General features: G+C 46.1%; 3 protein-coding genes across 6 annotated transcripts; all 3 read right to left on the reverse strand.

Annotated features, from left to right (window-relative positions):
- Positions 1-13,604: 13,604 nt before the first annotated feature.
- Positions 13,605-23,270, reverse strand: LOC128122855 (immunity-related GTPase family M protein 1-like). Of its 2 annotated transcripts, XM_052758627.1 has the most exons (3): positions 22,898-23,270; positions 21,247-21,286; positions 13,605-17,161 (listed from the first exon to the last, which is right to left on the reverse strand). In XM_052758627.1, exons 2-3 carry the CDS (start codon positions 21,265-21,267, stop codon positions 15,938-15,940), a joined length of 1,245 nt encoding a protein of 414 aa, XP_052614587.1. In that variant the 5' UTR covers positions 21,268-21,286; positions 22,898-23,270; the 3' UTR covers positions 13,605-15,937. The 2 variants fall into 2 exon arrangements, with proteins under 2 accessions (XP_052614587.1, XP_052614588.1); XM_052758628.1 differs by lacking the exon at positions 21,247-21,286 and having other exon boundaries at positions 22,898-23,269.
- Positions 23,271-29,228: 5,958 nt separating this feature from the next.
- Positions 29,229-36,918, reverse strand: LOC128121838 (immunity-related GTPase family M protein 1-like). 2 transcript variants are annotated; one of them, XM_052756872.1, is made up of 3 exons: positions 36,322-36,918; positions 34,672-34,711; positions 29,229-30,572 (listed from the first exon to the last, which is right to left on the reverse strand). In XM_052756872.1, the coding sequence occupies exons 2-3, from the start codon at positions 34,690-34,692 to the stop codon at positions 29,352-29,354; spliced, it is 1,242 nt and encodes a 413-aa protein (XP_052612832.1). In that variant the 5' UTR covers positions 34,693-34,711; positions 36,322-36,918; the 3' UTR covers positions 29,229-29,351. The 2 variants fall into 2 exon arrangements, with proteins under 2 accessions (XP_052612832.1, XP_052612833.1); XM_052756873.1 differs by lacking the exon at positions 34,672-34,711 and having other exon boundaries at positions 36,322-36,699.
- Positions 36,919-40,484: 3,566 nt separating this feature from the next.
- LOC128122907 (immunity-related GTPase family M protein 1-like) lies at positions 40,485-50,288 on the reverse strand. Of its 2 annotated transcripts, XM_052758747.1 has the most exons (3): positions 49,914-50,288; positions 48,264-48,303; positions 40,485-43,994 (listed from the first exon to the last, which is right to left on the reverse strand). In XM_052758747.1, exons 2-3 carry the CDS (start codon positions 48,282-48,284, stop codon positions 42,768-42,770), a joined length of 1,248 nt encoding a protein of 415 aa, XP_052614707.1. In that variant the 5' UTR covers positions 48,285-48,303; positions 49,914-50,288; the 3' UTR covers positions 40,485-42,767. The 2 variants fall into 2 exon arrangements, with proteins under 2 accessions (XP_052614707.1, XP_052614708.1); XM_052758748.1 differs by lacking the exon at positions 48,264-48,303 and having other exon boundaries at positions 49,914-50,286.
- Between the last annotated feature and the right edge of the window lie 2,938 nt (positions 50,289-53,226).

Consider the following 53,226-nt stretch of genomic DNA (forward strand, 5'->3'; position numbering starts at 1 on the left):
GACCAAAAGCAATTCAGGAGGAAAGTATTGCTTTGGCTTACACGTTGCAATCACAGTGCGTCACTGAGGTACATCAGGGCAGGAACTCAAGGCAGGAACTGGGGCAGAGGTGTGGAGCAATGCTGCTTACCATGTCTTGCTTCCCATGGTTTGCTCTGCCTGCTTTCTTAGACATCCCAAGAAGTGAGCCTTTAATCCCAGGGAGTGATGGCAGAAAGCAGAAAGATATGTAAGGCGTGAAGATCAGAAACTAGAAGCATTTGGCTGGTTAAGCATTTGGCTGGTTAAGCTTTTAGGCTTTAAGCAGCACAGTTCAGCTGAGATTCATTCTGGATGAGGACTGAGAAGCTTCCAGTCTGAGGAAACAGGATCAGCTGAGGAACTGGCGAGGTGAGGTAGCTGTGGCTTGTTCTGATTCTCTGATCTTCCAGCATTCAACCCAATAACTGGCCTCAAGTTTGATTTTATTAATAAGACCTTCTAAGATTCCTGCAACAACTGCCTGGCTACATTCTATTTTTTAAGTGAATGACTACAATAAATATAAGTAAAAAACTGTAGCACGAATTGTTAGAAGGTCTTATTAATAAAACAAACCTGGGGCCAGGTATTGGGGTGAATGCTGAAAGATCAAGAGACAGAACAGGCCACAGCCACCTCACCTCGCCAGTTCCTCAGCTGGTCTTGTTTCCTCAAACTGGATGCCTCTCAGCTGAACTGCTTCTTGAAAGTCTGAAAGCTTAACCCACTCTAGTTCCTGGTCCTCATGCCTTAAATACCGTTCTGCGTTCTGCTTTCTGCCATCGCTTCCTGGGATGAAAGGCATGTGTCACCATGCCTGGCTGTTTCCAGTGTGGCCTTGAACTCACAGAGATCCAGATGGATTTCTGCCTCTGGAATGCTAGGATTAAAGGCGTGAGTGCCACCATTTTCTAGCCTCTGTATCTAGTGGCTGTTCTGTTCTCTTACCCCAGATAAGTTTATTAGGGTGCACAATATTTTGGGAACACAATACCACCACATGTTTTCCATACCTCTTACATGATTAAAAATTTTACATAATAAAGGTGAAAAACAAGTTATCCCAAGGACCCACAAAGATTCATATCCAAGCAACTTGTTATAGATTAACAGAGTGTTAAGCAAGCAAGTTATTTTTTTCAACTAGTTCCTTTACTGGCAGGGTGCATTTTGTGGTTACAAAGAAAGGATCAGTCACTGTATTATTTTTCTCAAAAGGTAACCTTATAAGGAATCTTAAAAGAATCACAAATCTGTTGGGTCCCAGGGATACACAAATAATGGAGGACAGACCACCAAAGTCTGAACCAGAAGCAAACTTTATTCTAAAAAAAAAAATTACTACAGAGCACAAGAAGCTTGCCAGTTAACTGGGACCACAGCCAGAGTTTGGGCTTCTGAAACCATGGCGATAGGGGGTGGAGTTCCAAGCCCCTTTTTATAGTAAGAAGTAAGCATTAAGCATGGACAAAAGAATTTTTACAATTTTCAGGTTAAGCTTAGAGACTATTGCGTTTTGAGATTTACAGTTTTCACTAACAAGGTTTCGGTTAAATGATGCTTTTAGAAACCTGCAGCTTCCCTGACACAGCAGATTTCCCATAGCCAGGGAGGGTACGAAACAATGGAAAGTCACAGAGGGGCATTTGGTTAAAGTTTATAGGATGGGATGGATGCCAGGAATCATGTACAAACTTCTATTAAAAGTTAACTTTGGTCCACGGCACTTGTCGGCCACAAGGGGCTAACCCCTGGCTGTGGAGAGCCATTGTTAAAAACTAACCTATGGTCACTGACAGAGCCGCTTGCTGTAAGGCAAAAAGCCTTTGTTAAAAGTTAATCTTAGTCACTGACAAAGCTGCTAGTTGTCAGTTCTCATTTCTTTAGGTTTATAATCTTATATTTCTATATTCCTGGACCCTTCTGTTGGGCCCTGACCCCCCCTTCCTTGAGTAGTTGTTGACTTGCTTGCTGACCTTGATCAGATGTCCCCCCATGCTAATTCCCTGCCAGTTTCCTTCCTCCTGAACAGCTTACCAGAGGTTCCTTGTTTGTGTATCCTGCATTTGGTGTAAACAGCTAGGATGCAAGTATGTAAAACATCTGAAGTGAACTTCTGCCCTCCAGGGCTCTCCCACTGTGCTGTAAGCCTGTATTTAAGGCCTCTTCCCTCCTTCAATAAATGGCATTCAGCATTCTACTGAGACGAATGACCTGCTGTCTTGTCTCTGTTTTTAATGCTCAGCCTCTCACTCGGACATGGTGAACGGGTGGTAGCACGGGCACTACAAGTGGAGGTTCCACCGAGATCCGAGAAAGAAGGGACGTGCTGAAGGACACCCAAAAGAAGGCTGGCCAGCATTAAAAAAAAAAAAAAAAAAAAGGTAAGAGCGGGTGATTGTTATGGGTGAAACTAGTTCGCAGTTGCTCCTGGAGGAACAGTTAATTGGACTGCTGATGCAACAGGGCACCACCATTAAGAGCAGGATGGCTAAAGATTTCATTCAGATCCTCCAAAATGTTAGTCCCTGGTTTCTGGTGTCTGGGGGATTTAATATACCAGACTGGGAACAGGTTAAGATGGACTTACAAAAACGCCTGCATAAAGAAGGGCCTGGTTCCACACCCTTAGCTGCTTTCTCTTTGTGGTGCTTGGTTGTTTAATGATACTGTCAAAGTTCAAAAACAATTAACTGAAGCTAAAACTGTGTGAAAAGAGGCTCAGGTAGAGGAGGTCCCGGCCCCAGGGCACCAGGCAGGAGTGCACAGTGGGGGTGCGCGTGTGCAGAGTGCACAAAGGTGCATGCGGCAGCGTGTGAGACAGCCTGGAGCGGTGGGTGGGTGGACAGGTACATGCTGGTGAGAGACGGAGCCGTGAGGCTGTGATGGAGCACAGCCCAGGCGGGCTCCGGCCTGACCAAACACCGTGCAGAGCAGGAGCCAAAGTCGCAGCCTCAGCCCACTGCCCTGCAGAGCTAGGCTGCTTGTAGCAGCGGCACCTAAGCCCCCCAGCGGCTGAGCAGTGACCTCCAGCCCCACACAGGATTACCAGGACCCAGCGCACAGTGACCGCTCCATGATGTCATGTCCTATTTGTGTTGAATTTTTACCTGTTCCTCATTTGGGATTTAATCCCCAAGGACTTTTACCTAACCATGTGTGGCAAATGGATGTCACACATGTGCCTTCCTTTGGAAAACTACAATATGTCCATGAATCTATTGATACATATTCCTCTTTAATTTTTGCCTCTGCTCATTCAGGTGAGAAGGTTAGGGATGTAAAGAATCATTGTCTTCATGCTTTTACTTATATGGGAGTGCCAAAATGCATATAAACTGATAATGGTCCTGCCTACAGCAGTATGGGGTTTTCAAAATTCTGCCAAGATTTTTCTATTGTTAATAAGACTGGTATCCCCATAATCCTCAAGGACAGGCTATAGTAGAACGCAGCCATTGTACCTTAAAAACATATTTTGCTAAAGTAACAAGGGGGGAGCTAGGGGCTCATCTTTCCTCTCCACATTCTATTCTTTCCCTTGTTTTATATATTTTAAAATTTTTATCAGTGGATTCTGCTGGAATATCCACTGCAGATAAGCACTGGAGGGCTCCTGTTGCAAATCATCCTCTGGTGCAAGGGAAGGATCTTTCTACTGGCACTTGGAGGGAACCCAATCCAGTGCTGGTGTGGGCCCGGGGGTCTGTTTGTGTCTTTCCTCAGAACAATGAGGTTCCTCTTTGGGTTCCCTAGTGCTGTGTGCACCCTGTGGCTGCTGCTGAATCCCAACATGGCAGAGACCTATTGGGCCTTCGTGAAAAACTCTCCCCTTCTGATGCCAGTGGGGACTGAGAGCCCAATATGGCCAGCCTTGGCAAGCATTAGTATAAGCCTAGAAACTGTAGCCATGCAGTTGAATTCTTCAGAAGGTAATGTATGGTAACTGCTTTTTTCAAGTATGTTTGAGAACATGTCACCCAGGCACCTTGGAGATTAAAGGGTAACCCTGACATTTGGTAGTATGGTCACTGACCTCCATTTGTTATTAGTACCATGCCAACTAAGCCTTTTCATTTTCGCAATCCTCTTCAAGCTGGTGTAGTACCTACCTTTCCAGGAATGGCCCTGTGCAACATTTATGGCCTCCTAAAATTCATCTAGCCCCCTTTGAAGATAACTTGAAATTTGTGAGCCTGAAATGTAGTCATTATGAGACCATTAGTTCTGCTCCTTGTGTGCTGTCTCTGTTTCTCTTTGTGGCTCTTAATTGTTCTTTACAGAGCTGCCAGTTTAAGTCATGCTGGGATCAAGAAAAATGGGCCTTGGTGGTTCGTGTTCTTGGAGTTGTGTCCATGCCAGTGGACCATGGCAGTAAGACACAGATGGTACTCACATGCTCCAGAAGAGAATCTGACTTCACTGTGACTGTTGTTGCTACTACAGTGGTAGCAGCCACCACTGCTACTGTTTCTGGGATTGCTATTTTATAGTTGGTTACTACAGCTAGTACAGTGGAGACCCTGGCAGCAAAAGTAGCTACCATAGTTAATTATGATAAATTTAATTCAGCAGTAATATACATTTTGATTGGCTTTGGCAGTTATAAAATTTATAAAACTCAAGTTCCACTTACTTTTGGGATACCCTCTTACGAGGACTCCAATTTGCTGTAAGGTTCATTAAGGAAGGGAATGGCTCAATTGCTCTTAGCCTACTGGCTATGGGTGGGTTAGGACTTCTGTTGGTCTTTTCTGTGTCAAATGCACAGATTGCAAGCCCAGCACCACTTTGAGATCTTTGGCAACAGTTAATCCTACGGTTCACACGTTTGAGCCTGCATGATAATGAGTATTCAGTGACGGGTAATTCCTGGGGGGCACTCACCGACCTAAGACAGAGAACCTGTGTGGCCTGGGCAGGTGTCTCCATGACGGGTAAGGTGAAGTGCTGAGGTCCCATGTAACCTAAGACAGAAGCTCATTTTTCTTTTTAGTAAGGGGGGAATCTGTTGGGCCCTGACCCCCGTTCCTTGAGTACCTGTTGCCTTGCTTGCTGACCTTGATCTAAACTTGATATATGAAAAATAATCAGTCATCCCCACTTTAAATCCTCAGGGTGCATATCCATTCATCAACAGTGTTTTATTAAATCATATCAGGAAGCTGAGGGCAGAAATGGGCACAAGGAATTAATCATCATCTTTGATCACCAACCCATCCTAACAGGAAAGCAGGTCAACTAATAATAACCTGCCTTCTTTGTTCTTGTTCCCTGATTTCAAAGAGCCCCTCACTCAACTACATGTCTTTCTAAACTTTAAACTGTTTCCTTGGGTTTTTTCACCTCAAAACTATTAACAAAAACATCTTAATCTAACATTAAGTCATTGTCAAAGCTTTGTTTCAGCTATGACGCACTCTAAAACCCATGAACACATTTCTCAACATTAAGATTAAAAGAACTTGAGCTAACTCAGCTTCTAGGACACAATTGTTTTTCTTAATCATTAGCCTAAGGCACAGTCTATGTGGCTCCTCAAGAAAAACTAGTTATGTGACATTTCCTTGTTCTATTTTTCTATCCTGTTTTATAAGGGGCAGGAGTAACACTATATCTTGTCTTTTCCTATCTTAATTTTCCCACTAAACTAACCTTTATCATAATCCCTTACTATAGTTATTAAAAACCCTCAATCATCAAAATTCTGTTTAAACTGACATTATTACTGTATAAAAGCATTACTTCAGTTAAACAGTACAGTTTAAGAGAAAATGATCCACAGGTAAAAATGCCCAGTAGAATGGGATATTTCCATGAGATAATCACACTACATTAAAGGCAGTGGGGATCCCCCTACACCCATTCACATCGTGCCAGATACCAGAGAAATATGGCAGCAGCAAACATGTAAAGGCACAGCAGTAGCAAGAGACATTCTGGAGCTAAAGTCGTCCAGGGACTTGCCTATATGAGATTCACCCATCAGTGCTTGGCTTCCTGGCAGACTGACCTCATGAACTTCAATTGCCACCTGCTGCTCCTCTGACATAGCCACCAGCAGAAAAGTATCAGGTCAGGACCCCCAAGACCAAGTTGTCAGCACAAAGGCAGTTTATTTGCCCCAAAGGGATGGAGGGCAAGGAATCAGAAACAAAGACAGGAGATAGAGGACTAGGGAGAAGGCGAAGGGAACAAAGGAGAAGGGGTAGAGATATTTGTCCCTGAGGACAAAGGACTGCCTCTGGATAGAGTAGACAGACATGGCCCATAGACTAATGGCAGTTTATAAAGTTAAAGGGGTGTGTACCCTGTGTTAGGATGAGGTGTTTCATTTTAATTAGGCATATTAATTAGGTGAGCCAAAGGGGGCTTTTGATTGCTGGATTCCAATACTTTGATAGCTGGACCTTGGTAGTCAGCCTCAGGATGAGAAGGAAGGGTCAAATAAAGGAATAGACCTAGGGAGTTAGCTTTAGGAATGTAATGTAATGGCAAAGCAGAGGGAGTGGGGGAGAAGGGGAAGGCCTGCCAGAGCCGTTTGCCACACTCTAGCTAGCCAGAGTCCCTTCAGGTGGCTCACTTGGTAGCAGAAATCCTTTATTAGCACAGCCCATTTGGGCATATTATGAGGACGATGGGTAAGCGTGGCTGAAGCAGGATCTATAGTTGAGAGATTAATCATACAGCTGGAATGGGTGACTGCAGATTCAAGTGGAGGTCTGATGGCTTTGCATGTCTTTTTTTGAAGGAATATTAACTTATAACATGTCCAGCTCTGATTCTTTTAAGCAGGCATAATCTGGAGTTATAACTGGGAGATTTTAGATGGAGGGTTTTATTTTTTCAGTGTGTGTGTGTGTGTGTGTGTGTGTGTGTGTGTGTGTGTGTGTGTCTGCAGATAAAGGCAGACAATCTAAAAAGCTTAATAAGCATTTTTTTCTAACATCATTAAGTTGTAGAATAATATAAGTACTTGTAACCTAGAGGCCATTCAACAGAACACTATAAAAAACTAGACATCTACAGGAACTCAGAAAATGTTGGCATCAGGTTGCTTTTGTTTTCTCTACAGATTTGTAATCATATTGAATGAGCTTACAAATCTTAAGATACAGAAAGTTTATATTTTAGCAAAATTTTAGAGAGTTAAATAAAACCAAGAACAAAAGCAAGAGGTAAGCAACAGTGATTGTTACTGGAAGTCATCTACCTTTTTAAGCTGTTTCAAAGAAAACAGCATCTCTCCCTGGGCTGTTCTGTTGTGTTTTTCTCTCCCCTGTCAGAGTCAGAAGACCCACCTGACTCAACAGATGTTGGTCAAACTTTTAAACAAGCATGCTTGGGTTGGAAGAAGGGAGGCCAAAACCCAACTCCAGTGCCAGCTTTTCAATAAAGTGAAACAGCATAAAACAACACATCAATAACTATCCACACTCAAATGACACGTGAATCCCTGCACAACTGGATCCAGTGACCAGAAGTGGGGCCAGAGGAAGCAGAGAACAAAGAAAGCTCGGAGGTAAGAGATTTTGTGGGACTTAAAGAACAGGCTCCAGTGAGCCATGGGGAGGGTCAGAGACAGCGAGCCCTGGGAGAGAGCTGGGAGAGAGAGCTAGCTGGGGAGGAAGCCAAGGGCTCTCAGTCCAGCTCTCAGGTCAGCAACAAAATGTACAAGCACAGTCACAGATCCATCAAACAAGGGCAAACAACACAAAAAACAGAGCATCCACACAGTCAGAGAGGATCAGACAAACCCAGACATGTGGTAGCCACCATCATTCATACACCAGAAACAGAAGGACAGAAGGATGTCTCCTCTGTCCCAGAGACCGGGCCTATGATTGCATTCGACCTCCCCTACTCCTCTACAAATGTCGGGACAACGAAACAGAACAGAACAATTCAGCAATCCCTCCGAGTCGAAGATGCCTGGTGGCCTGCAGTTGTTACTTTCATTTTGTTTTCAATTTGCAAATGTGGTGGTGGCAGCAGTCTGAGCTCCCTGGAGCCTACAAGTCCACTTTGGACTTGCTCCCTCTGGGGCCTACTCCCTACTTTTAATTTGTGGTAGCTATGGTCTCAGGCTCCCCATACTTACAAGTCTACTGGAGCCTATCCAGATCTCAGGCTCCCCAGGCTTTCAAGGCTATCCCACACCGCTGGCCCTGAGTCTGGGGTAACGCTGTGATCTCCAAATTTTGTGTCCCCTGGGAAAAAACCATAGGCTTGATCCAATTATAATCAAGATTATTGATTACTGCTAGCAGAATGACAATCTCAGAGGAAACAAGATTGCCACATAAAACAGTGAGGGAAGGATTTTTAAAAGGGAAAAACCACAAGTGAGCCGAGGCTATTCTTCTCTGTCAAGATTAGGTAGGTCAAAATAGTTCTTAAGCCGGGCAGTGATGGCACACGCCTTTAATCCCAGCACTCAGGAGGCAGAAGCAGGAGGATCTCTGTGAGTTCGAGGCCAGCCTGGTCTAAAGAGTGAGATCCAGGAAAGGCGCAAAGCTACACAGAGAAACCCTGTCTCGAAAAAAAAAAAATTGTTCTTGAATAACTGAACAAGCAGGTTAGAGGAGCCAAAAAGCAGTTAGTCATATCATAACAAGTAGACGGTCATGGCTGTAAGAGGGTCATGGCTGTACATTTTGGGGGGATGGTCACTGAATCAGGGTTACTGGAAACTTATCTTCCAGGGACCAGACACAGAGACAGACAGCAAGGGAGTAACGAGATGGATGCCTAGCATAAAAGAGAGTTTCTTCCGTCCTCAAACAAGATTGTTCTACAAGCTGTCTTAGCGTTCTGCATTTAGGCCTGATGAGAGCCATAGTGCAGTGTGGTGATATTTTATTTGTACTGAAATGTGATTTTATTTGTATGTTAATAAATAAAGTTGCCTGGGGGTCAGAGCTAATAGCAAGCCATAGCAGAGCTGGGCATTCGTGGTGCCCAGAACTTGTGGTGCCTAAACTCGTCTTTAATCCCAGAACTTGGTAGGCAGAACTAGGTAGATCTCTGTGTGGTCAAGGATACAGCAAGCATTTGGAGACACACGCCTTTAATCTCAATACTAACCATAGGAAATCTGGAGGTCTGCACAAACAGGCAGTGACGAGGCGGTCATGTGGTTGGGTTTACAACCAATGAGAAGGCAAAACAGAAAGTCTATATAAAGACACTCAGGAAGTAGGTCTCTCTCTTGGCTGAAGAGGATCGCTGAAGCAGGAAGGGTAAGGCTCTTTAGCTCTGACCTCTTGGGCTTTTATTTTTACATTGGCTCTGTGTTTCTTATTTAATAAGACGGTTGGTTACATCTACAGTGCAGTGTGGTTAGAAAAGTAGCATTTGCGTGTGGCACTCAGCACGGTCATCCTCCCCAAGCTCCTTTCAAAGCATGCCATAGGGCACCAGGTTAACAGCCGGCTGACACAGGGCTTCGGAGCTCTTCTTTCCAGACTTCGTAGGGTAGGCCATTGTGTCAGTCACGAACCACGTGATAGTGCCTTAAAGCAGGACCTCTTCATTGAAGAAGGACCATCATTCCCAAACACCTCTCTGTAAATGAAAGTGCACGCCACGTTAGGGCTTTATGGCTGCAGGGGTTCCACAGTGGTTCACACCAGTTTCTTCCATCAGTGCTGTGGGCATACCGTTGCTCGAAGAGAGAAGGAACTTACAGAGAGCTGGTTCCTGGGACTTTCGGTGACAGCGCGGTGTGCTCTACGAATGAAAACTCTCAGGTGGCGACTCAAGAGAGACCCTGACTGAGAGGGGCTGTTAAGGGTAAGGAGTTCCTGAGAAGAGTTATTAGCCACATAGACAGACAGACAGACAGACAACAGCATGGCTGGCATGCTGACAAGAGGAAATCAAGGCCTACCTGGCGAAAGGGGTGGTCTGTTATACCTTTCTGAGGATGGGGCAGGTTTCACAGCACAAGAATGACACTCACAGTGTCTCAGTAGGGCACTTGTCAGTGTCTGAGAAGAGGGGACTGGAGGTGCTGTGGTCTAGCAGCAGCGGCTGGGTTCTGACATTACATGCTTACATTTAGTTATGCTACAAACCGCTCTCTTATGCTTTTTGCCATAGTGACCACGATGCTCATTACATGGACATGAGTGAGAAACGGCGTTGTGTGTCTGTTCCCAGGAAGAGATGAGCAAGTATCTAGTCACCCCAGATAGGGCACCAAGGGCTCCCAGAGAAGCGATTCCACCCAAGTCTAGTTTGCTAAACCAATGGGTTTCTTGGGGTTACAGGAACATAGGCTACTGGGGACGATGGGGGTCCAGCCCTTCAATACCCCCTCCCAACATTCAGGAAGAATCTACAACCAGCTGATAATTAATCTTTGATGATAAGAAATGAATCTTTATACACGAAACTCCTTAGTCCATACACTTTATTCTTCTGAGTCAGTTCTCTCTCTACACAGCTTCTATTCTGCTCTCATGCCTAGCCCCTTTCTTGCCTGATTTCTCTCTACATTCATATACTGTCCCCTCTAAGTTCTAATTCTCTCTTCCTAGTTCTGCCCCATCTAGGTTCTCATCCATCTAGTTCTTTTCCATATGAATCCTCTCCCATCTCATTTCTCTCATCTTGTTCTTCCCCATCTGGCTCTTCCTCATCTTCCATCTTGTTCCTCTAGTACTCCCCTTTAGTCCTTCAGTCTAGTTCTTCCCATCTAGTCCATTCCTCTCCAGTTCTTACCATCTAGTTCTTCCGTTCTCTTTTTTCCTCTCTCTCTCTCCTCCTCTCAGTCTCCTTATTCTCTCAGTTCTCCCCAAGTCTTTCAGGAATCCAGTTAAAACCCAAGCAATAGCAGTCCTCTGCCAGAGCAAGGTCACCAGGCTTGAATTCTTATGGCGTCATAAGGGTAGGTAAGAATTTTCCTCAGGCAGTGACTGTCAGGCTTTCTATTACAACCCCAAATGGGAGTGGTAAAAGAGGAGGTCAACTGAGTGCTAATGCCTGGTTAGTATCGCAAAGGGGATCTATGTGCTCAGTCTACATTCCTAGAAGTGGTTAGGTAAGAAGTTGGGCTCTATTAGTAAGGTTGTATAGGAAAGGAGGGTCTCACCCTAAATTGCACGAGAAATAAAGCTATCTGCCTGACCTAGAAGACAGGTATTGTTTCAGTTTGGCCATGGATGCTTGATAGGTAATTTAGATAAATACACTGTTGGGAGTTCTTGGAAGCATGCACAGAATTACAAGAAAATCGCTGTAGGAACCAGCTAATATATATACAAAAGCTAAAATATCACCAAGACTTCTTAAGCCATGGCTTGACCTTTGGAAAAGTCCTTAACTTTTCCAAGTAGTACCTTTTGTGATAGTAGCTGGATTCCATTACATTTTCCTGTGGCTTGCAGCAATAGGCAAAGGGCTACTTTCAGAAGCAGAGTGTTTCAGAGGCTACATCGCTGAAAAGCCAATCCAGTGTGGGTCAGAGGTCATGAAAGCTGTATCCATGGAGTTGCCTAGCAGCGCCACTGTTCAGAGACCCCCCTTCTACCCAGAATTGCTATTTCTTATATAACGTTGTGGAGAGGGGCCTTGTGAATGTTGTTTACTTCTTGAGCCTGTGAGCATCCCAGAAGGGGACATGTCAGTTCTGCAGAAGTAACCCCTCTACAACCAGTAACTGTCCTCACAGCAGGACCTCCTTCCCAAGCTCTCAAGTGAAAGCAAGTCTATCCCTGAGCAGCCTTCCAATTCCCGGGCAATCAGAGCTCTTTCATAGTGTCTCTCTGTAGCTCATTCTGCTCTGTTTGGAGCACTATACTGAAGGCAGCTGCGTGTTCATGCTAAAGTGTTGCAGACTCTTCTGGGGAGATAATGTCTGAGGGTAGCCCTATATTTACACGTCAGCCTAGCTGAGCCTCCTGCATAAGTTTACTTCTGTGTGTCGGTTCCTCCTTGGTAAATAAAGAGAGAAGACCCTGGGATATGATGTGGGGAGGGAAGGCTGCTGGGGGTGGGGCGCTCTTGGGACCTGATGTGGGGAGCGAAGGCTGCTGTGGGGGAGACCTTTCATGGTTGTGGAAACAGGTTTTGACACATTTGATGTCACAAGTGAAATTTGAAAAAGAAAATGTGTGTGTGGTTTGGTGTGGTGTGTGTGTGGTGTGTGTGGGTGTGTGTGTGTGCATGTGTGTGCACCAGGGGACTTGCCTGTATGTGTGTCTGTAGGAGGTCAGGGGTCAATGTCATGGGTCTTCCTCTATTACCCTCCACCTTATTTTCAGAGACAAGGTCTCTCACAGAACCTGGATGTTGCCGTTTTGACTAGATCAGTTGACCAGCAGGCTCCTACGATCCACCTATCTCGACTCACCTCCTCACAGGCATGCACTACCACACCTGTTCTTTTACACAGATGATAAATATTCAAAGTCAGGTCCTCCTGCTCATACAGTGGCATTTGGCCCATCGAGGCATCTATCCAGCCCTGAAACTTTATTCTTAAAAAGCCACTATATGGGACTTGAGAGAGATCTCAGAGATCGCGAGTGTATACTGCTTTGCAGAGGACCCAAGTTCGGTTCCCAACACCTATATCAGGATCACAACTACCTCTCAACTCTAGCTGAAGGGAATCCAATGCCTTTGGCCTCCCTGGGTATCCCTACTTATACAAACACCCACCCCCACCCACAAACATAATTATATCTTTTTAAAAAATCCATTATTGCTGAGGAGTGGTGTCACACTCCTTCAATCCAACCACTTGGGAGGCAGAGGCAGGCAGATTTCTGTGAGTTCAAGACCAGCCTGGTCTACAGAGCGAGTTCCAGGACAGCCAGGGTACATAGAGAAACCCTCTCTTGGAAAACCAAAAACAGGGGCTAGAGAGATGGCTCAGTGGTTAAGAGCACCAACTTCAGGTTCAGTCCCAAACACCCACATGGCAGCTAACAACTGTTTATAACTCCAAAACCTGACACCCTCAAACATGTACATGCAGGTAAATGCCAATGGACATAAAATTAAATAAATTATTTTTTAAAAAAAGAAAAACCTGGGGCTGGAGAGATGGCTGAGAGGCTAAGAGCACTGACTGCTCTTCCAAAAGTCCCAAGTTCAATTCCCAGCAACCACATGGTGGCTCACAACCATTTGTAATGAGATCTGGTGCCCTCTTCTGGCGTGCAGGCATACATGCAGGCTGTATACTGTATACATAATAAATTAATAAATAAATCTTTTTTAAAAAAAGAAAAACCAAAAAAAATTATTATTAAAAACATTTGGGGAGTGGGCAGGCAGTGGTGGCGCACACCTTTAATCCCAGCACTCAGGGGGCAGAGGCAGGTGGATCTCTGTGAGTAGGAGGCCAGCCTGGTCTACAAAGTGAGTTCCAGGACAGCCAGGGCTGTTAAACAGAGAAACTCTGTCTCAGTCACCCTCCAAAAGATACATTTGGGGAGCTCAGGAGGAGTATGTGGAGGAAGGAAGGAGTGGGAGTGATATAGATACAGGACTCATGGGAAGTTATCAAAAATAAAAAAGAACAAAAACCAACACATATTTATATTGTATACTCTTATTAGTTATTTATGATAGGGATTAACACCATGTATGTTACATGCCATACATCATACATGTGTGTGATGAATATATAATGAGTACATATATTTCTGTATCTGTACATAAATAAGTATGTATATATAACTAGCAAAAAGAAAATCTACATTTATGTTCTAAGACATAGAGAATTTACATCCTGCTTTTGCAGCGGGCTAAGAGTGAAATCACAGTCTTCATGTCAGTTTCCTCAGTGCTGGGGCCAGGTTAGATTCCCTGTGACAAACACACACAACCTCAGCAGTAACACCCACAACTTTCAAAGAGCAAGCCCCCTCACTTTAATAGTGAGCACACTGCAGAGAAATCCACGCTATAAACTCGGCGTCAGAAATTATTTCTGATCATCATGAGGATGACAAACAAAACTTCTGTGACTTCTTTGCAGACCTTTCCTGGGAGTCCATCGATTTACACTAACAGATTTGAGCAGGTGGAATGTGAGGCTAGCCAGAGCTTTATTCCCCTCAACCCCAATCCCACCACCACTGACAGGTCTTAGTCCATCCCATCCTTACCCAGCATATAAAGTAGACCTACCTTTTACAATCACGTGATGCTTTTTCACAAAGTTGTGCCGGCAAGATGATACAATTGATGCATTTTTCTCAACAAATACAATTGGCATTTTCTTCCTCTCTCAAAACAGGTTTTGTTTCTTCCTTTCTGTGTATCAAAACCATAGCCTCCTGTGAGCTAGGCAAGCTATGTACTAGTGAGCTGTGGGAGCCCATTTTCAGGTTCCTCCAGGCTTTACTCAGCAGATTTGCATAGAGAGGATGATGAGGACCACAGGCCTGAGTGCAGGTGTCTGAGATGGTCTGCACTTGGCTGTGCTGGAGGGAGGAGGTCTTTTGCTCCACCCCTTGGCCTCTCTATAAAAACCCTGGGGCAGAAACTTTCACGGCCTGTGGAATAGGTTCCAGGCCCTCTTGAGGCTATCCTTTTTTTCTATCTGTTTATCTCCACAATCTAAATCCTTCTATCTAATATTTCCTGCTGCTCGCACTCGAGAAAACTCTGGGGAGCTGTGAGGTTGGTGGGTAAACACCCCACACTGAGCCACTCCCAATCTTCTTCACATTATTAATCAATAAAACTCCAATGTACCCCTCTTCTAAGACAGTACCTATATGGTTAATACTGAATGTCAATTTGGCAGGATCTAGAATGCAAACAGACGTTTGGGCACATTTATGAGTGAGTTTCTCGACTTGGTTCAGTGCGGTTGGAAGATCCACTCTGAACGTGGATGGAATCATTCTATGGGCTGGGGTCTTGGGCTGAAAGAAAGGAAGAGTGTGCCAAGGAACGGTATCCATCTTTCTCTCTCTGCTTCCTGACTGTGGACACAATGTGGCCAGCTGCCCTGTGCTCCTGCTGTGATGACTTCCAGCAACGATGGCTGGACTGTCAAACTACGAGGCCAACATACCCTTCCTGGAACAACTGACATGAAAGCAGGTGTGCTGGGATGTGACACTGTAATGGTGGGAAGTGGGGGAGTAATTAGTGTCCTGAAAGAAGTGGAGGGCACAGGGCTGAGACAGTTAAAGGATGGCCTGACAGAAAGAGAGGTGACAGAATGCCGGGCAGCCTCTGTCTTAGATAAGCACACACACACACACACACACACACACACACACACACACACACACACACACAAAAACAACTGAGGGAAATGGGAAAGCTCCATGTGGAAGAGAGGAGGGTCCGCGTGTCTGGCCTGTAGAGTTAGAGGTGGCTGAAGAAGTTCAGATCCAATAGGGGACTGTGAATGCACAGAGTGGGAGGGGCCATGACTAGACATGACGCCATTGGGGGCAGTGTTGGTGAATCCCATTTCCAGTGGTGCAGAGTTCATTCCCCTCTCTTTAGACATCGGAGGAGAGGTCAGAGACCAGGCCTCTACCAGCCATGCTTTCAGACCTTGGACAAAAGCAAGCTCTTCTTCATTCCCCCAGGGATGCACTGCCACCCAAGACAGGGAAGAAGAAGAGAGGGGAAAGAGAGATGGGAAAACCAGGAGGCCTCTTAGAGAAACAATATCTATCAGAGGTGCAAAGATAACTGTGTGTCAAACGTGAGATTCTGTACAGTCAAAATAAGGAAATTACTTCTATATTGGGATCCCAGATAGTTCAGCTAATAAAATTAAACAAAGAGTAAAAAGCAAAATCCATTATGGAGTTTCCTGAGGGGTACACACATCAAGGAAGGTGGACCATTAACCTCAAGGAACTTGGAATCCAAAGCTCAGGTAAGCTCAACTTCGGGTAGACAGAACTGGGGAGAGGACCTCAGTTGTCTAGCCCTTCTGAGGAAGGATAATGTTATTTTCCAGAATTTCCCACAGAGTTTTCTTGGTTTGCATAGCAACTTCATCAAGCATATGTTTCTGTTGCATGTGTCTATGACGGCGAGAGTCAAAATAGCAACTGATGTAGTAGTTAAGACTTGTAAAGAAATATTGAGTTCTGGAATGATACAGCTCAGACACAGTCCAGCCATCTTGTTGGTCTCTCTGTGTAACCTGAGATGGCATGGCATACCTGGAACAAGCATCAGGCTGGCTCATATTCAGAGCCACCTGGTGGAGAGATCTCTCATCCACACCAAACATTTCTTGGAAGACCTTCTGACATTCTCCCAGATTATCTGGATTTGAGATTCCAAAACCTTTTAGATTATCCTCATCTATGCTCCTACTAATGGATTCTACTTTCTCATTAATAGTCTTCTTGCAGATTTGGAAAAGGGTTCCTAAGAGACCATCATGTCTGATGCTGGAGATGTCTTTTTTCAGTGTGTCTCTGAGCTTCGGGAAGTCATGTGATGAAGGATCAATGCTGGATACGAGAAATATGGGTGGCACCTTAACCCCCTCCTTCTGGAGGTTCTCCTGAATACTCTCCTGGATACTCCGCAGTAGCTGGGGTTCTGAGTGGGCACTTGTACCGAGGTCCCTGTCCAGCTTTGTCCAGACGACATAGAACCTCTTTCTCATTCTCTGCATGGCTTTGGCCAGCTTCACATGGTTTGAACTGAACTGCTCAGAAGCGATGATGATGATAAGGTCATATTTGTCAAACTCCATCTCCTCCAGGTAGTTCTCCATGCTCTGGGCTGTGACCCCTGTGCCAGGCAGGTCGCACAGGTCCACCTTGGGAAAGCTGGAGGAGAAGTAACAGGCTGGTTTCTGGGTGGTCCTCACCACCTCAGTGGGAGCTGAATCCTCCTCTTTATGTCCAATGAGCCTAAGGGCATTGATGAAGGATGACATGCCATTGCCAGAGTCCCCAGTCACAGCAATTTTCACTGTGCTTCTTGATACTTCCTGATTGATATCTTTGACTATGGAGACCACTTCTCCCAACTTTCCATCTTTCACAGCAGCCTCAATATTCTTGACAACTTCTACAGATAAAATACTGCTGTTTTTGTGAATGGGTATAGATTCCAAGAAGCATGTAAAATCTTTATTTTCGACAGACCCAACTGTCTCTTCCATGTTGGTGAGCAAAGGAGCAACCTGTAGATACATTAGGAAGGGAGTTAGGAGGGCTGTGAACACAGGCACCCACAGGAAAACACTGTTCCTTGTCCAGGCTTTCAGATCCACAGCCAGTCGACATCAAGACCTGCTGATTACAGACAGAACTAGCTGAGCCTCCTGTGCATGAGCACATTCTTGGTGTGCAAGGATAGTTCTGTAGCTGTTACTGCAACACTGAACCCCAAAGCTAAGCACTGCAATGTCAGGCAGTTCTCTTACTGGGTACAAATGTCCATACTCACCCCTTCCTGGTTGCCAGGACCACCGAGGAAGAGCATGCAGAGCAGGGAACAGCCTGTGGCAGCTCCCTGTCTGGAGGACCCACAAGTCTTCACTTGACTCAGCCTTGTGCTTCAGAGGCTGGTCATCCCTGTTGCACTCTGAAAAGTGCTTTCCTCTCCCCCGTGGCTTCAGTAGTTGAGGCAGAATAAACACACTGCTATATGTCAGGTTCAACAGCAAAGCCTCCCGGTTTCCAAATAATCTCATCTGGGTCTGGAGAGACCGCTCAGTGGTTAAGCGCACTGGCTGCTCTTGCAGAGGACCTGGGCTTGGTTCCCACCCCACTGGGTGGCTCATAAGCACCTCTGACTACAGTTCCAGGGATTCCAAAACCCTCTTCTGGACTCCAAGAATTCCTGCCTGCACATGTGCATATACAGACACTCAGGCACACATACACATAAAACTAAATCTTTAAAAAAGAATAAAAATTCCATCAATTTTAAGACAGCATGTGGGCTGTCTATTATCACTGCAGCTATTCTTATTAACATACAGACTGAAATTCTTCTGTGAACAGGTTTCTTTTTAATGTTTTGATTAGCACATATAATTTTTGGCTGTTTTTGTTTTGAGACAGTGTAGCCCTGGCTGACCTGAACTTGCTCTGTAGACCAGGCTGGCCTTGCACTCAGATCTGCCTGCCTCTACCTCCTCAATGCTGTGATTAAAGCATGCACCATCACGCTCAGCAATTTTCGTATACATTAATGATATAATACTGGGTTTTAGTATGACATTTGCACACATGAACATCATGTGTTTTTTATTGTATTCATGCCCACCCGTTCATTTTTCTAGCCCTCCCCCTGTTCCCAGTGATGTCTGTCCTCTTCCCAGCCTGTCCCCCTTCTACATTCATGGTTGTTTTTCATTATTTGTGGGTTTTTTTTCCCTTCTTTTTGGCCCAGTGAGTCTCATTTGAGTGTTTATAAAAGCAGGAGTGAGAATTGTCTTACAGCAGCATGTGCATTTTCTCAGTGGCTAGGGACTGACAAAAATGTCCCTCCTTCCTTCATCAACTATTTACTGTGTGTAAATCCTCAGGGAGGGGTGGGGACTCACCATACCCTCCCCTTTCCATAACAGGATGTCAACAGGCCCCGTCCTATGGTGATCTTGTACAAGTAACCACAGCTGCAGTGCGTTCAAAAGTGCCACCACTAAGCTAGTTCAGAAGTCAACATTTTACACACACACACACACACACACACACACACACAAACACACAAACCACTGACACACACACGAGCATGCTCTCTACAGTTTTTACATACTTCCCATGTCCTCTTCTAACCTATTCTTTGAGCCATGGGGACACTGATACAGAGATACAGATGACCTTCTTAGGGTAGGCCATTCAATCATGTTTCTGTTCTTGACTAAATCCTTGCCACGGCACTCAAGTATTTTGTGGGACAGGATTGGGAAACATAATTTTCCAACATCAAGGATGGAGGTGCGGGGCTTGGAGAGATGGCTCAGGGGTTAAGAGCACTTATTGCCTTTCCATAGGATGTAGGCTCCTTTCCCAGAATCTATATCAGGCGATCCACATCCTCCTGGAACTCCAATTCCAGAGGATCTGACGCCCTCTTCTGGGTTCCTGAGGCACTGTACAAATGTGCCTATGCTCCACACAGACACACATATGCACATGATTAAAAATGATACCAAGCTGGGCATGGTGGTGCATGTCTTTAATCCCAGCACTGGGAGGCAGAGGCAGGAGAGTGTCTGTGAGTTCTAGGCCAAACAGTGAGGGCTACATAGTGAGAGACCTTCCCAAAAAAAAAGGAAATTAATTTTTAAAAGATGGAAGATGTAGGATGATTAACCCATACCCGGCACAGGTAATCACTAGAGTGCTGGCCTTCTGGAGAGGACACTGAGACATATTAGTGTGAGGACAGGACTCCAACCATTTCACAGGACCACACCAAATCTTGAGATGCAAGACAGCAGCATATACCTTAACCACTGTTCTTAGATAAAGGCCCTACATGGGACAGGCATGTGCTGTTCCAGAATTTGGAGAGATTGATGGGACTCTTCCTCTTGAAATTTTATTTTCCTGTTTTGTGTGTGTAAAAGACTAAAAGCATTTGAAACTCAGCACCATATATTTGGGAAATTTCCTTGAGTCTCACATAGTTTTTCTGTCCTTTAAGAAGCTCCCTGCCATCTAGGTGGTGGCAGAGTATGCCTTTAATCCCAGCACTGAGCAAGGGAGGCAGAGGCAGGCAAATCTCTGTGAGTTCTAGGCCAGCATGGGCTACAGAGTGAGTTCCAGTATAGCCAGGACTACACAGAGAAACCCTGTTGAAAGAAAGAAGAAAGAAAGAAAGGAAGGAAGGAAGGAAGGAAGGAAGGAAGGAAGGAAGGAAGGAAGGAAGGAAGGGAGAAAGGAAGGAAGGAGGGAAGAAAGAGAAGAGAAGAGAAGAGAAAAGAAAAGAAAGAAGAAAAAAATCTCTCTTCCAGAATTACTCCTGAGTTCCATGAAATAACCAGACTGTGCCCAGGTGTTTTCCCTCGAAATCCAGGGCTCTTGTCTGTGGAAGGTGCTTCTCAGGCACCCTTAAGTTTTTGGTACTGGTTTCTTCTCCATACTCCCAGTGGGAGCATCCTCTGTCTCACTTGCTCATCTTCTGGGACGGGCTCTCCTGCCTGCAGCACACCACTGCTCCCCACAAACCTCTGTTCATCAGCCTGAGGGACTGGCTTTAGTCTCCACATGGAAAGAGTAGGCTGACACCCCATCCTGAGTCCCCAAAGCTGCTGGCTTGGTGAATTGTGGGCAAATTCCTAAATCCCTAGTTTTCTGCAGATAACTGGAGTAGCTGCCTTTTTCACTCCTGTGACAAAATACCAGGAGGAGTCCTGTAGAGCTGTTCATGTGGACAGCTACAGGAACCGTGGCTCAGACAGTGACCAGGCTTTGCCAAGAGGGAACCCTCAAGAGGTCAGTCTGGAGTTCAAGTGCCCACACTTCCCTATTTGAGGGCCCTGTTCAATTTATACCTCTGATGTCTCTGGTTCACCCCTGGGCACATGGGTCAGAGATCCATGTGGAGGATGAGGAACAGGCCCTCCTGGCCTCTGAAGGGAGCCCGACAAGCAAATTCACTGGAGAGAGACAGCCAGGCCTGGGAGGAGAATCAGACCCTGTGAGCCATGACTCAGGGATCTCCTAACATACTCACAGGAAGAGGTGCACTTCATAGAAGCCAGGGCATGCTCTCACACACATGCATGGATGCATGATTGCACAGGTACACACACACACACAACTGAATGAGGGGTTCTGCTGTGTGGTTCACATAGGCTACATGTGATTCTACTGGAATCAGTTGATTTGTATTTTATTTTATTTATTTATTTTTTAGATAGAGTCTCTCTATAGAGCCCTGGCTTTCCCGGAACACATTATGTAGACCAGGCTGGCCTCGAACTCACAGAGATCCATCTACCTCTGCCTCCTGAGACTGGAACTAAAGACATGTGCAATAATATCCAGAGACTTGTGTTTTATTATACTTATTCCAACTGCACAACTTTACTAAAAAGTTCCTGATGACCCACCCATATGTTGTGACTTAAGTAAAACAAAATAAAAACTATGGGTAATAGGGGGTGCAAGATGCTCGAAGCCCCTGTGAGGGTCAATTTCGGTTGCCTGCCTGACTGGACTGTACACACCTGAGGCATTAGTGAGGCCACCTTTATGTAGATCCCTGAGACAGTTTCCACAGAGGGTTACCTGAGGGAGCCAGACTCACCTTGGATGGAGACATTGCCATCACGGATTGGGGTCCGGAACTGGATAAAAAGACAAAGGGGTGAAATGAAGCTGAGCCCCAGCATGCACCTCTCTCTATGTCCAGACTGTGGAATCCTGAGATCAGCTGACTTGAGCCCCTGTGGCCACACCTTCCCCACCCTGCTGGGCTGCATCCTCTTAACAGGAGCCACATAAGCCTTCCTCCCTTAAGATGCTTCCTGTCAGCTGTGTTGTCAGAGCCCAGGACCCTAATGAAGACTGACCTTATCCATATGTGAAAATGCCATCATGAAACCTGATACTTTAAGAAATGTCTCCGTTTTTGCATTTATTTATTTATATGTGTGGCAGGTGTGTTGAGCATGGCAAATGCGCACGTAGAAGTCAGAGGACAGCCTGTGGGAGTCAGTTCTCTCCTTCTCCCATGTGGGTCCTTGGGATCAATCTCAGGTCATCAGGCTTGGGAGCAATCACTTCTACCCACTAAGCAAGCTCACTGGCCCACAACCCATTATTTTACGCAATTATTATAGACTAATAAAGAGTGTACATTTTAAAATGCAAATCGCAGTCTCACATCCACTGTGCTAGTCTAGAACTCCCTGTGTAACCTTGACCTGAATCTTCTGCCGCACTTCCCCAGTGCTATGCTGACACGTGTGGGCCACCTCACCCAGCCTGAGCCTCCATCAAAGGTACTGCAGAGACGGGGGAACCAGCCTAGACTAGCCACGGTTCTGAGCTGTCAGGGGCTTTTGTGAACATAGATCCTATCGCACCCTCAACCCCTCCTTTGTTCCTACACTCTTCACCATTAGGTCCACCCCAGGGGATCCACCCCAGGGTCCTCGGGAACAGCCTTGGACCCTGCGAGCATGCTCTGGGATGTATTTAAAGTGTGCAACACGGATACACACTCTAACGCTCCATGAAGGACTGAGCTAGTGACTGTGGTGTGCCAGTTTCTCTAATGCAGATGAAATACTTGAACTGGTTTTTGCCTTGTTTCGATGTTTCGGCTGTGTGTTTTAAAGGGGCCAGTGAGATGGCTTAGCAAGTAAACATACTTGCCAGCAAGTCTGACAACACGAGTTCAGTTGCAGAAAGAATCAGCCCCACAGGTTATCCCCTGACATCCACATGCACACAGACACAGACACACAAAGACACACACTGAATAAATAATTTTTAAAAAAACTGAACGGAATTATTAAATATATATATTATAATATGAATAGAAGATTTGCTTAGGACCTCAATCTTTCAAGTTTCCAGTCTCTGTGAGCTCTGAAAAGAGAACCAATGTGTTTACATAATCCTGGGACATCCCAATATTGCCAGTGGGAAGTTCTGATGCTGGACTCTGGCCAGTGGCTGAGAGATTGTGTGAAACCCCATCTGCTTTTTCTGAACTAGGCCTCCTAAGAAGACCCACAATCCAGGGATATGAGGTAAGAAAGGGGCACATTGCCTCTCTGCTGGTGGGTTGGAAAGACTCTTTTCAGCCAAAACACAAGGGACTGTGTGGTCCTGAAGAAGATCAGGGCAGGTGCCTGCTGCACACAATCCCTGAGAGGAACACCAGACTCCAGACTCTCATGCCCTGAGCAGTTTATAGGCCAAGCTGCACTTAGGAGCCTCTCACCTACCTGCTCAGAAGCCTTGTAAAACTGGAATCCAGGCCCAGGATGTTCAGGAGGAGACAGTCGAGCAGTGGAGGGCTGGGGTCCTCCTGGGAAGAGCGATAGAGGAGGGGAGCAGCTGAAGGGAAGCCTGAGCTCCTGGGCTTCCTCTCAGACCCTGCTCCACTTTGTACTCTGCTCCACACTGTACTCTGCTCCTCTCAGACCCTGCTCCACTCTGGACCTTGGTCCACTCTGGAAGCGGCTCCACTCTGTACTCTGCTCCACTCTGGACCGGGCTCCACTCCTCATTTGTAGGCAGGAGCCCTGCCTGCCTCCCCAGAGGGAGGAACCTGCTTCCAGAGCAGCTTTCAGTTTCTGTTCCTGGAAATGGCTGGTTTTCAGGATTCAGCAACACAGGCTCCAAACTCTTCCTGCAGTGATGGGGTGCAGGGTTCTGTCAGAGGGCCAGGCTTGAGGGTGGGAAGTCTGCCCAGGAACAGTGATATCCAAACTGCACTCAGAGCCTCCTGGTGAATCCTGCTTGCCTCCCTTTTTGGAGTCCCCTCTTGCTCAGAAAATAACACCTAACCCCTTCAAACCCTATGAACCCCAGCACTTAGAGAGCTGCAGACACTCAGGCACCAACCAGGAAGTCTGTTAGCTAGAGACTCACAGTGTGTCAGTAGGGCACCTGTCAGTGTCTGAGAAGAGCAGACTGGAGGTGCTGTGGCCTAGCAGTGGTGGCTGGGTTCTGACATTACATGCTTACAGTTAGTTATGCTTCAAACTCTCTTATGCTTTCTTGCCATAGTGACCACTATGCTCATTACATGGATGTGAGTGAGAACCGGCATTGTGTGTTTGTTCCCAGGGAGAGCTAAGCAAGTAACTAGTCACCCCAGATAGGCCACCAAGGGCTCCCAGAGAAGCGATTCCACCCAAGTCTAGTTTGCTAAACCAATGGGTTTCTTAGGGTTACAGGAACATAGGCTACTGGGGACGATGGGGGTCCAGCCCTTCAATAGTCCCCTCCCAACATTCAGGAAGAATCTACAACCAGCTGATAATTAATCTTTGATGATAAGAAATGAATCTTTATACACGAAACTCCTTAGTCCATACACTTTATTCTTCTGAGTCAGTTCTCTCTCTACACAGCTTCTATTCTGCTCTCATGCCTAGCCCCTGTCTTGCCTGATTTCTCTCTACATTTATCTGCTGTCCCCTCTAAGTTCTAATTCTCTCTTCCTAGTTCTGCCCCATCTAGGTTCTCATCCATCTAGTTCTTTCCCATATCAGCTCCTCTCCCATCTCATCTCTCTCATCTTGTTCTTCCCCATCTGGCTCTTCTTCATCTTCCATCTTGTTCCTCTAGTACTCTCCTTTAGTCCTTCAGTCTAGTTCTTCCCATCTAGTCCATTCCTCTCCAGTTCTTACCATCTAGTTCTTCCGTTCTCTTTTTTCCTCTCTCTCTCCTCCTCTCAGTCTCCTTATTCTCTCAGTTCTCCCCAAGTCTTTCAGGAATCCAGTTAAAACCCAAGCAATAGCAGTCCTCTGCCAGAGCAAGGTCACCAGGCTTGAATTCTTATGGCGTCATAAGGGTAGGTAAGAATTTTCCTCAGGCAGTGACTGTCAGGCTTTCTATTACAACCCCAAATGGGAGTGGTAAAAGAGGAGGTCAACTGAGTGCTAATGCCCGGTTAGTATCGCAAAGGGGATCTATGTGCTCAGTCTACATTCCTAGAAGTGGTTAGGTAAGAAGTTGGGGTCTATTAGTAAGGTTGTATAGGAAAGGAGGGTCTCACCCTAAATTGCACGAGAAATAAAGCTATCTGCCTGACCTAGAAGACAGGTGTTGTTTCAGTTTGGCCTTGGATGCTTGATAGGAAATTTAGATAAATACACTGTTGGCAGTTCTTGGAAGCACATATAGCATTACAAGAAAAACACTGGGGCCTGGAGTAATGGCTCAGAGGTTAAGAGGACTGGTTGCTGTATCTGAGGACCTGGGTTCAAGTCCAAACATTTGCCTAGTAGCTAACAACCATCTGTAACTCCAGTTCCAGAGCATCTGGCACCCTCTTCTGACTTCCTTGGGTACCAGGCACATGTGTGATGCACATACATAAGCATGCAAACAAAACACTCTTACAAATAAAATAAATAAGTTTTTTTTTTAAAAAAAGAAAATCATTGTAGGACCAGATAATATATATACAAAAGCTAAAATATCACCAGGACTTCTTAAGCCTTGGCTTGACATTCAGAAAAGTCCTTAACTTTTCCAAGTAGTACCTTTTGTGATAATAGCTGGATTCCATTACATTTTCCTGTGGCTTGCAGCAATAGGCAAAGGGCTACTTTCAGAAGCAGAGTGTTTCAGAGGCTACATCGATGCAAAGCCAATCCAGTGTGTGTCAAAGGTCATGAAAGCTGTATTCCTGGAGTTGCCTAGCAGCGCCACTGTTCAGAGACCCTTCTTCCCCAGAATTGCTATTTCTTATATAACGTTGTGGAGAGGGGCCTTGTGAATGTTGTTTACTTCTTGAGCCTGTGAGCATCCCAGGAGGGGACATGTCAGTTCTGCAGAAGTAACCCCTCTACAACCAGTAACTGTCTTCACAGCAGGACCTCCTTCCCAAGCTCTCAAGTGAAAGCAAGTCTATCCCTGAGCAGCCTTCCAATTCCCGGGCAATCAGAGCTCTTTCATAGTGTCTCTCTGTAGCTCATTCTGCTCTGTTTGGAGCACTATACTGAAAGCAGCTGCCTGTTCATGCTAAAGTGTTGCAGACTCTTCTGGGGAGATAATGTCTGAGGGTAGCCCTATATTTACACGTCAGACTAGCTGAGCCTCCTGCATAAGTTTACTTCTGTGTGTCAGTTCCTCCTTGGTAAATAAAGAGAGAAGACCCTGGGATATGATGTGTGGAGAGATGGCTGTCGTATGGGAGACCCTCCATGGTGGTGGAAATAGGTTTTGACACTTTTGATGTTACAAGTGAAATTTGAAAAATAGAATGTGTGTGTGGTGTGTGGGTGTGTGTGTATGCATGTGTGTGCACCATGGTGCTTGCCTGTATGTTTGTGTAAGAGATCAGAGATCAATGTCATGGGTCTTCCTCTATTACCCTCCACCTTATTTTCAGAGACAAGGTCTCTCACAGAACCTGGATGTTGCTGTTTTGACTAGACCAGCTGACCAGCAGGCTCCTGCGATCCACCTATCCCCACCAAATTCCTCACAGGCATGCACTACCACACCTGTTCTTTTATATAGATGGTAGATATTCAAAGTCAGGTCCTCCTGCTCGGTCAGTGGCATTTGGTCCTTTGAGAAATCTCTCCAGCCCTGAAACTTTATTCTTTTTTTTTTCTTTCCAAGATAGGGTTTCTCTGTGTAGTTTTGGTACCTGTCCCCGATCTCACTCTGTAGCTCAGGCTGTCCTCCAATTCACAGAGATCTGCCTGGCTCTGCCTCCGGAGTGCTGGATTTAAGGCATGTGTCACCATCGCAAGGCTAAACTTTATTCTTAAAAAGCCACCATAAGGGACTGGAGAGAGATCTCAGAGATCAAGAGTGTATACTGCTCTTGCAGAGGACCCAAGTTCTGTTCCCAGCACCTACCTCAGGATCCCAACTACCTCTCAACTCTAGCTGAAGGGAATCCAATGCCTTTGGCTCCCCTGGATATCCCTATTTATACAAACACACACACACACACACACACACACACACACACACACACACACACACACACACAAATTATATCTTTTTAAAAAATCCATTATTGCTGGGCAGTGATGGCACACTCCTTCAATCCCACCACTTGGGAGGCAGAGGCAGGCAGATTTCTGTGAGTTCAAGACCAGCCTGGTCTACAGAGCAAGTTCCAGGACAGCCAGGGCTACACAGAGAAATCCTCTCTCGGAAAACCAAAAAAAGGGGCTGGAGAGATGGCTCAATGGTTAAGAGCGCCGAACTCAGGTTCAGTTCCAAACACCCATATGGCAGCTAACAACTGTCTCTAACTCCAAAATCTGACACCTTCACACAGACGTACATGCAAAAATGCCAATGCACATAAAATAAAATAATTTTTTTTAATAAAGAAAACCAAAAATAAATGTATTATTAAAAACATCTGGGGAGTGGGCAGGCAGTGGTGGCTCACACCTTTAATCCCAGCACTCAGGAGGCAGAGGCAGGTGGATCTCTGTGAGTAGGAGGCCAGCCTGGTCTACAAAGTGAGTTCCAGGACAGCCAGGGCTGTTAAACAGAGAAACTCTGTCTCAGTCACCCTCCAAAAGATACATTTGGGAGCTCAGGAGGAGTATGTGGAGGAAGGAAGGAGTGGGAGTGATATAGATACAGGACTCATGGGAAGTTATCAAAAATAAAAAAGAACAAAAACCAACACATATTTATATTGTATACTCTTATTAGTTATTTATGATAAGGATTAACACCATGTATGTTACATGCCATACATCATACATGTGTGTGATGAATTTATAATGTGTACATATATTTCTGTATCTGTACATAAATAGGTCTGTATATACAACTAGCAAAAAGAAAATCTACACATATGTTCTAAGACATAGAGAGAATTTACACCCTGCTTTTGCAGCGGGCTAAGAGTGAAATCACAGTCAGCATGTCAGTTTCCTCAGTACTGGGGCCAGGTTAGATTCCCCATGACAAACACACACAACCTCAGCAGTAACACCCACAACTTTCAAAGAGCAAGCCCCCTCACTTTAACACTGAGCACACTGCAGCGAAATCCACGCTATAAACTCGGCATCAGAAATTATTTCTGAGCATCATGAGGATGACAAACAAAACTTCTCTGACTTCTTTGCAGACCTTTCCTGGGAGTCTATCGATTTACACGAACAGATTTGAGCAGGTGGAAAGTGAGGCTAGCCAGAGCTTTATCCCCTCAACCCCAATCCCACCACCACTGACAGGTCTTAGTCCATCCCATCCTTACCCAGCATATAAAGTAGACCTACCTTTTACATTTACATGATGCTCTTTCACAAAGTTGTGCCAGCAAGATGATACAGTTGATGCATTTTTCTCAACAAATACAATTGGCACTGTCTTCCTGTCTCAAAACAGGTTTTGTTTCTTTCTTTCTGGGTCTCAAAACCATAGCCTCCTGTGTGCTAGGCAAGCACTGGACTACTGAGCCACACCCAATCTTCTTCACACTATTAATCAATAAAACTCCAATACACCCCTCTGCTATCACAGTACCTTTCCTGTTAATACTGAATGTCAATTTGGCACGATCTAGAATGCAAACAGGCCTTTGGGCACATTTATGAGGGAGTTTCTCAACTTGGTTCAGTGCGGTTGGAAGATCCACTCTGAACGTGGATGGAATCGTTCTATGGGCTGGGGTCTTGGGCTGAAAGAAAGGAAGAGTGTGCCAAGGAACGGTATCCATCTTTCTCTCTCTGCTTCCTGACTGTGGACACAATGTGGCCAGCTGCCCTGTGCTCCTGCTGTGATGACTTTCAGCAACGATGGCTGGACTGTCAAACTACGAGGCCAACATACCCTTCCTGGAACAACTGACATGAAAGCAGGTGTGCTGGGATGTGACACTGTAATGGTGGGAAGTGGGGGAGTAATTAGTGTCCTGAAAGAAGTGGAGGGCACAGGGCTGAGACAGTTAAAGGATGGCCTGACGGAAAGAGAGGTGACAGAATGCCAGGCAGCCTCTGTCTTAGATAAAGACACACACACACACACACACACACACACACACACACACACACACACACACACACACACAAACTGAGGGAAATGGGAAAGCTCCATGTGGAAGAGAGGAGGGTCCGCGTGTCTGGCCTGTAGAGTTAGGGGTGGCTGAAGAAGTTCAGATCCAATAGGGGACTGGGAATGCACAGAGTGGGAGGGGCCATGACTAGACATGACGCCATTGGAGGCAGTGTTGGGTACTTAGAATTCTTCCTTTCAGCACTTGGTGAATCCCATTTCCAGTGGTGCAGAGTTCATTCCCCTCTCTTTACACATCAGAGGAGAGGTCAGAGACCAGGCCTCTACCAGCCATGCTTTCAGACCTTGGACAAAAGCAAGCTCTTCTTCATTCCCCCAGGGATGCACTGCCACCCAAGACAGGGAAGAAGAAGAGAGGGGAAAGAGAGATGGGAAAACCAGGAGGCCTCTTAGAGAAACAATATCTATCAGAGGTGCAAAGATAACTGTGTGTCAAACGTGAGATTCTGTACAGTCAAAATAAGGAAATTCTTCTATATTGGGATCCCAGATAGTTCAGCTAATAAAATTAAACAAAAGAGTACAAAGCAAAATCCATTATGGAGTTTCCTGAGGGGTACACACATCAAGGAAGGTGGACCATTAACCTCAAGGAACTTGGAATCCATAGCTCAGGTAAGCTCAACTTCGGGTAGACAGAGCTGGGGAGAGGACCTCAGTTGTCTAGCCCTTCTGAGGAAGGATAATGTTATTTCTCAGGATTTTCCACAGAATTTTCTTGGTTTGCTTAGCATCTTCATCAAGCATATGTTTCAGTTGAAAGCATCTAAGACGGCGAGAGTCAAAACAGCAAGTGAAGGAGTAAACACTTGTAAACACATATTGAGTTCCGGAACGACACAGCTCAGACACTGTCCAGCCATCTTGTTGGTCTCTCTGTGTAACCTGGGATGGCTTGGCATCCCTGGAACAAGCATCAGGCTGGCTCATATTCAGAGCCACCTGGTGGAGAGATCTCTCATCCACACCAAACATTTCTTGGAAGACCTTCTGACATTCTCCCAGATTATCTGGATTTGAGATTCCAAAACCTTTTAGATTATCCTCATCTATGCTCCTACTAATGGATTCTACTTTCTCATTAATAGTCTTCTCGCAGATTTGGAAAAGGGTTCCTAAGAGACCATCATGTCTGATGCTGGAGATGTCTTTTTTCAGTGTGTCTCTGAGCTTCAGGAAGTCATGTGATGAAGGATCAATGCTGGATACGAGAAATATGGGTGGCACCTTAACCCCCTCCTTCTGGAGGTTCTCCTGAATACTCTCCTGGATACTCCGCAGTAGCTGGGGTTCTGAGTGGGCACTTGTACCGAGGTCCCTGTCCAGCTTTGTCCAGACGACATAGAACCTCTTTCTCAACCTCTGCATGGCTTTGGCCAGCCTCACATGGTTTGAACTGAACTGCTCAGAAGCGATGATGATGATAAGGTCATATTTGTCAAACTCCATCTCCTCCAGGTAGTTCTCCATGCTCTGGGCTGTGACCCCTGTGCCAGGCAGGTCCCACAGGTCCACATTGGGAAAGCTGGAGGAGAAGTAACAGGTTGGCTTCTGGGTGGTCCTCACCACCTCAGTGGGAGCTGAATCCTCCTCTTTATGTCCAGTGAGCCTAAGGGCATTGATGAAGGATGACATGCCATTGCCAGAGTCCCCAGTCACGGCAATTTTCACTGTGCTTCTTGATACTTCCTGATTGATATCTTTGACTATGGAGACCACTTCTCCCAACTTTCCATCTTTCACAGCAGCCTCAATATTCTTGACCACTTCTACAGATAAAATACTGCTGTTTTTGTGAATGGGTATAGCATCGGAGAAGCATGTAAATTCTTTATTTTCGACAGACCCAACTGTCTCTTCCATGTTGGTGAGCAATGGAGCAACCTGTAGATACATTAGGAAGGGAGTTAGGAGGGCTGTGAACACAGGCACCCACAGGAAAACACTGTTCCTTGTCCAGGCTTTCAGATCCACAGCCAGTCGACATCAAGACCTGCTGATTACAGACAGAACTAGCTGAGCCTCCTGTGCATGAGCACATTCTTGGTGTGCAAGGATAGTTCTGTAGCTGTTACTGCAACACTGAACCCCAAAGCTAAGCACTGCAATGTCAGGCAGTTCTCTTACTGGGTACAAATGTCCATACTCACCCCTTCCTGGTTGCCAGGACCACCGAGGAAGAGCATGCAGAGCAGGGAACAGCCTGTGGCAGCTCCCTGTCTGGAGGACCCACAAGTCTTCACTTGACTCAGCCTTGTGCTTCAGAGGCTGGTCATCCCTGTTGCACTCTGAAAAGTGCTTTCCTCTCCCCCGTGGCTTCAGTAGTTGAGGCAGAATAAACACACTGCTATATGTCAGGTTCAACAGCAAAGCCTCCCGGTTTCCAAATAATCTCATCTGGGTCTGGAGAGACCGCTCAGTGGTTAAGCGCACTGGCTGCTCTTGCAGAGGACCTGGGCTTGGTTCCCACCCCACTGGGTGGCTCATAAGCACCTCTGACTACAGTTCCAGGGATTCCAAAACCCTCTTCTGGACTCCAAGAATTCCTGCCTGCACATGTGCATATACAGACACTCAGGCACACATACACATAAAACTAAATCTTTAAAAAAGAATAAAAATTCCATCAATTTTAAGACAGCATGTGGGCTGTCTATTATCACTGCAGCTATTCTTATTAACATACAGACTGAAATTCTTCTGTGAACAGGTTTCTTTTTAATGTTTTGATTAGCACATATAATTTTTGGCTGTTTTTGTTTTGAGACAGTGTAGCCCTGGCTGACCTGAACTTGCTCTGTAGACCAGGCTGGCCTTGCACTCAGATCTGCCTGCCTCTACCTCCTCAATGCTGTGATTAAAGCATGCACCATCACGCTCAGCAATTTTCGTATACATTAATGATATAATACTGGGTTTTAGTATGACATTTGCACACATGAACATCATGTGTTTTTTATTGTATTCATGCCCACCCGTTCATTTTTCTAGCCCTCCCCCTGTTCCCAGTGATGTCTGTCCTCTTCCCAGCCTGTCCCCCTTCTACATTCATGGTTGTTTTTCATTATTTGTGGGTTTTTTTTTCCCTTCTTTTTGGCCCAGTGAGTCTCATTTGAGTGTTTATAAAAGCAGGAGTGAGAATTGTCTTACAGCAGCATGTGCATTTTCTCAGTGGCTAGGGACTGACAAAAATGTCCCTCCTTCCTTCATCAACTATTTACTGTGTGTAAATCCTCAGGGAGGGGTGGGGACTCACCATACCCTCCCCTTTCCATAACAGGATGTCAACAGGCCCCGTCCTGTGGTGATCTTGTACAAGTAACCACAGCTGCAGTGGGTTCAAAAGTGCCACCACTAAGCTAGTTCAGAAGTCAACATTTTACACACACACACACACACACACACACACACACACACAAACACACACAACCACTGACACACACACGAGCATGCTCTCTACAGTTTTTACATACTTCCCATGTCCTCTTCTAACCTATTCTTTGAGCCATGGGGACACTGATACAGAGATACAGATGACCTTCTTAGGGTAGGCCATTCAATCATGTTTCTGTTCTTGACTAAATCCTTGCCACGGCACTCAAGTATTTTGTGGGACAGGATTGGGAAACATAATTTTCCAACATCAAGGATGGAGGTTTGGGGGTTGGAGAGATGGCTCAGGGGTTAAGAGCACTTATTGCCTTTCCATAGGATGTAGGCTCCTTTCCCAGCATCTATATCAGGCGATCCACATCCTCCTGGAACTCCAATTCCAGAGGATCTGACGCCCTCTTCTGGGTTCCTGAGGCACTGTACAAATGTGCCTATGCTCCACACAGACACACATATGCACATGATTAAAAATGATACCAAGCTGGGCATGGTGGTGCATGTCTTTAATCCCAGCACTGGGAGGCAGAGGCAGGAGAGTGTCTGTGAGTTCTAGGCCAAACAGTGAGGGCTACATAGTGAGAGACCTTCCCAAAAAAAAAAGGAAATTAATTTTTAAAAGATGGAAGATGTAGGATGATTAACCCATACCCGGCACAGGTAATCACTAGAGTGCTGGCCTTCTGGAGAGGACACTGAGACATATTAGTGTGAGGACAGGACTCCAACCATTTCACAGGACCACACCAAATCTTGAGATGCAAGACAGCAGCATATACCTTAACCACTGTTCTTAGATAAAGGCCCTACATGGGACAGGCATGTGCTGTTCCAGAATTTGGAGAGATTGATGGGACTCTTCCTCTTGAAATTTTATTTTCCTGTTTTGTGTGTGTAAAAGACTAAAAGCATTTGAAACTCAGCACCATATATTTGGGAAATTTCCTTGAGTCTCACATAGTTTTTCTGTCCTTTAAGAAGCTCCCTGCCATCTAGGTGGTGGCAGAGTATGCCTTTAATCCCAGCACTGAGCAAGGGAGGCAGAGGCAGGCAAATCTCTGTGAGTTCTAGGCCAGCATGGGCTACAGAGTGAGTTCCAGTATAGCCAGGACTACACAGAGAAACCCTGTTGAAAGAAAGAAGAAAGAAAGAAAGGAAGGAAGGAAGAAGGAAGGAAGGAAGGAAGGAAAGAAGGAAGGAAGGAAGGAAGGAAGGGAGAAAGGAAGGAAGGAGGGAAGAAAGAGAAGAGAAGAGAAGAGAAAAGAAAAGAAAGAAGAAAAAAATCTCTCTTCCAGAATTACTCCTGAGTTCCATGAAATAACCAGACTGTGCCCAGGTGTTTTCCCTCGAAATCCAGGGCTCTTGTCTGTGGAAGGTGCTTCTCAGGCACCCTTAAGTTTTTGGTACTGGTTTCTTCTCCATACTCCCAGTGGGAGCATCCTCTGTCTCACTTGCTCATCTTCTGGGACGGGCTCTCCTGCCTGCAGCACACCACTGCTCCCCACAAACCTCTGTTCATCAGCCTGAGGGACTGGCTTTAGTCTCCACATGGAAAGAGTAGGCTGACACCCCATCCTGAGTCCCCAAAGCTGCTGGCTTGGTGAATTGTGGGCAAATTCCTAAATCCCTAGTTTTCTGCAGATAACTGGAGTAGCTGCCTTTTTCACTCCTGTGACAAAATACCAGGAGGAGTCCTGTAGAGCTGTTCATGTGGACAGCTACAGGAACCGTGGCTCAGACAGTGACCAGGCTTTGCCAAGAGGGAACCCTCAAGAGGTCAGTCTGGAGTTCAAGTGCCCACACTTCCCTATTTGAGGGCCCTGTTCAATTTATACCTCTGATGTCTCTGGTTCACCCCTGGGCACATGGGTCAGAGATCCATGTGGAGGATGAGGAACAGGCCCTCCTGGCCTCTGAAGGGAGCCCGACAAGCAAATTCACTGGAGAGAGACAGCCAGGCCTGGGAGGAGAATCAGACCCTGTGAGCCATGACTCAGGGATCTCCTAACATACTCACAGGAAGAGGTGCACTTCATAGAAGCCAGGGCATGCTCTCACACACATGCATGCATGCATGATTGCACAGGTACACACACACACACAACTGAATGAGGGGTTCTGCTGTGTGGTTCACATAGGCTACATGTGATTCTACTGGAATCAGTTGATTTGTATTTTATTTTATTTATTTATTTTTTAGATAGAGTCTCTCTATAGAGCCCTGGCTTTCCCGGAACACATTATGTAGACCAGGCTGGCCTCGAACTCACAGAGATCCATCTACCTCTGCCTCCTGAGACTGGAACTAAAGACATGTGCAATAATATCCAGAGACTTGTGTTTTATTATACTTATTCCAACTGCACAACTTTACTAAAAAGTTCCTGATGACCCACCAATATGTTGTGACTTAAGTAAAACAAAATAAAAACTATGGGTAATAGGGGGTGCAAGATGCTCGAAGCCCCTGTGAGGGTCAATTTCGGTTGCCTGCCTGACTGGACTGTACACACCTGAGGCATTAGTGAGGCCACCTTTATGTAGATCCCTGAGACAGTTTCCACAGAGGGTTACCTGAGGGAGCCAGACTCACCTTGGATGGAGACATTGCCATCACGGATTGGGGTCCGGAACTGGATAAAAAGACAAAGGGATGAAATGAAGCTGAGCCCCAGCATGCACCTCTCTCTATGTCCAGACTGTGGAATCCTGAGATCAGCTGACTTGAGCCCCTGTGGCCACACCTTCCCCACCCTGCTGGGCTGCATCCTCTTAACAGGAGCCACATAAGCCTTCCTCCCTTAAGATGCTTCCTGTCAGCTGTGTTGTCAGAGCCCAGGACCCTAATGAAGACTGACCTTATCCATATGTGAAAATGCCATCATGAAACCTGATACTTTAAGAAATGTCTCCGTTTTTGCATTTATTTATTTATATGTGTGGCAGGTGTGTTGAGCATGGCAAATGCGCACGTAGAAGTCAGAGGACAGCCTGTGGGAGTCAGTTCTCTCCTTCTCCCATGTGGGTCCTTGGGATCAATCTCAGGTCATCAGGCTTGGGAGCAATCACTTCTACCCACTAAGCAAGCTCACTGGCCCACAACCCATTATTTTACGCAATTATTATAGACTAATAAAGAGTGTACATTTTAAAATGCAAATCGCAGTCTCACATCCACTGTGCTAGTCTAGAACTCCCTGTGTAACCTTGACCTGAATCTTCTGCCGCACTTCCCCAGTGCTATGCTGACACGTGTGGGCCACCTCACCCAGCCTGAGCCTCCATCAAAGGTACTGCAGAGATGGGGGAACCAGCCTAGACTAGCCACGGTTCTGAGCTGTCAGGGGCTTTTGTGAACATAGATCCTATCGCACCCTCAACCCCTCCTTTGTTCCTACACTCTTCACCATTAGGTCCACCCCAGGGGATCCACCCCAGGGTCCTCGGGAACAGCCTTGGACCCTGCGAGCATGCTCTGGGATGTATTTAAAGTGTGCAACACGGATACACACTCTAACGCTCCATGAAGGACTGAGCTAGTGACTGTGGTGTGCCAGTTTCTCTAATGCAGATGAAATACTTGAACTGGTTTTTGCCTTGTTTCGATGTTTCGGCTGTGTGTTTTAAAGGGGCCAGTGAGATGGCTTAGCAAGTAAACATACTTGCCAGCAAGTCTGACAACACGAGTTCAGTTGCAGAAAGAATCAGCCCCACAGGTTATCCCCTGACATCCACATGCACACAGACACAGACACACAAAGACACACACTGAATAAATAATTTTTAAAAAAACTGAACGGAATTATTAAATATATATATTATAATATGAATAGAAGATTTGCTTAGGACCTCAATCTTTCAAGTTCCAGTCTCTGTGAGCTCTGAAAAGAGAACCAATGTGTTTACATAATCCTGGGACATCCCAATATTGCCAGTGGGAAGTTCTGATGCTGGACTCTGGCCAGTGGCTGAGAGATTGTGTGAAACCCCATCTGCTTTTTCTGAACTAGGCCTCCTAAGAAGACCCACAATCCAGGGATATGAGGTAAGAAAGGGGCACATTGCCTCTCTGCTGGTGGGTTGGAAAGACTCTTTTCAGCCAAAACACAAGGGACTGTGTGGTCCTGAAGAAGATCAGGGCAGGTGCCTGCTGCACACAATCCCTGAGAGGAACACCAGACTCCAGACTCTCATGCCCTGAGCAGTTTATAGGCCAAGCTGCACTTAGGAGCCTCTCACCTACCTGCTCAGAAGCCTTGTAAAACTGGAATCCAGGCCCAGGATGTTCAGGAGGAGACAGTCGAGCAGTGGAGGGCTGGGGTCCTCCTGGGAAGAGCGATAGAGGAGGGGAGCAGCTGAAGGGAAGCCTGAGCTCCTGGGCTTCCTCTCAGACCCTGCTCCACTTTGTACTCTGCTCCACACTGTACTCTGCTCCTCTCAGACCCTGCTCCACTCTGGACCTTGGTCCACTCTGGAAGCGGCTCCACTCTGTACTCTGCTCCACTCTGGACCGGGCTCCACTCCTCATTTGTAGGCAGGAGCCCTGCCTGCCTCCCCAGAGGGAGGAACCTGCTTCCAGAGCAGCTTTCAGTTTCTGTTCCTGGAAATGGCTGGTTTTCAGGATTCAGCAACACAGGCTCCAAACTCTTCCTGCAGTGATGGGGTGCAGGGTTCTGTCAGAGGGCCAGGCTTGAGGGTGGGAAGTCTGCCCAGGAACAGTGATATCCAAACTGCACTCAGAGCCTCCTGGTGAATCCTGCTTGCCTCCCTTTTTGGAGTCCCCTCTTGCTCAGAAAATAACACCTAACCCCTTCAAACCCTATGAACCCCAGCACTTAGAGAGCTGCAGACACTCAGGCACCAACCAGGAAGTCTGTTAGCTAGAGACTCACAGTGTGTCAGTAGGGCACCTGTCAGTGTCTGAGAAGAGCAGACTGGAGGTGCTGTGGCCTAGCAGTGGTGGCTGGGTTCTGACATTACATGCTTACAGTTAGTTATGCTTCAAACTCTCTTATGCTTTCTTGCCATAGTGACCACTATGCTCATTACATGGATGTGAGTGAGAACCGGCATTGTGTGTTTGTTCCCAGGGAGAGCTAAGCAAGTAACTAGTCACCCCAGATAGGCCACCAAGGGCTCCCAGAGAAGCGATTCCACCCAAGTCTAGTTTGCTAAACCAATGGGTTTCTTAGGGTTACAGGAACATAGGCTACTGGGGACGATGGGGGTCCAGCCCTTCAATAGTCCCCTCCCAACATTCAGGAAGAATCTACAACCAGCTGATAATTAATCTTTGATGATAAGAAATGAATCTTTATACACGAAACTCCTTAGTCCATACACTTTATTCTTCTGAGTCAGTTCTCTCTCTACACAGCTTCTATTCTGCTCTCATGCCTAGCCCCTGTCTTGCCTGATTTCTCTCTACATTTATCTGCTGTCCCCTCTAAGTTCTAATTCTCTCTTCCTAGTTCTGCCCCATCTAGGTTCTCATCCATCTAGTTCTTTCCCATATCAGCTCCTCTCCCATCTCATCTCTCTCATCTTGTTCTTCCCCATCTGGCTCTTCCTCATCTTCCATCTTGTTCCTCTAGTACTCTCCTTTAGTCCTTCAGTCTAGTTCTTCCCATCTAGTCCATTCCTCTCCAGTTCTTACCATCTAGTTCTTCCGTTCTCTTTTTTCCTCTCTCTCTCCTCCTCTCAGTCTCCTTATTCTCTCAGTTCTCCCCAAGTCTTTCAGGAATCCAGTTAAAACCCAAGCAATAGCAGTCCTCTGCCAGAGCAAGGTCACCAGGCTTGAATTCTTATGGCGTCATAAGGGTAGGTAAGAATTTTCCTCAGGCAGTGACTGTCAGGCTTTCTATTACAACCCCAAATGGGAGTGGTAAAAGAGGAGGTCAACTGAGTGCTAATGCCCGGTTAGTATCGCAAAGGGGATCTATGTGCTCAGTCTACATTCCTAGAAGTGGTTAGGTAAGAAGTTGGGGTCTATTAGTAAGGTTGTATAGGAAAGGAGGGTCTCACCCTAAATTGCACGAGAAATAAAGCTATCTGCCTGACCTAGAAGACAGGTGTTGTTTCAGTTTGGCCTTGGATGCTTGATAGGAAATTTAGATAAATACACTGTTGGCAGTTCTTGGAAGCACATATAGCATTACAAGAAAAACACTGGGGCCTGGAGTAATGGCTCAGAGGTTAAGAGGACTGGTTGCTGTATCTGAGGACCTGGGTTCAAGTCCAAACATTTGCCTAGTAGCTAACAACCATCTGTAACTCCAGTTCCAGAGCATCTGGCACCCTCTTCTGACTTCCTTGGGTACCAGGCACATGTGTGATGCACATACATAAGCATGCAAACAAAACACTCTTACAAATAAAATAAATAAGTTTTTTTTTTAAAAAAAGAAAATCATTGTAGGACCAGATAATATATATACAAAAGCTAAAATATCACCAGGACTTCTTAAGCCTTGGCTTGACATTCAGAAAAGTCCTTAACTTTTCCAAGTAGTACCTTTTGTGATAATAGCTGGATTCCATTACATTTTCCTGTGGCTTGCAGCAATAGGCAAAGGGCTACTTTCAGAAGCAGAGTGTTTCAGAGGCTACATCGATGCAAAGCCAATCCAGTGTGTGTCAAAGGTCATGAAAGCTGTATTCCTGGAGTTGCCTAGCAGCGCCACTGTTCAGAGACCCTTCTTCCCCAGAATTGCTATTTCTTATATAACGTTGTGGAGAGGGGCCTTGTGAATGTTGTTTACTTCTTGAGCCTGTGAGCATCCCAGGAGGGGACATGTCAGTTCTGCAGAAGTAACCCCTCTACAACCAGTAACTGTCTTCACAGCAGGACCTCCTTCCCAAGCTCTCAAGTGAAAGCAAGTCTATCCCTGAGCAGCCTTCCAATTCCCGGGCAATCAGAGCTCTTTCATAGTGTCTCTCTGTAGCTCATTCTGCTCTGTTTGGAGCACTATACTGAAAGCAGCTGCATGTTCATGCTAAAGTGTTGCAGACTCTTCTGGGGAGATAATGTCTGAGGGTAGCCCTATATTTACACGTCAGACTAGCTGAGCCTCCTGCATAAGTTTACTTCTGTGTGTCAGTTCCTCCTTGGTAAATAAAGAGAGAAGACCCTGGGATATGATGTGTGGAGAGATGGCTGTCGTATGGGAGACCCTCCATGGTGGTGGAAATAGGTTTTGACACTTTTGATGTTACAAGTGAAATTTGAAAAATAGAATGTGTGTGTGGTGTGTGGGTGTGTGTGTATGCATGTGTGTGCACCATGGTGCTTGCCTGTATGTTTGTGTAAGAGATCAGAGATCAATGTCATGGGTCTTCCTCTATTACCCTCCACCTTATTTTCAGAGACAAGGTCTCTCACAGAACCTGGATGTTGCTGTTTTGACTAGACCAGCTGACCAGCAGGCTCCTGCGATCCACCTATCCCCACCAAATTCCTCACAGGCATGCACTACCACACCTGTTCTTTTATATAGATGGTAGATATTCAAAGTCAGGTCCTCCTGCTCGGTCAGTGGCATTTGGTCCTTTGAGAAATCTCTCCAGCCCTGAAACTTTATTCTTTTTTTTTTCTTTCCAAGATAGGGTTTCTCTGTGTAGTTTTGGTACCTGTCCCCGATCTCACTCTGTAGCTCAGGCTGTCCTCCAATTCACAGAGATCTGCCTGGCTCTGCCTCCGGAGTGCTGGATTTAAGGCATGTGTCACCATCGCAAGGCTAAACTTTATTCTTAAAAAGCCACCATAAGGGACTGGAGAGAGATCTCAGAGATCAAGAGTGTATACTGCTCTTGCAGAGGACCCAAGTTCTGTTCCCAGCACCTACCTCAGGATCCCAACTACCTCTCAACTCTAGCTGAAGGGAATCCAATGCCTTTGGCTCCCCTGGATATCCCTATTTATACAAACACACACACACACACACACACACACACACACACACACACACACACACACACACACAAATTATATCTTTTTAAAAAATCCATTATTGCTGGGCAGTGATGGCACACTCCTTCAATCCCACCACTTGGGAGGCAGAGGCAGGCAGATTTCTGTGAGTTCAAGACCAGCCTGGTCTACAGAGCAAGTTCCAGGACAGCCAGGGCTACACAGAGAAATCCTCTCTCGGAAAACCAAAAAAAGGGGCTGGAGAGATGGCTCAATGGTTAAGAGCGCCGAACTCAGGTTCAGTTCCAAACACCCATATGGCAGCTAACAACTGTCTCTAACTCCAAAATCTGACACCTTCACACAGACGTACATGCAAAAATGCCAATGCACATAAAATAAAATAATTTTTTTTAATAAAGAAAACCAAAAATAAATGTATTATTAAAAACATCTGGGGAGTGGGCAGGCAGTGGTGGCTCACACCTTTAATCCCAGCACTCAGGAGGCAGAGGCAGGTGGATCTCTGTGAGTAGGAGGCCAGCCTGGTCTACAAAGTGAGTTCCAGGACAGCCAGGGCTGTTAAACAGAGAAACTCTGTCTCAGTCACCCTCCAAAAGATACATTTGGGAGCTCAGGAGGAGTATGTGGAGGAAGGAAGGAGTGGGAGTGATATAGATACAGGACTCATGGGAAGTTATCAAAAATAAAAAAGAACAAAAACCAACACATATTTATATTGTATACTCTTATTAGTTATTTATGATAAGGATTAACACCATGTATGTTACATGCCATACATCATACATGTGTGTGATGAATTTATAATGTGTACATATATTTCTGTATCTGTACATAAATAGGTCTGTATATACAACTAGCAAAAAGAAAATCTACACATATGTTCTAAGACATAGAGAGAATTTACACCCTGCTTTTGCAGCGGGCTAAGAGTGAAATCACAGTCAGCATGTCAGTTTCCTCAGTACTGGGGCCAGGTTAGATTCCCCATGACAAACACACACAACCTCAGCAGTAACACCCACAACTTTCAAAGAGCAAGCCCCCTCACTTTAACACTGAGCACACTGCAGCGAAATCCACGCTATAAACTCGGCATCAGAAATTATTTCTGAGCATCATGAGGATGACAAACAAAACTTCTCTGACTTCTTTGCAGACCTTTCCTGGGAGTCTATCGATTTACACGAACAGATTTGAGCAGGTGGAAAGTGAGGCTAGCCAGAGCTTTATCCCCTCAACCCCAATCCCACCACCACTGACAGGTCTTAGTCCATCCCATCCTTACCCAGCATATAAAGTAGACCTACCTTTTACATTTACATGATGCTCTTTCACAAAGTTGTGCCAGCAAGATGATACAGTTGATGCATTTTTCTCAACAAATACAATTGGCACTGTCTTCCTGTCTCAAAACAGGTTTTGTTTCTTTCTTTCTGGGTCTCAAAACCATAGCCTCCTGTGTGCTAGGCAAGCACTGGACTACTGAGCCACACCCAATCTTCTTCACACTATTAATCAATAAAACTCCAATACACCCCTCTGCTATCACAGTACCTTTCCTGTTAATACTGAATGTCAATTTGGCACGATCTAGAATGCAAACAGGCCTTTGGGCACATTTATGAGGGAGTTTCTCAACTTGGTTCAGTGCGGTTGGAAGATCCACTCTGAACGTGGATGGAATCGTTCTATGGGCTGGGGTCTTGGGCTGAAAGAAAGGAAGAGTGTGCCAAGGAACGGTATCCATCTTTCTCTCTCTGCTTCCTGACTGTGGACACAATGTGGCCAGCTGCCCTGTGCTCCTGCTGTGATGACTTTCAGCAACGATGGCTGGACTGTCAAACTACGAGGCCAACATACCCTTCCTGGAACAACTGACATGAAAGCAGGTGTGCTGGGATGTGACACTGTAATGGTGGGAAGTGGGGGAGTAATTAGTGTCCTGAAAGAAGTGGAGGGCACAGGGCTGAGACAGTTAAAGGATGGCCTGACGGAAAGAGAGGTGACAGAATGCCAGGCAGCCTCTGTCTTAGATAAAGACACACACACACACACACACACACACACACACACACACACACACACACACACACACAAACTGAGGGAAATGGGAAAGCTCCATGTGGAAGAGAGGAGGGTCCGCGTGTCTGGCCTGTAGAGTTAGGGGTGGCTGAAGAAGTTCAGATCCAATAGGGGACTGGGAATGCACAGAGTGGGAGGGGCCATGACTAGACATGACGCCATTGGAGGCAGTGTTGGGTACTTAGAATTCTTCCTTTCAGCACTTGGTGAATCCCATTTCCAGTGGTGCAGAGTTCATTCCCCTCTCTTTACACATCAGAGGAGAGGTCAGAGACCAGGCCTCTACCAGCCATGCTTTCAGACCTTGGACAAAAGCAAGCTCTTCTTCATTCCCCCAGGGATGCACTGCCACCCAAGACAGGGAAGAAGAAGAGAGGGGAAAGAGAGATGGGAAAACCAGGAGGCCTCTTAGAGAAACAATATCTATCAGAGGTGCAAAGATAACTGTGTGTCAAACGTGAGATTCTGTACAGTCAAAATAAGGAAATTTCTTCTATATTGGGATCCCAGATAGTTCAGCTAATAAAATTAAACAAAAGGTACAAAGCAAAATCCATTATGGAGTTTCCTGAGGGGTACACACATCAAGGAAGGTGGACCATTAACCTCAAGGAACTTGGAATCCATAGCTCAGGTAAGCTCAACTTCGGGTAGACAGAGCTGGGGAGAGGACCTCAGTTGTCTAGCCCTTCTGAGGAAGGATAATGGACTCTCAGGATTTTCCACAGAATTTTCTTGGTTTGCTTAGCATCTTCATCAAGTGCATGTTTCAGTTGAAAGCATCTAAGACGGCGAGAGTCAAAACAGCAAGTGAAGGAGTAAACACTTGTAAACACATATTGAGTTCCGGAACGACACAGCTCAGACACTGTCCAGCCATCTTGTTGGTCTCTCTGTGTAACCTGGGATGGCTTGGCATCCCTGGAACAAGCATCAGGCTGGCTCATATTCAGAGCCACCTGGTGGAGAGATCTCTCATCCACACCAAACATTTCTTGGAAGACCTTCTGACATTCTCCCAGATTATCTGGATTTGAGATTCCAAAACCTTTTAGATTATCCTCATCTATGCTCCTACTAATGGATTCTACTTTCTCATTAATAGTCTTCTCGCAGATTTGGAAAAGGGTTCCTAAGAGACCATCATGTCTGATGCTGGAGATGTCTTTTTTCAGTGTGTCTCTGAGCTTCAGGAAGTCATGTGATGAAGGATCAATGCTGGATACGAGAAATATGGGTGGCACCTTAACCCCCTCCTTCTGGAGGTTCTCCTGAATACTCTCCTGGATACTCCGCAGTAGCTGGGGTTCTGAGTGGGCACTTGTACCGAGGTCCCTGTCCAGCTTTGTCCAGACGACATAGAACCTCTTTCTCAACCTCTGCATGGCTTTGGCCAGCCTCACATGGTTTGAACTGAACTGCTCAGAAGCGATGATGATGATAAGGTCATATTTGTCAAACTCCATCTCCTCCAGGTAGTTCTCCATGCTCTGGGCTGTGACCCCTGTGCCAGGCAGGTCCCACAGGTCCACATTGGGAAAGCTGGAGGAGAAGTAACAGGTTGGCTTCTGGGTGGTCCTCACCACCTCAGTGGGAGCTGAATCCTCCTCTTTATGTCCAGTGAGCCTAAGGGCATTGATGAAGGATGACATGCCATTGCCAGAGTCCCCAGTCACGGCAATTTTCACTGTGCTTCTTGATACTTCCTGATTGATATCTTTGACTATGGAGACCACTTCTCCCAACTTTCCATCTTTCACAGCAGCCTCAATATTCTTGACCACTTCTACAGATAAAATACTGCTGTTTTTGTGAATGGGTATAGCATCGGAGAAGCATGTAAATTCTTTATTTTCGACAGACCCAACTGTCTCTTCCATGTTGGTGAGCAATGGAGCAACCTGTAGATACATTAGGAAGGGAGTTAGGAGGGCTGTGAACACAGGCACCCACAGGAAAACACTGTTCCTTGTCCAGGCTTTCAGATCCACAGCCAGTCGACATCAAGACCTGCTGATTACAGACAGAACTAGCTGAGCCCTCCTGTGCATGAGCACATTCTTGGTGTGCAAGGATAGTTCTGTAGCTGTTACTGCAACACTGAACCCCAAAGCTAAGCACTGCAATGTCAGGCAGTTCTCTTACTGGGTACAAATGTCCATACTCACCCCTTCCTGGTTGCCAGGACCACCGAGGAAGAGCATGCAGAGCAGGGAACAGCCTGTGGCAGCTCCCTGTCTGGAGGACCCACAAGTCTTCACTTGACTCAGCCTTGTGCTTCAGAGGCTGGTCATCCCTGTTGCACTCTGAAAAGTGCTTTCCTCTCCCCCGTGGCTTCAGTAGTTGAGGCAGAATAAACACACTGCTATATGTCAGGTTCAACAGCAAAGCCTCCCGGTTTCCAAATAATCTCATCTGGGTCTGGAGAGACCGCTCAGTGGTTAAGCGCACTGGCTGCTCTTGCAGAGGACCTGGGCTTGGTTCCCACCCCACTGGGTGGCTCTAAGCACCTCTGACTACAGTTCCAGGGATTCCAAAACCCTCTTCTGGACTCCAAGAATTCCTGCCTGTACATGTGCATATACAGACACTCAGGCACACATACACATAAAACTAAATCTTTAAAAAAGAATAAAAATTCCATCAATTTTAAGACAGCATGTGGGCTGTCTATTATCACTGTAGCTATTCTTATTAACATACAGACTGAAATTCTTCTGTGAACAGGTTTCTTTTTAATGTTTTGATTAGCACATATAATTTTGGCTGTTTTTGTTTTGAGACAGTGTAGCCCTGGCTGATCTGGAACTTGCTCTGTAGACCAGGCTAGCCTTGCACTCAGATCTGCCTGCCTCTACCTCCTCAATGCTGTGATTAAAGCATGCACTACCACACTCAGCAATTTTCGTATACATTAATGATATAATACTGGGTTTTAGTATGACATTTGCACACATGAACATCATGTGTTTTTTATTGTATTCATGCCCACCCGTTCATTTTTCTAGCCCTCCCCCTGTTCCCAGTGATGTCTGTCCTCTTCCCAGCCTGTCCCCCTTCTACATTCATGGTTGTTTTTTGGGTTTTGTGGGGTTTTTTTTTTTCTTCTTTTTGGCCCAGTGAGTCTCATTTGAGTGTTTACAAAAGCAGGAGTGAGAATTGTCTTACAGCAGCATGTGCATTTTCTCAGTGGCTAGGGACTGAAGAAAATGTCCCTCCTTCCTTCATCAACTATTTACTGTGTGTAAATCCTCAGGGAGGGGTGGGGACTCACCATACCCTCCCCTTTCCATAACAGGATGTCAACAGGCCCCGTCCTGTGGTGATCTTGTACAAGTAACCACAGCTGCAGTGGGTTCAAAAGTGCCACCGCTAAGCTAGTTCAGAAGTTAACATTTTACACACACACACACACACACACACACACAAACCAATGACACACACACGAGCATGCTCTCTACATTTTTTTTTTTTTTTTTTTTTTTTTTTTGGTTTTTTGAGACAGGGTTTCTCTGTGTAGCTTTGCGCCTTTTCCTGGATCTCGCTCTGTAGACCAGGCTGGCCTCGAACTCACAAAGATCCACCTGCCTCTGCCTCCCGAGTGCTGGGATTAAAGCGTGCGCCACCACCGCCCGGCTCTCTACAGTTTTTACATACTTCCCATGTCCTCTTCTAAGCTATTCTTTGAGCCATGGGGACACTGATACAGAGATACAGATGACCTTCTTAGGGTGGGCCATTCAATCATGTTTCTGTTCTTGACTAAATCCGTGCCACGGCACTGAAGTATTTTGTGGGGCAGGTTGGGAAACATAATTTCCAACATCAAGGATGGAGGTTTGGGGGTTGGAGAGATGGCTCAGGGGTTAAGAGCACTTATTGCCTTTCCATAGGATGTAGGCTCCATTCCCAGCATCTATATCAGGTGATCCACATCCTCCTGGAACTCCAATTCCAGAGGATCTGACGCCCTCTTCTGGGTTCCTGAGGCACTGTACAAATGTGCCTATGCTCCACACAGACACACATATGCACATGATTAAAAATGATACCAAGCTGGGCATGGTGGTGCATGTCTTTAATCCCAGCACTGGGAGGCAGAGGCAGGAGAGTGTCTGTGAGTTCTAGGCCAAACAATGAGGGCTACATAGTGAGACACTTCCCCTCCCCCCAAAAAAAGGAAATTAATTTTTAAAAGATGGAAGATGTAGGATGCATAAACCCATACCCGGCACAGGTAAGCACTAGAGTGTTGGCCTTCTGGAGTGGACACTGGGACATATCAGTTTGAGGACAGGACTCCAACCATTTCACAGGACCACACCAAATCTTGAGATGCAAGACAGCAGCATATACCTTAACCACTGTTCTTAGATAAAGGCCCTACATGGGACAGGCATGTGCTCTTCCACAATTTGGAGTGATTGATGGGACTCTTCCTCTTGAAATTTTATTTTCCTGTTTTGTGTGTGTAAAAGACTAAAAGCATTTGAAACTCAGCACTATATATTTGGGAAATTTCCTGTGAGTCTCACATAGCTTTTCTGTCCTTTAAGAAGCTCCCTGCCAGCTAGGTGGTGGGAGAGCATGCCTTTAATCCCAGCACTGAGCAAGGGAGGCAGAGGCAGGCAAATCTCTGTGAGTTCTAGGCCAGCATGGGCTACAGAGTGAGTTCCAGTATAGCCAGGACTACACAGAGAAACCCTGTTGAAAGAAAGAAGAAAGAAAGAAAGGAAGGAAGGAAGGAGGAAGGAAGGAAGGAAGGAAAGAAGGAAGGAAGGAAGGGAGAAAGGAAGGAAGGAAGGAAGGAAGGAAGAAAGAGAGGAGAAGAGAAGAGAAAAAAAAGAAAGAAGAAAAAAATCTCTCTTCCAGAATTACTCCTGATTCCCATGAAATAACCAGAGTGTGCCCAGGTGTTTTCCCTCGAAATCCAGGGCTCTTGTCTGTGGAAGGTGCTTCTCAGGCACCCTTAAGTTTTTGGTACTGGTTTCTTCTCCATACTCCCAGTGGGAGCATCCTCTGTCTCTCTTGCTCATCTTCTGGGATGGGCTCTCCTGCCTGCAGCACACCACTGCTCCCCACAAACCTCTGTTCATCAGCCTGAGGGACTGGCTTTAGTCTCCACATGGAAAGAGTAGGCTGACACCCCATCCTGAGTCCCCAAAGCTGCTGGCTTGGTGAATTGTGGGCAAATTCCTAAATCCCTAGTTTTCTGCAGATAACTGGAGTAGCTGCCTTTTTCACTCCTGTGACAAAATACCAGGAGGAGTCCTGTAGAGCTGTTCATGTGGACAGCTACAGGAACCGTGGCTCAGACAGTGACCAGGCTTTGCCAAGAGGGAACCCTCAAGAGGTCAGTCTGGAGTTCAAGTGCCCACACTTCCCTATTTGAGGGCCCTGTTCAATTTATACCTCTGATGTCTCTGGTTCACCCCTGGGCACATGGGTCAGAGATCCATGTGGAGGATGAGGAACAGGCCCTCCTGGCCTCTGAAGGGAGCCCGACAAGCAAATTCACTGGAGAGAGACAGCCAGGCCTGGGAGGAGAATCAGACCCTGTGAGCCATGACTCAGGGATCTCCTAACATACTCACAGGAAGAGGTGCACTTCATAGAAGCCAGGGCATGCTCTCACACACATGCATGCATGCATGATTGCACAGGTACACACACACACACAACTGAATGAGGGGTTCTGCTGTGTGGTTCACATAGGCTACATGTGATTCTACTGGAATCAGTTGATTTGTATTTTATTTTATTTATTTATTTTTTAGATAGAGTCTCTCTATAGAGCCCTGGCTTTCCCGGAACACATTATGTAGACCAGGCTGGCCTCGAACTCACAGAGATCCATCTACCTCTGCCTCCTGAGACTGGAACTAAAGACATGTGCAATAATATCCAGAGACTTGTGTTTTATTATACTTATTCCAACTGCACAACTTTACTAAAAAGTTCCTGATGACCCACCAATATGTTGTGACTTAAGTAAAACAAAATAAAAACTATGGGTAATAGGGGGTGCAAGATGCTCGAAGCCCCTGTGAGGGTCAATTTCGGTTGCCTGCCTGACTGGACTGTACACACCTGAGGCATTAGTGAGGCCACCTTTATGTAGATCCCTGAGACAGTTTCCACAGAGGGTTACCTGAGGGAGCCAGACTCACCTTGGATGGAGACATTGCCATCACGGATTGGGGTCCGGAACTGGATAAAAAGACAAAGGGATGAAATGAAGCTGAGCCCCAGCATGCACCTCTCTCTATGTCCAGACTGTGGAATCCTGAGATCAGCTGACTTGAGCCCCTGTGGCCACACCTTCCCCACCCTGCTGGGCTGCATCCTCTTAACAGGAGCCACATAAGCCTTCCTCCCTTAAGATGCTTCCTGTCAGCTGTGTTGTCAGAGCCCAGGACCCTAATGAAGACTGACCTTATCCATATGTGAAAATGCCATCATGAAACCTGATACTTTAAGAAATGTCTCCGTTTTTGCATTTATTTATTTATATGTGTGGCAGGTGTGTTGAGCATGGCAAATGCGCACGTAGAAGTCAGAGGACAGCCTGTGGGAGTCAGTTCTCTCCTTCTCCCATGTGGGTCCTTGGGATCAATCTCAGGTCATCAGGCTTGGGAGCAATCACTTCTACCCACTAAGCAAGCTCACTGGCCCACAACCCATTATTTTACGCAATTATTATAGACTAATAAAGAGTGTACATTTTAAAATGCAAATCGCAGTCTCACATCCACTGTGCTAGTCTAGAACTCCCTGTGTAACCTTGACCTGAATCTTCTGCCGCACTTCCCCAGTGCTATGCTGACACGTGTGGGCCACCTCACCCAGCCTGAGCCTCCATCAAAGGTACTGCAGAGATGGGGGAACCAGCCTAGACTAGCCACGGTTCTGAGCTGTCAGGGGCTTTTGTGAACATAGATCCTATCGCACCCTCAACCCCTCCTTTGTTCCTACACTCTTCACCATTAGGTCCACCCCAGGGGATCCACCCCAGGGTCCTCGGGAACAGCCTTGGACCCTGCGAGCATGCTCTGGGATGTATTTAAAGTGTGCAACACGGATACACACTCTAACGCTCCATGAAGGACTGAGCTAGTGACTGTGGTGTGCCAGTTTCTCTAATGCAGATGAAATACTTGAACTGGTTTTTGCCTTGTTTCGATGTTTCGGCTGTGTGTTTTAAAGGGGCCAGTGAGATGGCTTAGCAAGTAAACATACTTGCCAGCAAGTCTGACAACACGAGTTCAGTTGCAGAAAGAATCAGCCCCACAGGTTATCCCCTGACATCCACATGCACACAGACACAGACACACAAAGACACACACTGAATAAATAATTTTTAAAAAAACTGAACGGAATTATTAAATATATATATTATAATATGAATAGAAGATTTGCTTAGGACCTCAATCTTTCAAGTTCCAGTCTCTGTGAGCTCTGAAAAGAGAACCAATGTGTTTACATAATCCTGGGACATCCCAATATTGCCAGTGGGAAGTTCTGATGCTGGACTCTGGCCAGTGGCTGAGAGATTGTGTGAAACCCCATCTGCTTTTTCTGAACTAGGCCTCCTAAGAAGACCCACAATCCAGGGATATGAGGTAAGAAAGGGGCACATTGCCTCTCTGCTGGTGGGTTGGAAAGACTCTTTTCAGCCAAAACACAAGGGACTGTGTGGTCCTGAAGAAGATCAGGGCAGGTGCCTGCTGCACACAATCCCTGAGAGGAACACCAGACTCCAGACTCTCATGCCCTGAGCAGTTTATAGGCCAAGCTGCACTTAGGAGCCTCTCACCTACCTGCTCAGAAGCCTTGTAAAACTGGAATCCAGGCCCAGGATGTTCAGGAGGAGACAGTCGAGCAGTGGAGGGCTGGGGTCCTCCTGGGAAGAGCGATAGAGGAGGGGAGCAGCTGAAGGGAAGCCTGAGCTCCTGGGCTTCCTCTCAGACCCTGCTCCACTTTGTACTCTGCTCCACACTGTACTCTGCTCCTCTCAGACCCTGCTCCACTCTGGACCTTGGTCCACTCTGGAAGCGGCTCCACTCTGTACTCTGCTCCACTCTGGACCGGGCTCCACTCCTCATTTGTAGGCAGGAGCCCTGCCTGCCTCCCCAGAGGGAGGAACCTGCTTCCAGAGCAGCTTTCAGTTTCTGTTCCTGGAAATGGCTGGTTTTCAGGATTCAGCAACACAGGCTCCAAACTCTTCCTGCAGTGATGGGGTGCAGGGTTCTGTCAGAGGGCCAGGCTTGAGGGTGGGAAGTCTGCCCAGGAACAGTGATATCCAAACTGCACTCAGAGCCTCCTGGTGAATCCTGCTTGCCTCCCTTTTTGGAGTCCCCTCTTGCTCAGAAAATAACACCTAACCCCTTCAAACCCTATGAACCCCAGCACTTAGAGAGCTGCAGACACTCAGGCACCAACCAGGAAGTCTGTTAGCTAGAGACTCACAGTGTGTCAGTAGGGCACCTGTCAGTGTCTGAGAAGAGCAGACTGGAGGTGCTGTGGCCTAGCAGTGGTGGCTGGGTTCTGACATTACATGCTTACAGTTAGTTATGCTTCAAACTCTCTTATGCTTTCTTGCCATAGTGACCACTATGCTCATTACATGGATGTGAGTGAGAACCGGCATTGTGTGTTTGTTCCCAGGGAGAGCTAAGCAAGTAACTAGTCACCCCAGATAGGCCACCAAGGGCTCCCAGAGAAGCGATTCCACCCAAGTCTAGTTTGCTAAACCAATGGGTTTCTTAGGGTTACAGGAACATAGGCTACTGGGGACGATGGGGGTCCAGCCCTTCAATAGTCCCCTCCCAACATTCAGGAAGAATCTACAACCAGCTGATAATTAATCTTTGATGATAAGAAATGAATCTTTATACACGAAACTCCTTAGTCCATACACTTTATTCTTCTGAGTCAGTTCTCTCTCTACACAGCTTCTATTCTGCTCTCATGCCTAGCCCCTGTCTTGCCTGATTTCTCTCTACATTTATCTGCTGTCCCCTCTAAGTTCTAATTCTCTCTTCCTAGTTCTGCCCCATCTAGGTTCTCATCCATCTAGTTCTTTCCCATATCAGCTCCTCTCCCATCTCATCTCTCTCATCTTGTTCTTCCCCATCTGGCTCTTCCTCATCTTCCATCTTGTTCCTCTAGTACTCTCCTTTAGTCCTTCAGTCTAGTTCTTCCCATCTAGTCCATTCCTCTCCAGTTCTTACCATCTAGTTCTTCCGTTCTCTTTTTTCCTCTCTCTCTCCTCCTCTCAGTCTCCTTATTCTCTCAGTTCTCCCCAAGTCTTTCAGGAATCCAGTTAAAACCCAAGCAATAGCAGTCCTCTGCCAGAGCAAGGTCACCAGGCTTGAATTCTTATGGCGTCATAAGGGTAGGTAAGAATTTTCCTCAGGCAGTGACTGTCAGGCTTTCTATTACAACCCCAAATGGGAGTGGTAAAAGAGGAGGTCAACTGAGTGCTAATGCCCGGTTAGTATCGCAAAAATGGATCTATGTGCTCAGTCTACATTCCTAGAAGTGGTTAGGTAAGAAGTTGGGGTCTATTAGTAAGGTTGTATAGGAAAGGAGGGTCTCACCCTAAATTGCACGAGAAATAAAGCTATCTGCCTGACCTAGAAGACAGGTGTTGTTTCAGTTTGGCCTTGGATGCTTGATAGGAAATTTAGATAAATACACTGTTGGCAGTTCTTGGAAGCACATATAGCATTACAAGAAAAACACTGGGGCCTGGAGTAATGGCTCAGAGGTTAAGAGGACTGGTTGCTGTATCTGAGGACCTGGGTTCAAGTCCAAACATTTGCCTAGTAGCTAACAACCATCTGTAACTCCAGTTCCAGAGCATCTGGCACCCTCTTCTGACTTCCTTGGGTACCAGGCACATGTGTGATGCACATACATAAGCATGCAAACAAAACACTCTTACAAATAAAATAAATAAGTTTTTTTTTTAAAAAAAGAAAATCATTGTAGGACCAGATAATATATATACAAAAGCTAAAATATCACCAGGACTTCTTAAGCCTTGGCTTGACATTCAGAAAAGTCCTTAACTTTTCCAAGTAGTACCTTTTGTGATAATAACTGGATTCCATTACATTTTCCTGTGGCTTGCAGCAATAGGCAAAGGGCTACTTTCAGAAGCAGAGTGTTTCAGAGGCTACATCGATGCAAAGCCAATCCAGTGTGGGTCAGAGGTCATGAAAGCTGTATCCCTGGAGTTGCCTAGCAGCGCCACTGTTCAGAGACCCCCCTTCTACCCAGAATTGCTATTTCTTATATAACGTTGTGGAGAGGGGCCTTGTGAATGTTGTTTACTTCTTGAGCCTGTGAGCATCCCAGGAGGGGACATGTCAGTTCTGCAGAAGTAACCCCTCTACAACCAGTAACTGTCTTCACAGCAGGACCTCCTTCCCAAGCTCTCAAGTGAAAGCAAGTCTATCCCTGAGCAGCCTTCCAATTCCCGGGCAATCAGAGCTCTTTCATAGTGTCTCTCTGTAGCTCATTCTGCTCTGTTTGGAGCACTATACTGAAAGCAGCTGCATGTTCATGCTAAAGTGTTGCAGACTCTTCTGGGGAGATAATGTCTGAGGGTAGCCCTATATTTACACGTCAGACTAGCTGAGCCTCCTGCATAAGTTTACTTCTGTGTGTCAGTTCCTCCTTGGTAAATAAAGAGAGAAGACCCTGGGATATGATGTGTGGAGAGACGGCTGTCGTATGGGAGACCCTCCATGGTGGTGGAAATAGGTTTTGACACTTTTGATGTTACAAGTGAAATTTGAAAAATAGAATGTGTGTGTGGTGTGTGGGTGTGGGTGTGTATGCATGTGTGTGCACCATGGTGCTTGCCTGTATGTTTGTGTAAGAGATCAGAGATCAATGTCATGGGTCTTCCTCTATTACCCTCCACCTTATTTTCAGAGACAAGGTCTCTCACAGAACCTGGATGTTGCTGTTTTGACTAGACCAACTGACCAGCAGGCTCCTGCGATCCACCTATCCCCACCAAATTCCTCACAGGCATGCACTACCACACCTGTTCTTTTATATAGACGGTAGATATTCAAAGTCAGGTCCTCCTGCTCGTACAGTGGCATTTGGTCCTTT

The sequence above is a fragment of the Peromyscus californicus genome, unplaced genomic scaffold (assembly GCF_007827085.1).
Source record: "Peromyscus californicus insignis strain IS unplaced genomic scaffold, ASM782708v3 Scaffold_3__1_contigs__length_106647218, whole genome shotgun sequence".
NCBI lineage: Eukaryota > Metazoa > Chordata > Mammalia > Rodentia > Cricetidae > Peromyscus > Peromyscus californicus.

Excerpts from the sequence above, each read along its gene's own strand:
- LOC128122855 (XM_052758627.1), bottom strand. The coding sequence starts at position 21,267 with ATGGCAATGTCTCCATCCAAG. Across the intron at positions 17,162-21,246 it reads TGGCAATGTCTCCATCCAAG|GTTGCTCCTTTGCTCACCAA; the intron begins GTGAGTCTGGCT and ends ATGTATCTACAG.
- LOC128121838 (XM_052756872.1), bottom strand. The coding sequence starts at position 34,692 with ATGGCAATGTCTCCATCCAAG. Across the intron at positions 30,573-34,671 it reads TGGCAATGTCTCCATCCAAG|GTTGCTCCATTGCTCACCAA; the intron begins GTGAGTCTGGCT and ends ATGTATCTACAG.
- LOC128122907 (XM_052758747.1), bottom strand. The coding sequence starts at position 48,284 with ATGGCAATGTCTCCATCCAAG. Across the intron at positions 43,995-48,263 it reads TGGCAATGTCTCCATCCAAG|GTTGCTCCATTGCTCACCAA; the intron begins GTGAGTCTGGCT and ends ATGTATCTACAG.